General features: G+C 41.0%; 1 protein-coding gene across 1 annotated transcript; it reads left to right on the top strand.

The window, feature by feature from the left end:
* Positions 1 to 27822: 27822 nt before the first annotated feature.
* LOC102923156 (ubiquitin carboxyl-terminal hydrolase 27-like) lies at positions 27823 to 51693 on the top strand. The gene is made up of 2 exons (XM_076562954.1): positions 27823 to 27952; positions 50799 to 51693. Exons 1-2 carry the CDS (start codon positions 27823 to 27825, stop codon positions 51647 to 51649), a joined length of 981 nt encoding a protein of 326 aa, XP_076419069.1. The 3' UTR covers positions 51650 to 51693.
* The last annotated feature ends 17103 nt before the right edge of the window (positions 51694 to 68796 follow it).

The following is a 68796-nucleotide window of genomic DNA, read 5'->3' as shown; positions in this document are numbered from 1 at the left end:
TCCTGGAACTCACTTGGTAGACCAGGCTGGCCTCGAACTCACAGAGATCCGCCTGCCTCTGATTGCCAAGTGCTGGGATTAAAGGCGTGCGCCACCAATGCTGGGCTCTCATTTCTACTCTTGAAACAAAGCTTTCTGAAGGCTTCAGCACCCCTCCACCCATGAACATCCCCTGAAGGCAGGGAGAGGAATGATTTCTGCTGTGCAGGTGGAGAGATTAAAGCCAACAGAGGCCAAGTACTAGGCCTGCAGTTCCACCTTGGATTAGTGAGCATCTGGTGGGACCTCTCACCTTGTAGTGTAGCCATGACTCTCTCAAACCACTGGGGTGGTTTTTTCTGCTTTGTTTTGTTTTGTTTGTGTGTGTGTGTGTGTGTGTGTGTGTGTGTGTGTGTGTGTGTGTGTCTGTGTGTGTGTGTGTGTCTGTGTGTCTGTGTGTGTGTGTGTGTCTGTGTGTGTGTGTCTGTGTGTCTGTGTGTGTGTGTGTCTGTGTGTCTGTGTGTGTGTCTGTGTGTCTGTGTGTGTTTCTTATTGTTATTGTTTTGCAGCCCCCTCCTCTGATGTGCTCTGAGGCTCCTAGTCTGTGAAAAATAAGGGAATCTATTTACCAAAACCTAGCTCTCAGCCCAGTGTTGGGGCCTTTTGGAGACAAAGCTAGATGCTGACAAAAGTGTGGAACAATTTTCATCCTCACAGAGGAAGGAGAGAGAGAGGGAGAGAGGGAGAGAGAGAGAGAGAGAGAGAGAGAGAGAGAGAGAGAGAGAGAGAGAGAGAGAGAGAGAGAAAGTAGGGGCAAGGTTTTAAACCCTCAAAGTCCCCCTCCCCACCCCCCGTTATGTACTTCCTCTAGCAAGGCTACACCTTCTAAATGTTCCAGAGCTCCCCACATGCAGACCATGTGTCCAAATACATGAGCCTGTGAGAGCCATTTCTCATTCAACGCCCCCATTCTTCCCCTTTGGAATGCAATGTTTAGTCTGTGCTGTTGTGTATTAAAAATAGGCATCTCATTTTTTGGTTTGACAGGAACTCACATATAAGAGATTGCCTTTAGTAATAGATGAAACTTGGACTTTTAATATTTATTTTACTGTGTATCTGTATGGTGCATTCGTGTGTGTGTGTGTGTGTGTGTGTGTGTGTGTGTGTGTGTGTGTGTGTGTGTGTGTGTATCTAAGTGTATGTATGGGTACCATATGTATGCATGAGCCTATGAAGGTCAGAAGAAGGCATCAAATCCCTCGGAACTGGGGTTACCAGGGGTTTACAAATTTTCATGTGGGTAATTGGCCTTGAACCTGTCTTAAACAAGTAAACACTCTTAACTGCTTGCTGAGCCATCCCGCCAACCAAGTCTTTGGAATTTTAGAGATAGAATTGTTAGACTTCAGTGATCAGTGACCTTTGAAGTTTAGTTGCATGTGTTTTGCATTATGGGATTGCTGGGAGCCTGTGGGGTCAAGGAGTGGAGGGTTACTGCTCTGAGTGATGTGTTTGGCTATCAAGTAGGCAAGGGGTGGAGATGTGGTGGTTAATATTGATTGCCAATGTGACACGATATAGAAGAACCCAGGAGAAAAACTCCTAGGCATACGAAGGATTATACAGATTTGACTAAGTGAAGTGAGAGGACTCCCCTCCCGCCCCTGCTTCCTGAATGTAGGCAACAATATTCGATGGGCTGGGGTGATGGTAGAAGAAAATGAGAGTGTCACCTGAACACAACATTCATGTCCCTCTACTGCCTGCCTATGGACACAGTGTGACCTCTTGCCACCATGCTCTGTGTCACCTGAACACAACATTCATGTCCCTCTTCTGCCTGCCTATGGACACAGTGTGACCTCTTGCCACCATGTTCTCCCTACTGTGAGGGACTTGGCTCTCGGACTATGAACCAAAATAAACCCATCCTTCCTGAAAATACTTTTACCCTTACTTCCTTTGAGGGTGGAGAGGCAGTGTGAAAGAGTTCATATGCAGAGATCAGCGAACAGAGTGAGCAGTTAGTTCTTCCCTTCCACTGTGGGATATGGGGGTTGAACTCAGCTCATCAGCCTTGGTGGAAAGCATTTCTACTTGGTGACATATCTCCCCTGCCCTTTCACCTTGCATTTATTTTTTGTTTTATTGTTGTTTTGTGCAGGGCTTGAGCCAGGGGCACAGATGCTATGGTCAGAGAACAAATCATGGGAGCTGATCCTCTTCTTTCACCACGTGGGTTCCAGGAATAGAACTCAGGCCATCAGGGTGGGCAGCCAGTTCTGCTTTCTAGCCCTTCAGTTGCTTTTTCCACAGCAATGAGAATAGTAACTAATACAATCAGTGATCCTATTTTGGGTACCTAACTAGATGAAGAGAAATCACATCAAGACTTGCACAGTTGTCTGCATTCTCGTGTTCATTGAAATAATAATAGTTAAGATTTGCAAGCAATTAAGTGTCCATGGACAGATAGATGGATGGATAAATAAAATATATAGTCATGCATATGTGAGTATACATTCATATGTGTAAGAGGAAAATTCAGTTACAAAAAAAGGAAGAAGTTCTTCAGTATGTGAAACCTTGGATGCAGCTAAAGGATATCCTAAGTGAAATAAGCCAGATCTAGTAAAACAAATACTGTATTGATCTCACTTATACGTGAATCTACAACAGTGTGATTTACAGAAGCAGAGCATAGAATGGCAGTTTCCAGAAGTTTATAGATGAGGAAACATTGGTCAAAGTTTCACTTATAGGGTGAGAGAATTCTGGAGATATAATGTACATCGTGGTGACTATAGTTAATATTGTTCAATATCATAGTTCAAAAGTTCTCATAGAGTAGATCTGAACTATTTTCACTACCAAAATATGGTGGAGTGAGGTAATGGCTATGCCCTTTATCTTGGTTTTGGAAACCATTACACTGTATACTTATATCAAAAGCTTGTGCTGTATACTTTAAGTAGACATTATTCTCAGCTGTTGATTATAACTGAAAAGTATGTGAGTTTCTGAAAGAATATTTTTAAGTGGTTGAAATACACCCTCTGGGTGATACTGCAGCATTGGGAGTTATCTCTTCTGTCTTAAATAAAGCAAACCCTGCCTACCATCTGTATTAGACATAAGTTGTTTGTGTTATTATATGCATAGCATTTGTTTGTTCTCTTAGGCGTCAATTAGTTTATTTTTGTTCATTTAATGCAGAGATAATCTTGTTGCACCCACTCTATTGTAAAGCAGCACACCCAACATCCAAGCAAAAAAATATATATGAAGAACTTCATCAGAAGACCCCTTTTCAACTTGCTCTGCCTCTTGAGTTTCTAGGGCCGTTCAGTTCCTATGATGGCCACTGGAGGGCGATATTGCACTTCAGCAGGCTCATATTCTGGAAGATTCCTTTCTCTTCCTGTTCATGGTTTTAACTCCTTTATAAGATCACATAAATGAAATGAAACGTATGTGCTAGATGTATGAAAGAAAATGAAAATATGATGACGGCACCAGTCTGGCTCCCAGACCCCAGTCTTCATCCCTGGTCTTGGTGTAGCCCAGTCTCTCGAGGCTCCTGTTGTATTCCTGCCTGCTTCTGATGCATGACCCCTGTAGCTGATTGTGCTAATAAACCATCAAAAGATACATTGCTATTTGTTTTGTAAGTTAAACGAATAGACCTCTCCGTTTTGCCTAGGTATTCACATGTATTTGGATTCTTACCCCCAAAATGCATGAAAGCTAACATTTTAACAACCTTTCTCCCTTAAGAAGCATATTTCAAGTAATAAAGAGTTAATGGATAGACATCAATATACCAAGGGAATTAACTGCCAAACCAAGGCAGTGTAACATTTCCTGTTCCTGTGAAGGTAGAGTCAAAGCCCAAATTAGAAAAGAAGAGGGTAACTGCATATAAAAATTCTAAAGAGGTACTCACTGAACTTTATTACATCAAATTCCAGAAAACTAACATAAGGGTACATGTTGGCAGAAACACAATAATCATGAATGAGTTAAACACCTTACTCTCATCAAGAGGCACATTGTTTAGAAAAAACTTCAAAAGACATAAGAATCAAATGATTCTCTCCATCAGATGACTCCACAAAGGGTTCATCCAATAGCCGCGGGTTATACATTCTTCACAGGAGCCCTTGGCAAGTTCTCTAAAGAACACAGTGACTCAGCAAACACAAGGAAACTGAAATAGTTTCTAGCATTCGATCTGATCCCAATGGAATGAGAGTAGAAATCAACCACAAAAGAAACTACAAAAAATATAAGCTTGTGGATACTGAGTAATCAATAGATCACTGAATAAACCAGCAGAAAAATTAAGACATTCCTAGAAAAGATATAAAAACACAGCACACCAGAGCCCAAGGGAAACAACAGAGGCAGTTCTAAGCCAGACATGGAGGCGCAGCCTGTAATCCCAGAACATGGCAGGTGGAGGTACACAGATTGGGGGCTCATGGCCAGTCTCTACTACATATTGTGTTTGAAGCCAACGCAGGCTACACGACACTCTGTCTAATAAAACCATTGTTTCTAAGAAGGAAATTCATAGCTAAAAATGCTCACACTAGACCATCAGAGATGTCTCAAATACATAACCTAACAATATGGTTCAAGGTCTTGGAAAACATGTGTAAGCACAACCCGAAATTAGGAGACAAATGAAGTGTAAGGATCCTGGTAGAGACCTAAGGAAATGAGAATGCAAAGAGCAGTACAAAGAATCAGTCAAATGAATACTCAAGTCTCTGAAAAGAAAACAACAAAACTGGCAAACCTCTAGGCAAAGGAAAGAGGAGACCCAAATTCATGAAATTAGACATGGAAAGCAGGACACTAAAACAGATAGAGATGAAAGTCAGAAGATCTTTATGGGTTTTTTGTTGTTTTTTTGTTTTTTTGGTTTTTTTTTTTAATTTCAATAGACTACAGAAAAGGTTTCAACCAAATCCGACCTGGCTTCATGATAAAGACAATGGAGAAACTATGAATAGAAGGGACACACCTCAATATAATAGTATATGATCAACTTTTAGGTACAATATACTAAATGAGGGAAAGCAGGAAGCATGAACTCTAAAATCCAGAATGAGACAAGATGCTGTCTTTCCACGCTTATTGAATACAGTGCTTGAAGACTTAGGACAACAGAGGAAGGGAAAGAAATACAAGTATTCTTATTTGCAGATGACACAAGAAAACATAAAAATATCACCAAAAAGTCTTAGAACTGATAAACACTTCCAACAAAGTAGTAGAATCCAAGAGCAACATCCACCTTTGATTCTTCCCAGCAGATTCGATATTTTAAATTAAGCTTCTTTTGAGAATTTAATTACATTTCACTCTCTCCATCTCCAACTCCTTCCATGCCTCCTCTACTCTCTCCCAAATTCATGACCTCGCCTTTAGTTATTGTCACACACACACACACACACACACACACACACACACACACACCCTCCTGAGTTCACTTGATGTTACTTGTATGTGTGTTTAGGTCTGACCCTTTAGGTTTGGATAACCTATCCGGGAGCCTGTCCCTGGAGAAAACTGATTCCCCCTCTCTTCCTAACCATCAATTGCCTCTTTATCTAGGCTTGGGGCCTTGTGACATTTCCTGCATCTAAGTTGGTATGCCAACTGGTGTCATTATTGTGCAGATCTGGTTTAGGCAACCATATTTTTGAAAGTTCATGGGTGTAGCTTTTCTGTCCTACGTAGAAGACACTATCTCATAGAAGACTTCATGGTCCTTTATAATATTTATAATATATTTATATTTTTATAATATATTTATAATATATCCGAATATATTATATGATATGATATAATATGATATGATATAATATAATATAATATAATATAATATAATATAATATAATATAATATAATATAATATAATATAATATAATATAATATAATATAATATAATATAATATAATATAATATAATATAATATAATATAATATGTCATTATAATATTCACCTCCATCCCTACCCCTTTTTTGCAATGTTCCCTGAACATTAGGATTGGGTTGTATCAGTTAGGGATGGGCACTCCAAAGTTTGTTTTTCTCTGTATTTGGAGCAGTGTGGCTTTCTGTAGTGGTCTACATCTGCTGTAAAAAGAAGCTTCTTTGATGAGGGCCAAGAACTAGACTTATATCTGCAGGTGTAAGGATATTTAGAATGCAGTTACAAATTTCAGTGGTTTAAGAAAAGGGCACTAGTAAGTTCTCCACTAGTGTCCATGATCTCACAGTCATGGGGAGTTGGCTAGATTTACAGAACCAAGCAGGAATTTTCCCCTGTTAGACCACTGTTGGTTGCCCCTAAGAGACAAATGCAACAATTGCATCCTTGGGTATATCTTGCTGGGCTGGTCATTTTGTATGGTTTGTAGACTTTACAGTCAGGTGGGACCAGTAATCGCTTTGCTCCCTTGGCAGCTTGCACAGCGCCTTCAGATACTTGGAGACAGCCCTCAAGGAGGACGCTGTCAGGTCGGTTCCAGCTCCGCTCCTCAAACACCTGCGTCTGCAGTGCGTGGTGTCTTCAGTGACAGAGTCCGACCTTCAGCTTCTGGGAGGCAGCCAAGGGTAGTGGTACTAGCCTATAGTATTGTTATTATTTGGTAGTCTCTTGGTTTTCCCTGACCAGCAACAACCAGAAGAGAGGCTTCTCATGTGTGGTACTAGAGTTTTTGTGAGATAGTCCAGGCCTCTCAAAGGGAGACATACTCCAAGTGGTATAACTTCTTTAGATTTATATCTATGATTTTATATACAAACATACGTCATACATCATATGCAATCTTGGTGATATTTATCACTCTTCCTGCCACCTCCATTAGTAATGCCCTCCTGCACCCCTCCACAATTAAAGCTCTCCCTTTTTTTTTCTATTTCCCCATTCACAGCACCTGTGTCCTTTAGAGTGTTCCTGCCCCAGTATAATGTATTCGGGTCCATCCATTTACCTGAAAATTTGATTATTTCATTTTGTCTTTCCAGCTGAATAGATTTCCAGTGTATATATAAATTGATATCCCAAATCTGTGGGACTATTCATTCAGCAATTTATGATAACTGCGTAGTCATTTGCAATATGTAAATTAAGATCTCTTTTCTATTTATTATCCTAAAGCACATTCTATATGGATCAAAGATGCAAAAGTAAAAGGTGAAGATACCCAAAGGGTACATGAGAAAATATTTTATAGAATTTAGTGTTTGTGAAAGTAATACTAATAACATTAGGGGCTGGAGAGACGCCTCATAAGTTAAGCACATTAGCTGCTGTTACAAGAGACACAGGTTTGATTTCTAGCACCCTTATGAAGGTTCACAATTGTCTAACTCCAGCCCAGATCCAATGCCCTCTTCTGGCCTCCAAAGGCCCCAGGTGGTATGCAAACATACGTGCAGGCAAAATATCTATACACATAAAGTAAATACAATTTTAAAAAGTGTGGATGAGAAAGTATTTCATAGAATTTAGTGTTTGTGAAATTTGATAATATCCATTTTATAATACCCAATTTAAATAAAACTTCACTTATAGAAATTGATCATAAACAATATGGGGAAATATTTTGGAGTAAACATATTAATTACATGTGCACAATATAATAAGTTATGGCAAGTACCATAAAAAAGTAATTATAGAAAAATTAATGTAAATAGTAAATACATATATAAGTTGCTTAAACTCATTTGGAATTTTGATACCTTTTTTTTTACTTTTCATCCAACAGATTATAAAGAAATGAACATGTTTGAAAACATGTAAGGTTGGTCAAAGTATAGGGAAATAGACACTTAGAGTAGGCATACAAATAAGTTAGGGCCAAATCTTGATGGGTATTTTTATTTTGACCATATTTTGTCACAATGTGAAGTGTTATAACTTTTGAGTTAGAAATTACATTTCTAGAACTCATCAAATTTATAGATAATTCATGCATTTTATTCTAGGAATTATACTAAAACTTTCACATGTACATTTTGTTATCAAGCTATAGGTACTATTTTTAAGACTGACTTACTTACACTTATTCTATGGCTGTATTTTACATACTTTCTGGTAAGGAATAATATTGTATAATCTCATATCATTGTGAGATGAAGGGTGAATGCAGTGAAATAAGATATATTTTAAATTTATGGAAAGTACATTTTAATATACTAAGGTTATCCTTAACATAAATATTATTAAAAATAAAATTATATATAATCACAATAAATATAGTGATCAGTAAATTTTTAAAAGCTAGCTAATGTTTCATTAAGAAACTGACTAAAAATAAGCCACCCACAGGCCAACACAGTCTCTGGGCCCTCAAGGCCCCAGGCTGGCAAGAAGATATCCATGACCTGCTGCTCAAGTGGATGCTAGCCACTCACAGGCCAGCCTGGGCAGGAAGACATCCACCGCCTGTCCAGTGCCATGGCAGGTGGGTCCCATTATGATGAGCAATTATGTGTTGAAGTTGGAGAGAAGAGAAGCAGAATGGTCCGTGTGCTGTGGAAAGAGGAAGAATGGAAGAAATGAAGGCAGTGAGGAACAGGCTGACGTGGGAGGTCTGCTTGCCACCTGGGGCCATGGTGATGTCTGCACCATGCTGCTGCCAGGGGCCATGTCTGGGTCTGTGGTCATACCACAGCCAGGGTCTGTGTGGACATCCACTGCCCATGTTGCCACCAAAGGCCACAATGATGCCCAGTGTCTGGCTTGCCACTGTGGCCATGTAGGTGTCCAAGGACCACCACTAGAATTGAGTTGATTTGAGTGTGATCTGGTGTCATCCAGGCCTGAGCTGCTGCCTAGGACCATGTCTAAGTCTGTGGCCCTATAGCAGCCAGGGTCTGTGTTAATGTCTATGCCCTCGTTAGTGTCCGAGGGCCATGCTGCCACCAGAGCCACGCTGGTCTGGGTGGCCTGTGCTACCACCTGGGGCTCTGGTCTTGTCTAGGCCTGGGCTGCTGTCCAGCCATGGTCTGAGCTGATGCCTGTGGTTCCTGTTGGTAACCTAAGGCCATGTGTTTGCCCAGAGTCAGGTCAGCCATCTGGGACCATGTTGGTGCCCAAGGGCCATGATTCAGCTGGGGCCATACAGATCTGAATAGCACATACTCCTTCCCAGTACCTTGAGGGACATCCATGCCAGGGATGCAGCTAGGGGCCATGTTTGGGTTCATGGCCCAACCACGGCCAGGGTCTGTGTTGATGTCTGTGATTCCTGTGGATCATGTTGCTCCTGTGGATCATGTTGATTTCCGATGTCTGGGCCACCACCTGGGGCCTTGTTGGTGTCTAAGAGCCACACTGCTGCTAGAACCAATATCTGCACTGCCACCTAGGGCAATGGTGATATTCAGACCCGGCTGCTGCTTAGGACTATGTCTGGATCCATGGTCCTACCATAGCTGGGGTCTGTGTTGAAGTCAGAGGCCTGTGTTGCCACCAAGGGTTACAGGGAAGCCCAGGGCTGGGGCTGCAATCTGTGACCTTGCTGGTATCTGGTGGCCATGCCACCCCCAGAGCTATCCTGATCTGAGTGGCCAGTACTTCCACTCGGAGCCAGGATGTCATCCTGGCCCGGGCTGCTGCTGAGGGCCATGTCTAGGTTCATTGTCCAACTGCACCTGGGGTCTGTGTGGATGTTTATGGCCTGTGTCATCTCAGGGGGCCATAGGAACCATGTGGGATGAAATCAGAGGGCCATGCTGAGCTGGCCCCGCCCTTTGCTGGTCCTGGGAAAGCTGGTCCTGCCTCTCATTGGACACTGAAGCAAGAAAGCTGGCCCAACCCTCACAGTAGAACTGCCCCCCCTTCACCTTCATCCCCCTACGTGGGAGAGATGGCCCCACCCCTCACCACAGGAGAAGAACTGTCCCTGATGGTGAACTGGCTCCACCCCCTCACCTGAGGTGGGTGGCCCCAGTGTCCCAGAGTGACTGGCTCAGCTACCACCCAGGCCCACAGCAGGGCCAGGAGTTGGCCGGTCCTAACATCTACCCCATGTAGGACCTGTTGTGAAGGGACTGGTCCTGTGGAACAATACCCAAAGGATCTCCATGACTCTGGGTGACAGCAGGATACCCCAGAGTTTTGGTGGGGATCCAGTGATGATGGTGTACCAGAAACCAGAGGACTTGATCTAGACCAATGACTCACTACAATGAACATTTGCTAGTAAAGCTGACTGGAGAAAGGGGGTACACTGTGTGTCACACTGTGGCTCCCAGTGCCACCAGGACAAATAAAGAGGTGTTGGAGAGGTGGAAAAGAGGGAGAAATGAAGAGGTGGGTTTTTTGGTTTTGTTTTAGGGTTTTTTGTTTGGTTGGTTGGTTGGTTGGTTGGTTGGTTGGTTCTTGTCTTTGCTTGCTTGCTTTGTTTTCTTTTGATTTGACTTTTTAAAATTTTCTTTTGTGGAGTGGGCTGCAGGGGTAAGGAAGGATGTGGGGGAACCGGGAGGTGAGCAGAATTAGAGTGCACGATGTGAAATTCCCAAGGAACTGATAACGACATTATGTTTAAAATAAAAAAAAAAAACTGCATAGATTTAGTAACGAAGCTGATTAAAGTGCAGGGTTTTCACATTTTCTAATGTAGAACTTATTTCATAGAGTTTGTAGGAAATAAATGACATTATTCATGTAAATAATTTAGTAACGTTCAAACAGACTTAAATTTCTATCATCATTGTTTAAGGGTTCTTACAAGGCTTGTAAAGTCCCAGCTAGAAAGTGTTCATTCAATAAAGTGAGAAAGGCTTTCTTTTCATTTCCTGATGTTGTAGTAAGACTAAATCCTTATGAATCCTTATGAATAAATATTGAATACTAGTTAGGAGTATATTTTACCTTTTAAATTATATTTTAATGTAGATATAAAATAGACACTTATGGTAAGTGAAGTCAAAATACTCTAAGTCTGTAGTAAGGAAATATAACTTTCAGAAGTAATATATATATGTATATGTATATATGCAAATATTGCATTATTATCAGTCTCTCCTTTTTTTTTTTTTTTTTTTTGGTTTTTTGAGACAGGGTTTCTCTGTGTAGTTTTGCGCCTTTTCCTGGAACTCACTTGGTGTAGCCCAGGTTGGCCTCAAACTCAGAGATCCGCCTGCCTCTGCCTCCCGAATGCTGGGATTAAAGGTGTGCGCCACCACCGCCCGGCATAGTCTCTCCTTTTTTTAAAGTTTTTTTTTATGTATATGAATGCTTTCCTGCATGCATGTTTGGGCACTAGGTGTGTGCCTGGTGCCTGAAGATGCCAGAAGAGGGTGTTGAATCCCCTGGAACTGGAATTACAGGCTGTTATTAACCACCATGTTATTACTGGGAACCAAACCTCAGGCTTCTTCAAGAGTAGCCAGTGCTCTGAACCCCTGAGTCATCTCTCTAGCCCCAGTATCTTGCTATTTTAAGTTCTATCAACACATAAATGCATATAGTCATGGGGTATACAATGATGTTTTGATATATATATATGGAAAATGGTCAAACTGACCTAAGTATAGTAGTCATCATCCTAAACATTCATCTTCCTTTTGTGGCAAGAATATTCAAATGCTCTGTCGCAGTTGTTTTGAAATGTACATTGTTGTGCTATTGTGTAATACAACACTATAATGTGTTACCCCATCTCACTGTAATCTGTGACTTCTCATTCACCTTTTGTGCTTTCTGTAACCTCTGATAACCATCTTTACCTCTGCTTCCACCAGATCAAATTTGATATTTTACATAAATGAGATTACAAATGTGTGTTCCACTTAATGTAATGTCCTCTACGTTCATGCATGCCCTCATAAATGGTATTCTATCTTCATTTAAAACTGAATACTATTATGCGTATCTGCCACATTTTTTCCACTTATAATGATTCAATATTGTGGGTATCGTGGATAAGGCAGCAGTGAATGTGTGATTGCAAATGTGTCTTGGACATACTGATCTCATTCCCTTTGGCTCTATTCCCAGTAGGAAGATTGCTGAATCATATGGGTTCTACTTTTAATTTTTTAAAACTTCTATGCTGCTTTCCATAATGATTGTGCTAATTTACATTCTTGCTGTGGGATGTTCTGTATGTCCTGTGGGAGCCCGTTCTGGGGTTCCTCGTGGCTTTACCCAGCAGGTCCGCATAGAGGATGATTAGGACCACGGGCCTGAGTGCAGGTGTCTGAGATGGTCTGCACTTGGCTGTGCTGGGGGATGGTCTGTATGTCAAGTTGTTCTGATTGATCAATAAATAAAACCTGATCGGCTGTGGCTAGGCAGGAAGGATAGGCGGGACTAACAGAGAGGAGAAATAAAAGGACAGGAAGGCAGGAAAACTCAAGCAACACATTCTCATTTATATGATGCAAACATTCCCTTCCCTCCACAGCCTGGTCATCACATATCTTTTTATCTTCTTAATAATGATCATGGTAACTGTTGTGAGGGGATACTTACATCTCATTTTAGTGTTAATTTGCATTTACCTGATTGTTAACAACGTTGGGCTTTTTCTCCATATGTCTTTTAGCCATTTGCATTTTTCTTTGGAGGAATGGTCAGTCTTTCAAATCCCTGGCACAATTTTTAGTCAGGCTATTTTTTTTGCTTGATATTAAGTTATGACATTCCTTATGTATTTAGAGCATTAACACAATATCAGACACATGGTTTGTATATATTTCCCTCATTTCACAGATTGCCTTTTCATGGTATTGAACTTTTTATTTGGCATGTAAAAATGTTTTAATTTGATATAATCCTACTTGTCTAATTTTGCTTATGTTGCCTAAGCTTTTGGTATGATTGTCCCAGAATCATTGTCAAGGCAAAGATCAATAGGTTTTTCCTTTTTGCTTTCTTTTAGTGGTTTTAGAGTTTCAGGCTTTATATGTAAGAATTCAATCAATTTCATGGGTTTTTTGTGTATGATATAAGGTGAAGGTCAAATTTCATTTTTAAATACAGGTTTTCAGTTTTCCCCCAAACTGGTTTATTTATTAAAGAAAGTATTCTTTCCACATTGTATATTTGTGACATCCTGTCAATACTCGCCTGTTTATCAGTTCCTTTTCCTGCTGCTGCAGTAAAGAACCCCGAGAAAAGCAACTAAATGGAGAAAGGGCTTATTTTGGCTCACAGTTCGAGGGTCCAGCCCATTGTGCTGGAGAAATCCCTGGTGGCAGCAGTGTGATACAGCTGCTCACATGGCACCTTTCTCGAGAAGCAGAGAACAACAGATGCTGGTGCTCAGCTTGCTTTCTCCTTTTTATTTAGTCCTGGACCTCAGTCCAGGGGCCAGTGCCAACACTCGGGATGGCTTTTCCCTACTCAATTAACCTAATCTAGATAATTTTCCACATGTATTACTAGAGGCTTTATCCTAGATCATGTCAAATTGACTATATTTGGGGCTTTTTTTTTCTGAGACAGGGTTTCTCTGTATAACAGCCCAGGCTGTCCTGGAAGTCACTCTGTACACCAGGCTGGCCTCAAACTCACAGAGATCCACCTGCCTCTGCCTCCCAAGTGTTGGGATTAAAGGCATGTGCCACTACACCTGGCTTGACAATATTAATCATCACATGCTGTATAAGCATGAGTTTATTCCTGGAATCATTACTGCATTTTTTTTGGTCTCTCTGTGTGCTATGGTAATATGAGAGTCTGATTACTTTACCTTTGTAATGTATTTTGAAATCAAATAGTGTTCCTCTTTCCATGATCTATTGACTATTTTAGGCTTTTTGTAATTCTATACCAATTTAGCATTTTTATTTATACATTTTAAAAAACTGTCACTGAGAATTTGGTAAGGAATGTATTCAATCCATGGATGATCTTAGCTAATATGAACAATATAATGGTCTTAAGCTTTCCAATCAATCCATGAACGTGAACGTCCTTACCATTTATTTTTTTCTTTAATTTTTTTCAGTAACTTTTACATTTTTAAGAGTACATGCTTTTAACCTCCTTGGTAAAATTTATTTTTATTCTTTGTGCTTTAAAATTTTTGTGCTATTTTTACTCTTTTCCTTAATTTTTTTCTTACTATTTCTTACAAAGTAGCAGGTTTCTTTAGTACACACTTAGTTTCGGCTGACCCTCTCTTCAGCTCCCTTCTTGATGCCCACTTAAACCTTCAACTTCCCCCTTCACTTTCATAGCACATATGCCCTATTTGTCAAATCTGTTTTCTATCTATATAGACACATCAGCTTTATTTTACTAGTCTTTTTCGAGCATAGTTGTCCACTCCTACTTTTAATATCAGTGTGTTTTGAGTTAGATTTCTGTTACAAACCCTGTTTGTCTGGGACAGCCATGGTGGAAATCCTTGCAGAGAGTCCTCAAACACCTAGAAATAGAACTCCCATTCAACTCAGCTCTGCCATTCTTGAGCTCTGTATCCTCTTACAGAGATACTTGTTCAACCGTGTTCACCACTGTCTATTCACAGTAACTAGGAATTGGAAAACAGATGAGTTGTTCACCAGCTGGTGAATGGATAGTTAAAATGTGGTCCAGAAACAGAACGGAATTTCGTTCAGTAGTAATAAGTTGTAAAGAAAAAAATGAAATTATTAAATTGGCAGGTAACTGGGTAGAACTGGAATGATCATTCTGAGTGAAGTAGCCCAGACCCAGAAAGACAAATGCTGTATGTTCTCTCTCACATGTGGCTCCTAACTTCAAATCTTTACATTTGTGTGTTTAACCTGGAGTACCCAATGTAAAGAAACTACAAAAGGACCATTGAGGTGGGGCTGGCCTTAAGGGATGGGGGTTAGAAGAACATAGATAATATTAACACAGAGAAGGGAACATTTTAATTAATTAATTTATTTACTTGAGTCAGGGTCTCACTATGAAACACACTATGTAGATCAGGCTGGTTTCACCCTCACAGAGATCCACTCTTCCTCCAGAATGCTGGGGTTAAAGGTGTGTACAACAATGTCCAGCCAGAGAAGGGTAAATTTGAAGGTAGAAAGCTTAAGCAGGAATGGGTGCTAGAAGGGGAGGGCAATGGAGGTGGGAAAGAGAGGTCACCAAAACTAGGTATGCAAAAACAAAACACGTGGAAACTTATTACTTTGTAAGACAATTAAAAATATGTGTTAAAATAGGCACATGGGGCTGGAGAGATGGCTCAGCAGTTATGAGCACTTGTTGTTCTTGCAGAAGACCTAGATTTGGTTTCCAACATCCATATCTAGTGGCTCACAAACATCTGTAACTCCATTTTCAGGGGATCTAATACCCTTATCTAATCTCCACGAGCACCAAGTATACACATGTTACACATACATACCTTCAGGCAAAACATCCATACTCATAAAACAAAATAAATAATAAATCTAAAGTATTTTTAAGGAGTGTGTTAGAAGGGCCATATCCTGCATGCCTGGATAATGTTGCTCCTGAAAGCCAGGAGCTCCTAAACAAAAAGTTTGAGACATCTCCTTGTGCGTTGTTGATCAGGAAAGCCCCAGAGGCACTCAGACCAATACATGCTCTTGCCACTCTTCTTAGTTCTTTATCAAAACTAGCTGTTAGTGCCTTACTGCTGAAGGTACCACACATTTTGATTGCAAAATATAAAGAAATTAATCTGGAATTGAGCTGGAAACTCCTCCCTGGTGGATAGCTTTAATAGTGCCAGAAAATGTGTTACAGGCTGCTAGTGGAGGAAAGGAATCGATGAAGTACCCATCTGTAGGTCTACAATCCACCATGCCAACTAACTTTTCGGGAAGTATAGTTTCACCTGTGCAATAATGGTACAACTGTTATGGGGGTGACCAACTGCTCTCTGATTAGATTGGAATCCTACTAATAGGAATTTATACTTAGTGCTGTAAACTGGGTCAAAGACACAAGGCTTAGGCTTAGGTCTTACTTTTGTTATTGAAATTTTCATGGTGCCAAGCTGATGTCTAAATAGCTATGTTGGTACCAATGGACAAATGCATACTCCCAGCCTTAATCAGAGAAGCCTCTCTTTGCAATGAATTGTGGTGAATGCAGAGATGCATGGCTACTCAAGCTGTTGAGAAGAAGCAGTGACTGAGTGCTTAGCCTTGAACAGGATATTTATACCTCCTGGGAAAGATGGGGTGGAAAGAATGTAAGAGCCAGAAAATAAGGATAAAGACGATGAAATCCTGACTTCTGGCACAGCAGAGCCAATGCACCTGTCACCCCCACATCAGCTGTGACTGTCTGCACCAGGCCTACTAGGCTCAGCAGCAGTCAAACATGGATAGAACAGGGTAGCGAGCACAGGGCCTGCCTCCTGCTTGATGAAGTATTGGCTACTGGTGGATTCTGAGAATCAGACAATCATTGTCTTCACTTTTGTACCCACAGAAGGCTCCAATAGCTAGCTCCAAACCTGTGGACATGTAGTTAAACTCAATGAATCTCAAAAAGAAACACACATGCTTGCACACACACACACACACACACACACACACACACACACACACACGTATGTACATACACACACAGAGACACAGACACAGACACACACACACAGACACACACACACATATATACATGGAGAGAAAGAAAGGAAGGAAGGACATGAATATTGAAAAGGAATTGTAGATCTCAGCCATTTCTCCATCATTGGGCGATCCTCGTGTCTTTCTTGGGGTCCTGTTTTCCAGGTAGCCTCTCTGGTGATGTGAGTAGCAATCCAGTCATCCTTGTTCCACATCTAGTATCCTCCTATGAGTGAGTACATACCATATTTGTTTTTCTGAGTCTGGGTTACCTCACTCAGAATGATTTTTTTCTAGATCCATCCATTTGCCTGCAAACCTCATGATGTCATTGTTTTTCTCTGCTGAGTAGTATTCCATTGTGTATATGTACCACATTTTATTTATCCATTCTTCAGTTGAAGGGCATCTAGGTTGTTTCCAGGTTTTGGCTATGAGTGGGAGCAATGAAGGGCGAGGGTTGAGGGAAAGAGACTGGGAGATCCCAGCTGGATCAAGAACAGAGAGGGAGAACAAGGAATAGGAGACCATGGTAAGTGAAGACCACACAAGAAAAGGAAGAAACAAAGTACTAAAGAGGCCCACAGAAATCCACAAAGATACCCCCACAATAGACTGCTGGAAATGGTCGAGAGACAGCCGGGACTGACCTACTCTGGTGATGGGATGGCCAAACACCCTAATGGTCATGCTAGAAACCCCATCCAATGACTGAGGGACCTGGATGCAGAGATCCATGGCTAGGCCCCGGGTGGAGCTCCGGGAGTCCAATTAGCGAGAAAGAGGAGGGTTTATATGAGTGAGAATTGTTGAAACCAAGGTTGGATAAAGCACAGGGACAAATAGCCAAACGAATGGAAACACATGAACTATGAACCAATGACTGAGGGGCCCCCAACTGGATCAGGCCCTCTGAATAGGTGAGACAATTGATTGGCTTGATCTGTTTGGGAGGCATCTAGGTAGTGGGACCAGGTCCTGTGCTCATTGCATGAGTTGGCTGTTTGAAACCTGGAGCTTATGCAGGGACGCTTGGCTCAATCTGGGAGGAAGGGACTGGACCTGCTTGGACTGAGTCTACCAGGTTGATCACAGTCCTGGGCGGGGGAGGCTTTGCCCTGGAGGAGGTGAGAATGGGGGGTAGGCTGGGGGGAAGGGGAAGGGGGCAGGAAGGGGGAGAACAAGGGAATCTGTGGCTGTTATGTAGAACTGAATAGTATTGTAAAATAAAATAAAATAAAATAATTTAAAAAAAGGAAAAGGAATTGTAGGAAGGAGAGGGACACTGATAGTGGTGAGAGCGAGAGTACAACACTTGGGATAGTAATCAGAATGTACTTTACACAGGTATGGAGTTGTCTAACAAATTCAATAAAAAGAAAAATCGTGTTTTGCGATCTTTGACTTTTACTTAGAACATTCATTGCCCCTCCGTACTAATTCAATTGCTGGTAAAGTCGTGTTTCAATCTCCCGTCTCATTTTGTGGATTTTGTTTTGTCCCACCTGGTGTAGAGTACTAAATTGCAGCTGAGTGACAGGTTGGCTCTCTTTGAATTTCCCGTAACTACTAAATACCTCCAGCCGCGAGGGGTTCAGGTTACACAGGTCCAGCAAACTGCCCCTTCTGGGTCTCCCTTTTGTCTCCTGCTTTTAATTCCTTGGTCCATGGTGGGAGCTATTTTTTTGTTGTTAATGTAATTCTCTCTGTCTTTTCAATATTGTGGCTAAGCTTTATTGGCAGATGAGCATATTTTCCTATGTAACTGGAGAAATAATATAATTTAGCCTGTCAAAGCTGGCCTCAAACTTATTGTTTTACTAAACCTTTCTTAAATAACCTTCTTTGCTCTGTCTCACGAGTAGAAAGCTACTGAAGGAACATGATACCACACAGGAAATTAAAACACCATTTTTAATACTTTAAATTATTATCAGAATTACTGATTTTTCAATTTAGATTTGTTGATTTTTTTTTTAAAAAAAACGTACTGTAGGCCATTCAAAATCTGTTGTTGGTATATTTAGCACCCACATAATTTTTATACTTTGTAATTTTTTAAATTATCATCATGTTTAGGTTTCAGTACATTTCAATTAAGTTATCCTTTATCTACTTTGTCATTATTTTAAGGAAATCTTAATTTGGAAATTAATTTAGATGATTGCTGTGGTACGTATCCTTACCCTCTGTCTTACGCCATCCTCCTGGCTGAGCCCCTCTAGATGCTAGAACTAAGGGGTGCATTATAACACCCAGTTTTCCCACCATTTCCCGTTTAAATTTCTTTACACCTTTTTCCTAGCATCTTTTTCAATCCATGCATCCTTATTGAGCTCATATTCTTGCTTAACACTTTGAGGGGAAATTTGATAACCATAGTCCAAATGGGTGACGATTCATGAATTGAAGCTCAGAGATAAGATAGCCCAATATTAATTGAAACTATCTTTTACTATAAAGGACAGAGACACTTGCTCTGACTTGATGAAAATTGTACATGTCTTTCTATTCGCTAGCTATCACTCATCCGCCTTCCCAGTAATGTTACAATGAGTTTTTAATGTTACACATTCATTCCAGCTGGATGTCTTCACTCATTTGTTCCTATTTTTACTTTTATTGTGGTTTTATTGTTGTCTATCATTGTAGAACTAATTTACTTCCAAATTTAACAACTTAACATAAATATGCATTATCTCACTCAGAGCCAAGCGTCAACCATGTAGTTGCTGTGTCACCGGTGAATTGGTACAGAGCTTTTCATGGGGTTTTTGTTGATTTAGAATGTAACTGTCACTCATCCGCTGTCTGCAGGCATCGCTGGGCCTGGAGGGGCTGCTTCCAAGACAGCTCATCCACACAGCTCCCGGCAGAGTCTTCAGTTACTCACTTTGAGGGATAAATAGTCAAACAGTGAGAGAGGGGAAGACAGCCAGCAAGGAGGGAGAGAAGGAAAGGGAAAGGGAGGGAGATGCTAAATACTGTAATGCTAACACTTGGGAGACTAAGACAGGAAGATTGTTATGCGTTCAAGGCAAATGTGGGCTACATAGTCAGGGGTCCTGTCTCAAAAAATAAAAACACAGTAGTCTTTCAAGCTATCCTTTGACCTTCATATATGCACATGCCCCCACCCCATAAATCAATACATTTAAGACAAAAGAAGGGAAAGAGGTAAAGAGAAAGAGATCGAGGAAGGGAAAGAGAAAGAGACACAGAGAGACAGAGACAAAGTGGCTGAGCCAGTTTACACTCCCACCAATATTTGTTGTCATTTGTTTTCTTGATAATAGTCATCTTGACCAGGGTGACATAGTTTATACCCACAATGGAGGTATTTTATTTTTAAGCCATAAGGAAAATGGTATCATTACATTTACAGAAAAGTAAGTGGAACTGGATGTCATTATGTTAGATGAAATATGTCAGAATCAGAAACACAAATATCACCTGCATTCTCTCATATGAAGAATATAGATATGCATGCACACTCCCGTGTGTGTGTGTGTGTGTGTGTATGTGTGTGTGTGCGTGCGCGTGTGCGCGCACGTGCATGCGTGAGTGTGTGCATGTGTATGTGTGTGTGTGTGAGTGTGTGTGTGTTTGTGTGTGTGTGTGTGTATGTGTGTGTGTGTGTGTGTGTGTGTGTGTGTGTACAGGCACGTGTGTGTATCTAGGACATGAAAGTAAAAGGGGAACCACAAAAAGGCAGAAGCAGATATTAAGGGAGAGGAGAGGTAGGAGTCTTGAGAACACAGTGAATACCTCCTATGTGATATGGAAACGGCTGTGACCATATCTTGCCACATGAGCCACATTCTCTCACTTGCACAAGGGTTGTTTGTGTTGATTAAATGTAAATTTAGGGTTTTATATCTAGACATATAGCCTCTTCCTTTTTTCCCTCAGGACCCAAATATGAAACAAGGATCGGAGAATTTTCAGGCTTTCCATAAAGAATTTATCTTTAGTATGGCGGTGATGAAGATTTCAGAGAGCAGAGGTTTTAGTTCTCAGGGTTTTGCTGGGGGAAAAAATCCTTTATTTCTCACACCTCTGCTCTCATGGTTTTCTTCTCAGTCTCTGGTTAGACACCCCCCCCTTTGTCTTTATTTCTTCATTTTCCTCCCAGATGGCCCCTAAAGTTTCCTGGCTCTTATCTGTTAGTTATCAGCCTCCAACTCACCCCTACCACAGTAAGACAGTTACAAATAAATTACTGGCACCTCCCAATTTAAAAGGCTAAATCTGACCCTCCTGACCATTAACCATTTATCTAAAAGGTCATTATGCATTCTAGTGCTGAAAGACAGCACACAGCAAGACTTGATGGCTGACATTGTATATGCATGCATATTTCCCCATGCATGCATGGACAGTGTAAACCAACAAGTTAGTTGTTGCTAGGTGAGATGGGCACGTGAATCTCATGTTATCTTATTATCAGACAACAACTGAACATGTTCTATATCGTGTGTGTGTGTGTGTGTGTGTGTGTGTGTGTGTGTAAACAACTAGCAGAAATGTAACAAACTGAAAAATACATATACCGTGATACCATTCCTTCTAGAAAGGTGGTAAGTTGAGTTAGACACCCAGAAATGGCATCTGACCAATGATATACATTGTAAAGGCGTCACTGATTGTAAATACATAAGTGCATCATAGCTTTATGCCAGCTGTCACAAGCAGGCATTTCAACTCTGATCATTCATGCGGCATTTAAAATTCTCGCCAGATCATTAATCAAGTTTCGTACAGAAATGGTGGACACTAGGAAATTTTGTTTTCGCCATCTTCTTTCTCTCTTGATGTCAGTAACAATTGATAGGCCTTTATGAAGCATCAGGTGCATTTTAGTTGTGTTATCTAAATTAATCCTCACAGTGTTCCTCTGAGATAATTATCATGTTTAACAAATGAGGAATATGAGACACAGGGAGATTAGTGATTGACTAAAGGTCAAACAGCTCAAGATGTGAATACATCTGCTTGTTCCATAGATTCTATTTTTACCACTAGATTATAATGCTCTCTGACATTTGGCATTCAGATTTAAAAAAAAAAAAAAGGAAAGGAGAGGAAAGAAAACAGCTCCAAATGGGAAGATTACATTTTATGTGGAGACTGGTATTTTCCATTACCAAGAGGCTCAGCTACATTTTCCCAGGGACATAACGTGAAGACAGTGCAAAGAGAAAATAGCTGGGTGACGAGTGGGTTTGCTAAGCAACAGTTTATTAAATCTCGTGAAACCATGGTGATGGAACACTGCGGTCCCAGACATGCACTTACTTAACACCGAAGAGTACAGACACAGCTATTGGGAACATCTGGGAAGATAAAGCAAGAGTTCCACAGGCTTTGAAAACAGAAAGCATCATCAATATGGTTATTATCATGACACATGATGCCAAAAATCCAAGCAAATAAGCCTGCAGACACTTATAATTAAAAATGTCATTGTTATACATAGAAATGAGCTCTAATATATGTATAATTTTTCCCTGACAGTCTCTACCTCCTTTACAAAGCAGAATTTAATTAATTTTGATTTTTACTTTTAAAGGTACTATAATTTATTGATCACTTTGCATTTTAGCACATTTTAGCATTTGCAGGATGCTTTCCTGGTTTCATTTTTATTTATCGTGTGTGTGTGTGTGTGTGTGTGTGTGTGTGTGTGTGTGTGTGTGTGTATGCATGCCATATAATAAAATTCGTAAATATAATAAAACAGGAAATGAATATAATAAGGGATGTGGTTGAGAATTTCACATATCTAATAGACTCACCCCTAGATGAAGAGCTATAGGCATTATACAACTGCTTAGAAAGGGTGATTCATTCTTCTCCAGGGACAAGCCCCGGCATGTTGTCCAGTCACAAGTGGTCAGCCCTCAAAGTATACACGTATGAGAAACACTAAATGGACTCAGAGGTTATGTATGTATGTATTTATGTATGTACATATATATGTAAAAATAATAATTAAAGAAGGTGAGATCATGAATTTGAGAAGTTAAAGGTGGAAGGAAGAGGGTGAAAATGATTTTAAATACAACCCATGTATATGAAATTCTAAAACCTTTAAATAAAAGTCTGATATTTGTTGTTTCTCTCTTATGTGTTAAATAAGCATGTAATTGGTAGAGAAGATCAAATTTGTTTCAACAGGGTCAAACACATTCAAATCACATCATAAAACTCATTTTATCTCCAAGACAGTAAACAAAAATTTAAAATTTTTTTTGCTCATATTCGTCCCTCTACCTTGTCTCCCCTCAGATCTTCTCTCACCTTGCTACCCACCCAAGCTCATTATCTCTCTCTCTCTTCCTCCCTCCTTCCCTCCTTCTCTCCCTCCCATCAAGTCCAGTTTGTGCTGATTGACTGCTTCTGGGCATGGAGCGTATCTTGAAATGTGGTCGATACAGAGGATGCCAGGCCTTTGAAGGAAACTGACCTTTCCTCTCCCAGCAGCTCAATTTTTAAGAACTGTTAAAAAAATATTAAGCTCTATTGGCAGTAATATAATGAGTTTATAGTTATGCTTTTATTTAGAATGTGCTGCACAGAAATATAATTTGTCTCTTCAAACAAATAAAGAGAAACTTAACCATATTAAACTTTCAATTCCCTGAACACAACCCTTTTCTGTTTCACTGATTTTTTTTTCTTACTGTTTTTCTATTCTGTATATCATTTTTCACTCCCTGTTTTCATTTCTTTCCAGTCTCTTGAAATTAAAAGTTAATAATTTGCCATTTCCTTTGTTTTGGAATCCTGCTGGTTTCGCGCTTGAATTTGCTATAAGTACTACTCAAGCCGCATCCCACAAGCTGTGTGCAGAGTTCTTTCCTTTCAGCTTAGGAAGAACTCATTCATAGCTCTTCTTGTTTATGTCTGATCTGTATGTATTTGGGATTGTGTTGTACATCTTGCATATACATGTGAATCTCTTAAATGCCCTGGTCATCAATTTCTAATTTAATTGAATTTGGGCTTAAAGAAAGTCTTTTTCATGATTTCAATCTTAAATTTATTGAGGTTTTCTTATGACCTAAAGTATGCTGAATCCTAGAAAATGTTCCATTATGCCACAATTATGTGTGGATTGTTAAATATATATCTAATGGCTCTAGATGAACAATGTAGATTGTTTATAATATTTCTCAAGTCTCAGGTCCATGTTGACTTCCATCTATATCCTATAACCATTTTTAGCTGGTAAGTGTGTGTGTGTGTGTGTGTGTGTGTGTGTGTGTGTGTGTGTGCACATGCAGCCAGTGGTGGCGCATGCCTTTAATCCCAGCACTCGGGAGACAGAGCCAGGCAGATCTCTGTGAGTTCGAGGCCAGCCTGGGCTACCAAGTGAGTTCCAGGAAAGGTGCAAAGCTACGCAGAGAAACCCTGTCTTGAGAAACAAAAAACAAAAACAAAAACAAAAAAAGCTTCTTCCCTTTCTCTACCAGCTATTTTCATTTTCAAGTCTATCTGATGTATTTGAGTTCTCTCTTTTTTGTTTTATTTATTTTAATGTATTCTTTGAGAATTTCATTCACCCACTCTACTCTCTTATTCCCCTCTCACCTCCTAGCCTCCCTCTTGCAATTTCAGCATGGTAGGCTTTGATTTCTTTTGTTGGTTCCCCACTAAGCCTAAGCAGGTCTGCCCACAGGAGAATGGCTGGGAAGTTAGCCACTGCACCAAGGAGACGTATTTACACCACTGACTCCCCTTTCCAGCACCTATCAACTGCTGTTACGCTTGATTTTCATGTCAACTTGCTACAAATTAGAATCAGTTGAGCATGGATCCTCACTTGAAGAACTGTTGTGATTGTCTTGATTGCCATGGAAGACCCACCCTAATTGTGGATGACATCTTCTGGTATTTGCCCAGATAAAAAAAGGCAGCAGGATGATTATTTGTATTAAGAGGCTGCTTTGGTAAAGACAAGTGAATTACACCCAAGCCTAAAGTCAGTAAAATTATCACAGAAATAAGCTGCAGTACGTTGCACAGCCTCTGCTGGGCCCCTTGGCCCACAGGAGAGGCTGCACCCCTCCAGCAGAATCAGTGTTTCTAAGCCGTCTATGACTAAGGACCAGAGTCTCTTCCATAACCCTCCAGGTCTTCAGCAGTAAATTGAGACAGATGAGGCACCTAGCCTTGTGCACTGAGCAACTGCTGGGTTTTGTCTTCTTCAGTGTGAGACAACCACTGTGGTACTTACTCCAACTTTTAAGACACCTGGCTTTAAGGGCCTAGCAACTACCAGGTTTTCAGCTCTTAGATATGATTCTGCTGTTGCTATCATTTCAACATAAGTTGGGTTTAATAAATTCTTTTTTTAAATGTATATATGTAGATAGATAGATAGATAGATAGATAGATAGATAGATAGATAGATAGATACATACATACATACATACATACATACATACATACATACATACATACATACTCTATCTATTGGTTCTGTTCCTCTAGAGAAGCCTGACTAATATAACTTCCAATAGATGTCTGAGGAGAGGTCAGGCACTATTAACCCTCCCCCATCTATGGCTGAATGCTCAGAGTACTAGTTTTGTGCAGTGTGGAGGGGCTACCCACCACCCCCACATTTCCCCAGAGAGCTCTTGAGTAAGAACAGCAGGAAATATTAGATAGAAGGATTAGATGGGGGAGAAAAAGACAGAAAATACAGGATAGCCTGGAGAGGGCCTGGAATCTATTCCAACGGGGCCCTGACTGTCTCTGCCCTAGGGATGCCAAGGGGTGGAGCTAAAGGCCTCCCCCCAGCATAGCCAAGTGCAGACCATTGCAGATACCTAGTACTCAGGCCCATGGTTCAATCGTCCTCTTTATGTGGACCTGCTGGGTAAAGCCACGAGGAACCCTGAAAACGGGCTCCCACAGTGCAGTTATGACTTTATGAGTGCAAAAACCCTGTCCCGCCAGAAGACATAATTTCACGGCCATCATTCCCATCACCTGGCTCCTACATTCTTTCTATCCCTTCTTTTGTGATGTTCCTGCATCCATGGAGGGGATGTATAGAGGTCTCATTTAGGACAGAACACTGAATAGTCTTTATTCTCAACACCTTAAGCTGCTGTGAGTCTATTAACTGTCGTTCACTGCAAAGAGAAGCTTCTCTGACCAAGGTGGTGAGCAGTACTAGTCTGTGGATATAAATAAACAAAAATATTTAGGGAGAATTTGACCACATGTCTATTTAGTAAAACAAAAGTAGTAAGTTCACCCATGCCCTTCTTAGAAATGGACCTTTGACTGGGTTCCCAGGACTAGACATGAACTTCCTTTTGTGGAATGGGCCTCAGATCCAATCAAAGCAATTGACTACTTCTGTAACAGCCCTTCCGTTATCACACATCTGAGCACATCTTGCCTGGAGGGCAGCAATAGAGTGTCTGGGGTTCACAGTTGGGTAGGACTGCTTATGACTCTTTCTCTCCCAGTTGTAATTATAGCACTTTCTCATACAGCTAAGCGGGGAAGCCTCTAGCACAGTTCATGGTTTCTCTGTGTCCTTCAAACAGTTTGTGGTGTCTTGGGCAATAGGGTCTTACCGTCCAGTTCTGGTGGGCAAATAAGATCACTGGCAATAACCTAACTCCAGGTCTCTTTTAGGTACTGCCTCAAAGTATACCCTTTTCAATCTTTCCTTTGGACACATTTATGTCATTGAATCTACTAGTGTCTTCTGTAGGGACCATAAAGTTTGTTTGTTTGTTTGTTTGTTTGTGACAGGGTCTCACTGTGTATTCTTGGATGGTCTGGAACTCACTCTGTAGACCAGGCTGGCCTGGAACTCAGAGAGCTCCTTCGCCTCTGCCTCCTGAGTTCTGGGATTAAGGGAATGGGCTTCCACACCTGGCAAAGCCGATCATTTTCAAGTCTTTTCTGCCCTCATCTTTTGGTTAGAACGGTTAATTCAATTTACATTTGTAAATACTGTTAGCATTTACATCTGGTATTTTATTTGTTTCCTCTATTTCTTATGTTCTGTTTTAAAATTGATTCTTTGTGAATTTCACATCATGCATTCTGGCCCACTTATCTCCCCTTTGCCTCACATCTATCCTCTGCCCTTGCAACCTCCCCCCACAAATCAAAACCAAATTAGAAAAACCGAAACCAAACCAAAGAAACAAAACAAGACAAAAAACAAATAAGCAAGCAAAAACCAAAAAGAAGAAGAATCTTGTTGTGGAAGCTGTGGTGTGGCCCGTTGAGTCACACAGTTTACCCTTTAGTCCATTCATCTTTACTTGCAAGTGTTCATTTCCATGAGACATTGGTCTGGTTTGAGGCCTCTGGTTTCTGCTATACCACTGATAATGGGCTCTCCCTGGGCTCCTCTTGGCTATCCTGTTGTTGACCTGTGTCATGGAGATCCTGCTGCTTTGGATCTGTAGGTTTGTCCCCTGTACATGCTCCAACAGTTCATAGATTAGGTGGATGCTGGGGTGGGCCAACTCAGCCCTGGTTCTGGGCCTGGGTGTTAGGTGGACTGGTCAACTCGCTAGCTGTCAATGTCATTGTCAATACCCAGGTGAGCTCGCCAGCACTGCCTCAGCTAGCCCCCCAAAGGCAGCCTGCAGCAAGGAGCGGGGCCAGTTCTCCTGCTCTGGGACCCTCTGATCCAGGTCCCCCTCAATCACATCACCAAGGCCAGCTCTACTGTTTTGTCCAGGCAAGTGCGGGGTTTTGTTGCTGTTTGCTGTAGGAGGAATACAAGGGGTGGTGGGTTCAGCTCTCCTACTCTCATGCTCTCAGGGCTGACTCACCTGCGGCCCCCACCCACACACGGACAACAAAGACAGCTCTATGTGCTTCCCAGGTGAGGTGCACGCCTACGGTGAAGGGTCAGGCCATCTTTCCCAAGTGCAGGAAGCTCTCCCCCGAGGGATAGGGCCAGCTCACCTGCTATATTATCCAGCAAGGCACAGTGCCATCCATCCCATGGCCCATGAAGGGTGGGGCCGCCTCAGCACAGAATAGTATCAATGACCCCCATGGTAACACGGGTCACAGACATCATCACAGACCCCAGCTGAAGCAGGATCATGGACCCAGACATGGCCCTTGGTAGCAGCTTGGGCCCTGATGCCACCACGGTCCAGTGGCAGTACGGACCACCCAGATCAGCACACCCCTGCAATAGAATGGCCTCCAGGCACCAACATGTACCCAGGTGGCTAACCAGACCCCGGGCATCTGAAGACCCCCTGGTGGCAACTGGAGCATGTACACCACCCCAGACCCCAGCCTCCACAAGGCCATGGACCCAGACATGGCCCTGTGCAGCAGTCCTGGCCCAGACAACACCATGGCCCTGGGTGACCGTTCAGGCCACTCAGATCAGGATGTCCCCGGTGGCAGCATGACCCTCGGACACCCTCATGGCTGCAGGTTTCAGCCCAGACCCCGGGCATCTATGTGGCCCTTGGTGGCAAAGTAGGCCATGGACATCAATACAGAGCCTTGCTGTGGTGGGACCACAAACCCAGACATGTTCCTAGGGAGTAGCCTGGGTCTGGATGTCACCTTGGTCCCACATGGCAGCATAGGTCCCCACAGTAGCATGACCTGTTGGAGCCTATTTTTAGGTTTCCTCGTGCTTTACCCAGCAGGTCTACATAAAGAGGATGATTGTACCACGGGCCTGAGTGCAGGTGTCTGAGATGGTCTGCACTTGGCTGTGTTGTGAGGAGATCTTTTGCTCCACCCCTTGGCATTCATTTAAATACTCTAGGGCAGAGACAGTTGGGGCCAATGGATTAGGATCCAGACCCTCTCGAGGATATCCTGCATTTTCTATCTTTTTCTCTCCCCTGTATCCTTCTAACTAATATTTCCTGTTGTTTCTACTCAAGAGTACTGTGGGGAGATGTGGGGGTGAGGGATGCCCCACACACAATGACCCTTGGACACCAGCATAGCCCCAGGTGGCAGGCTAGACCTCTGGCATTAGCATGGCCTTCTATGGTCTCAGGAGCCATAGACCTCAACACAGACCCTGGCTGCAGCAGGGGCCCAGACCCAGACATGGCTCTCGCCGGTAGCCCCAGTCTGGACAATACCATGGCCCCAGTTGACAGCCCTGGACGCCCAGATAGGCCTGGCCCCAGCAGCAGCACAGTCCTCGGACACCAACATGGTCACATGTCTCAGCCCAGACCCTGGGCATCCACATGGGCCCTGGGAACAACACGGGCCAGGGATATCAACACAGACCCCGGCTGCAGCAGGACCACAGACCCAGACATGGTTCTCGGCAGCGGCCCCAGGTGGCTGTTTAGCCCGTACAGATTGGCATGGCTGCCATGGCAGAGCAGCCCTCAGACACCAACATGGCTCAGGTGGCAGCCCAGACCACAGCTCCCCGCAGAGACAGGAGCCACGGACATCAACACAGGCCCCCTTGGCTGCTCCAGGGCCCAGGACCAAGACCTGGCCCTTGGTCACAGCCCAGGCCCAGACATCTCCCTGGACTCGGGTGGCCAGCTGGCCCTTCCCGTCAGCCTGTTCCTCACCACTCTCACCTCTCCAGATCTGCCTCTCTCTCCAGCCCACGAACCATTCTGCCTCTCCCTCTCTTCCACCTCCCCTCCCCTCCCTGTACTCTCTCACCACAGTGGTGCCCAACCACCACGTGCCAGGGCTCTTGGTTAGGTCACAGGTGGCACGTGCCCAGCCAAAAGGAATGGCATGTAACTGTTGCCTTTTTTCTCTCCCGTGCCTGGGCCTAGAGACCTTGAACAGCACTTGGTATGATGGTACCTGATCACCCAGTGCAAGGGGCACCGGGTACGATCGTGGTTGATTGTGATTCCCCTCCCCCAGAACAAAAGTCTGGGGGAGCACCATCTGTGTCCTCCCCCATTCAGTTTCTTATATTCTTAGTCTCCCTTACTAGTCCATTATTACCTTCTTTATTACTAGGCAGTACATATAGTTATAAATATTGTATCTTCTCTTTATGGTATATTATTGGACAGCTACCTTGGTGATTCCACTCGTGGTTACTACTGACATCTTAAAACAATCTAGTTTGGATTAATATTAACTTAATGTCAATGTTCTCCCTAGATTTTGCCCTGTTGCAGCTTTATTTTCTCCTCCTTTTTAAACACAGATGTACAGTTTGCATCGTTTTGCATTCTAGTGCTATCAGCATAGTTGCACGATTATTGCTTCCTATAACTGCCTTTTAAATTAGAAGAAAACATTGACAACAAAATACTGCCTTTTACATTTGTGTGTGAATCTGTATTGCTACTTAATGTCTAACCATTTGAAATTAGTAGTAAATGTCTAGTTGTTTCCTTTTAACATAAAAGGCTCCCTCTCATATTTATTTGTAATAAATGATGTTTTATGTTGCTAAAACAATCCTTTTGCGTCAGCCTCTCAAGTAGCTCTACAAGCCCGTATTGCCCCACCCAGCCCCTTCTGCAGTTTTTGTAGAAAAGATTTGCTAGTGACACATTGCCTTAATCATCAGATAGTATCTTGTTTATTCCTCCAGTTTGGAAGGAGATGTTTTCCAGACGTGTATTTTTAGCCCCTTTCTTTCGTCATTTTGAACATGTTATTCACAAGCAATCCGGTTTCCATGGTTTCTAATAAGTTTGCTATACCTTGAATATGATGAGTCATTTCTCTAGCTGCTTTCAGATGTTTCTTTCCCCTCGCCTTCCTAATCTTTGTAAATTACATTTCTTTATTTAGTGTGTGTGATGTATGTGTGTGGGTGTGGGCATGCGTGTGTCGCAGCGAGAATGCGGAAATCAGAGGACAACTTGTGGGAGTTGCTTTTCTTCTTGTACCACTTGGGCTCCGGGGACTCGGAGATTAGGTTTGCGGATAAGCGCCCTCACCAGCTGAATCAGCTTGCTGGGCCCTTCATTTGTATTTCTATTTACATTCATCAATTGTTCATACTGAGGAGCTCCAGGGTGATTTTTCACAGGTGCACACAACACACACTGATAAAATCCAACTGCCTTTGAAAACCTTCACCCATACACCATGGGTCTTTATTCTCAGTCTTTATCTTTTTGAACAGTTTAATTATGATGCTTCAAGCTTTGTATTTGTATGCTCACCCTAAGTGAAGTTGGTTGAGTTTCTGGGATATCCAGATCTATGCTTTTGTTTTTTGTTTTTTAATCACATTTCCAATTTTTGGTTCCCATTTCTTCAAATATTCTTCCTGCTTACCTCTACTTTTTATTAGATTGTTACTATGCATGTTATTATTTCCTTGTCTGATAAACACTGCTCTCTTTATTCTTTTCTCTTTCCATTCCTCATATTATATAATATCAATGACCCTATCAGTACCTTGCTGATGAGTCTTTTGTTGTTGCTTCTACTATTTAATTCTGCTTCTATGCACCTTTGTGAAACTGTTCAGCAATTGTACTTCTTGACATTATCATTTCAGCCTATATATATATATATAAACATACATGTATGTATGTATGTATTCTTTGAGAACTCCATACATGAATACAATGTATTTTGATCCTATCCACTCCCATTTCCCTCTACTTCCTCCCAGACCCCTTCACCACCTCCATCTCCCACCTGTTGTCCTCTCATTTAAAAATTTGACAGTGCTCTAAGTCCAGTGAGTGTTGCTTGTATGCACATAGATATGGGGCCATCCCCTGGAGTGCTGTTAACCTACCAGGAAAATGCTTCTTTTCCCAGCTGCCAGCAGCTGCCAATAGCTCCTCACTAGGGGCGGGACCTTATCAGTTCCTCCCTATATGTTCTGGCTTGGTCTTGTGCAGGTCTTATGGAGACTCTTTGATTATATCATCTTTTGTAGCACACAATGGAATAAAAGTTATACATGTAATTAATAACTAGTATTCTGACCTTACAATATCATATAGAATTAACTGAATAGACTCAATATAATTATAAGCATATATAACAGTAGAGGAGGAAATAAAAAGAGATGATCTGAGAAAAATAGCACCAGAAAATATTCATCATAAATCCTGGATTTGAATGTGGGGGGATATGGTCACAAGTCAAAGAGTGTAGGTGAACTATAAGAACTAAAAAATAGAAGGAAAAGGATTCTTTCCTCCTAGAACGAATATTTCTCTGCTGACAAACTGACTTTAGTGAACTGATATTCATTTCTGATTTATGACTTCTATAACTGTAAAACATTAAATTTCTGCTGTCTTAAGCCACGAAGTCTATAGCAATTTATTGCATCAGCAATAAGCAATTGATATATCAAGTCAATATGCAAATATTTTTGTGTGTCAACAACCAATAATTCAGAAGTTAAAAATAAAAATAGCATTCACAATATCATTATAAATAGAAATATTTTAGTATAAATTTGATGAGATATAGGATCTGGGAATTAGTGATTATTTTTATCTTTATACTAACTTAAAACTGTAATGAATAAAGAAGACTCCAAATCACAGGATTGGATAGGCTAGGTCCACATTACATGAGACAAAGTTGAGCATGACAGTAGTTTAACATGATGTGACAAATATATTAGTCTTTTTTGTTGTTGTACAAAGCTATTTATGTAGCTGATGTGCAAGAAGAAAAATATGATTGATACCCAACACTTCATCGATCATCTTTGACCAGTTATTTAAAAGAGGTACTTGAAGAAACTAGTAGATGCATATAGTTCATTTAAAGTATTTATATGTGCGCTGCTGAAACAGTTCAACCCTCTTGCACTCCAAATAAATTCTCTGTGCAAGAATCAAAGTTGCTGGTCACTCCACAAGACTGCTGAACTCAGAATCGAAGTTCTGAATTCATGTATTAATTAGGAAAAAAACCCCAAAATACCAGTTACTGAAAAATGTATGTAGGCATACATGTAGTTCACTCTAAGCATTTCTTCTAAGTCCTTCACATTCATGACTAAAGCTCATCTACATTACTAAAATTCTATCATTCAGGAATCAATGACTATATGTCAGCGAAAGAAAATCATTCACTTCCATAATGGTATCACTGCTACATTCTAAGAAAGAGAACCGAATCAGAACTAGCAGAGCCAGTATCCATAGATACATGAAGAAAAGAACTATTTAGGGAAAAAACCGTGCCTTACCTGAACAGCAGGAATTATGTAAGTAAAATACCATATTGACCCACACCAACACAATCCATGAGATTAGCCACACCCAAAGTCTGTCTCAATAAGTTTCTATGCAGTCAGAATAAATAAATTAATTAAGGAATAAACATTCCATTTGCAAAGTTTTTATAATAAAGCTTAAAGTTTTTTATTTAAAATATTTTTTTAAAAAATCCATAATAAGGGTTTAAATTTGAGAAGTGTGTCCATTAGATTCAAATCGGTATTTGTGAACTTATGTTGCACCTGCGTGTACCAATAACGACAAATAAATACACTTTTACGCACACTCACACACACAAATAATTGTTAAATATTGAGCATGGCTTACTTTCCTGATGCTAACCCAAAAAGAAACTAATAGCATTCCATCTATTTCAAACGTGTTGGCAGCAAACATTTGGTGAACATGAGGAACATTTGAGGAACAATGAACAAGCCATGCTGTCATGGTGGTGGAACAGATGTGAAAAGGACCGTCTGAGATGCAAATGCACTTATCATCTTTTTCTGTGAGACTGTCTCAACTATGAATTGATACCAACAATATATGTTATTTTATATAGCTATATCTATATGTATTTCCACAAGTTCATTGGTACCTGCAAACTTTTATTTTTTTTTTTACTTTTTTGAGAATTTTGTAGATGAGTACTATATCTACATAATTTTCACCATTCTCTTTCTGGCCCCCAGATCCTTCGGTGTCCCCCCCCCCTTTCAAATTCATGACCTCTTCCCCTTTATTGTTTTTATACACACACACACACACACACACACATGAACGCACACATGTGTATATATAAATATATAAACACAAGCTGCTTAGTCCGTTTAGTGTTCCTCGTACGTTATATGTATTTAGAGTTTAGTATATGTACTTACTATTGGATAACCTATCTGAGGGCTTGTCCCTGAATAAAACTCATTCTCCCTTTCTCAGTAGCCATTTATTGGCTGTAACTCTTTATACAGGGATGGAACCTTGTGAAATTCCTCCATCCAAGCTGGCATGTCAACTGCCATTGTCCTTATGCAAGTCTTGCTTAGACAGCCATATTGTTGAGATTTCCTGGGTGCAGCTTCCCTGTCATGTCTAGAAGACGTCATCTGAGAGCAGATATCCTGGCCTTCTGGCTCCTGTAAGTTTCCCACCTCCTGTTCCACAGTGCTCTTTCGGCCTTTGGTGTCAGTCTGGGCTATGCAACCCATGCTTAATTATCCTCTGCATTTTGACCAGTTGTGGTTTTCAACAACAGCCTCCATCTGCTGCAAAGAGAAGCTTCTTTGATGAGGGGTGAGAACTGCACTTATCTGTGGGTATAACTTCTTAAATAAAAAGAAAAACTGTATCGGATAAATGTGCACACTTTTTATAGGCCACTGATAAAATGAGAGCAACTTGTTTACCTATGATACTGAGATTTTCATAGTGAAAGGTTGTTTGTGATCACATTTAAGTTTTACCCCCCCAAAAAAAAAATTTGAAGTAGTTAATGAGATTTTTCACTATACAGAAATGGAAGTGAATAAAAGGTGGCTATCATTTTTCTCAGTCATAAAAACATGTTAAAATACTGGCCTGTATAATACAAATAATATATACATTACTATATATCACAATATAATTGTATTTTCAAACTGAGAGAATAATCACATTTGAAAATACTTTAAAATGAGGGGAAAAGAGGATTATAGTAAAAACAGAAATTGTTAAGCCATTCCTTCAAAACTGTTTAAAGATCTTTGAGGATAAGATAAGGAAACTACCAAAGACAAATAAAGCCATTACTTAAAGTAGTAATGGAAGATTTTAATTAGAAATACACTACTGCAATAGGAGAAAGGGACCGTCCTTAACTGAAGACAACTTTGCTTTATATGAAAGTGACAAGGAATTTTATAGTGACAACAAAGGATTTGGGAGGGGACAGTGAATCTAGACCAGAGTCGGAAAAATGCAGTTCCTACAGCAGAAAGAGGAGTCTAGACCCTGTGACACTCATCTGGATTTGATGACTTCCATGCACACACTCAAGTGACACTCCCCTCCTCCCCCAGAGCAGGATTTAGAGGCTGTAGGTATCTTCAAGCATTAGGTAAAACAAACAGCAAGTACTCTTTGGCAGATGGGAGTTTTCTCAGAAAGGCTCTTTGATCAGGTATGGGAGTGGGAGTCTGAGGAAACTGTGTGACATCATCCTCTGGATGTGGCCTTGAGTTGTTAGAAAATATGTCAGCTTTTATTTGAGTCTTTAGGGGCCAAGGTTGAGACACACTGAAGAAGTATCTGAGAAGTCTAGCTCAAAACCAGTCAAGGAGCTAATCATTGTTCAGGCTAGGAAAGAGGGAATTGACATGAGTTCAATCTCACACACAGACTGCAGCAAAAGCTCCCCTCTCTAAAAGCATGGCCTCTATTCAGAAATAAGATTGCTTTTAAGAAAAAGAAAAATACCAGAAAAATGTAACCAAGCTAAAAGGGACTTTCTCAACTTCATTACCTAACTGTGACTTATCTGGAATACAACTTCGGTTTCACAATTTTAAATAATTTCTGAATTTAAAGCCCTTCTCTCTGAGAAACAGGAATTTAAAATGTGAATGACATCAAATATGCTTCAGAGAACTACAAATTACACAATTTTAGTCCCGGCTGTCTCTCGGCCATTGCCAGCAGTCTTTGTGGGGGGTATCTTTGTGGATTTCTGTGGGCCTCTTTAGCTCTTTGTTTCTTCCTTTTCTCAAGTGGTCTTCATTTACCATGGTCTCCTATTCCTTGTTCTCCCTCTCTGTTCTTGATCCAGCTGGGATCTCCCGCTCTCTTTCCCTTGACCCTCAATCTTCATTGCTCCCACTCATGTCCAGGCTGTTCATGAAGATCTCAGCCATTTCTCTATCATTGGACGATCCTCGTGTCTTTCTTGGGGTCCTGTTTTCCAGGTAGCCTCTCTGGTGATGTGAGTAGCAGTCCAGTCATCCTTGTTCCACATCTAGTATCCTCCTATGAGTGAGTACATACAATATTTGTCTTTCTGAGTCTGGGTTACCTCACTCAGGATGATTTTTTCTAGATCCATCCATTTGCCTGCAAACCTCATGATGTCATTGTTTTTCTCTGCTGAGTAGTATTCCATTGTGTATATGTGCCACAATTTATTTATCCATTCTTCAGTTGAAGGGCATCTAGGTTGTTTCCAGGTTTTGGCTATTACAAACAATGCTGATATAAACATAGCTGAGCAAGTGCTCTTGTGGTATGATTGAGCATTTCTTGGGTATATGCCCAAGAGTGGTATAGCTGGATCTTGGGGGAGATTGATTCCCAATTTTCTAACAAAGCGCCATATTGATTTCCAAAGTTGTTGTACAAGCTTGCATTCCCACCAGCAGTGGAGGAGAGTTCCCCTAGCTCCACATCCTCTCCAGCATAAAGTGTCTTCAGTGTTTTTGATCTTAGCCACTCTGACAGGCGTAAGGTGGTATCTCAGAGTTGTTTTGATTTGCATTTCCCTGATGATTAGGGATGTTGAGCAATTCCTTAACTGTCTTTCAGCCATTTGAGTTTCCTCTGTTGAGAATTCTCTGTTTAGTTCTATAGCCCATTTCTTAATTGGACTGTTGGTCGTTTTAATGTCTAATTTGTTGAGACAGCCGGGACTGACCTACTCTGGTGATGGGATGGCCAAACACCTTAATAGCTGTGCCAGAAACACCATCCAAGGACTGAGGAATCTGGATGCAGAGATCCATGGCTAGGCCCCGGGTGGAGCGCCGGGAGTCTAATTAGCGAGAAAGAGGAGGGTTTATATGAGCGAGAATTGTTGAAACCTAGGTTGGATAAAGCACAGGGACAAATAGCCAAACGAATGGAAACACATGAACTATGAACCAAAGGCTGAGGGGCCCCCAACTGGATCAGGCCCTCTGAATAGGTGAGACAGTTGATTGGCTTGATCTGTTTGGGAGGCATCTAGGCAGTGGTACCAGGTCCTGGGCTCATTGCATGAGTTAGTTTTTTGAAACCTGGGACTTATGCAGGGACGCTTGGCTCAGTCTGGGAAGAGGGGACTGGACCTGCCTGGACTGAGTCTATCAGGTTGATCGCAGTCCTCGGTGGTGGCCTTGATCTGGAGGAGGTGGGAATGGGGGGTGATCTGGGGGGAAGGGGAGGGGGGCAGGAAGGGGGAGAACAAGGGAATCTGTGGCTGTTATGTAGAACTGAATAGTATTGTAAAATAAAATAAAATAAAAATTAAGAAGGGGAAAAACAAATTACACAATTTTAGATGCGAAGGGGTATGTGAGGAATTTATAGATTCAAATGACTAGACTGATGGATAAGAAAAGACTATGGCAGACACAGTAGACTGACATTTTTAAAAACCCAGAAAGTAATTCTTACAGTCTAAAAATGCTAACTAGTAAGAAAATTACATGTCTTTTTAAATTTTTTATTAGTTCTTGAGAATTTCATACAAGGTGTTTGATAATATTCAACCCCCCCACTCCTCCTAGACACACTCCCCTTACTTACTCATGTAATTTTTGTCCCCTTTCTAAATTTATCAAGTCCAGTATACGCTGTTCATATATTCTTGCATATGTTGCCTTCACTGGAGTGTGGTCAACCTGCCAGGGGCTACATTCTGAAAACTAACTTTTCCCTTCCCAACTATTGTCAACAGCTAGGGTGGGACTTCGTGACAATAATGGGTTTCCATACGAGTTTTTAACAAGGTCTTTAGTGTTATTCTTCCCCATATTGCCTCCTGCATGCTGCTCTCCCATACCCCAACCCAATTTAACTCTTTGTGAGGGACTGAATGAGAAATCTCCTCCATGGGCTCAGATATATGAGGACTTGGTCCTCAGTTGGGAGCACAAGAGGTTACAATTAAGAGATAGCTTGAGTCGCAGAAGAGAATTTAGAGTTTGGACTTTTAAACAGTGTTGAGACTGAAAGACTATGGGGACTTTTGAAGTTGGACTAAATGTATTTTGCACTATAATTGGCCATGACTATATGGGAGCCAGGGAGTGGGTCGTTTGTTTTCCTGATGTTTAGGTTTTCTCCTTAGTTCTTTGTATACTCTTGATACTAACCCTTAGCCAGTAAAGGTTGTTGTTGTTGTTGTTGTTGTTTTCCATTCTGTAGGCTGCCTCTTTACTCAAATGACAGTGTCCTTTGCTGTACAGAGCTTTTTCGTTTCAAGAGGTCCCCTTTAGTGATTGTTGGTCTTAATGTACACTGTTGGGATTCTCTTCAGAAAGTTCTTTTCTGTACCGATGAATTCAAGCATGGTCTCTCTCTCTTTCTTATATTCAGATACCAGGTCTTAGGTTGAGTTTCTTTTATTTGGGTGGTCTAATGATTTTATTGGGATTACTTACAAGATCATGGGCCACTGGTCTCCAGAATGCCCATGTCAGCATCAGTGACAATGAATACAGGTTGAGCCCTAGGGTACCTCGCACAAGAGGCAGCCCCACTGAAGAGCTTTCAGCTCCAAAGCAGTTGTGTGTCTCTTGTACAAGCTTGGGGAGGCCGATAGTGAAGCATAGCTTTCTGAGTTTCTTGGGTCTTAAAAGTACTGTATCCTATTGTTCCATAATCTGATGTGTTTCATCAGTTTCCTGGAGCTACAGAACCTTGCCTGAATCTACTTAGCCTCACTCTTCCTCTAGAGGGGAATATTTCAATTCTGTTGAGGTTTTTGATCCATTTGGAAGCAAGACTTTTTTTTCAGAGTGAGAGAGAAACATCCACATCATTCTTCTACATGTAGTTATTCCATTTCATTTTTCTTTTTTTTGTTGTTGTTTTTTTTTCAAGACAGGGTTTCTCTGTGTAGCTTTGCACCTTCCATTTCATTTCTTCTCCTCTTCCTCTTCATAAAAAGTCAGGTGGCTCTAGGAGTGTATATAGGTCCTCAAGTCTATTCTAATGATCAATGATTCTGTTTTTGGTTCTGTTTATGCCAGTATCATTCAGTGGTGTAACTTGAACTCTGGGATGTTGATACCTCCAGTAATTTTATGTCATCATTATTCAAGATTGGTTTAGATATCCTTGATCTTTTATATTTCTGTATGAAATTTAAGATTAGTTTTTTTCACTTTCTGTGAGCATTTCCACAGTATTAACCGTATAAACCCATTTTATTTATTTACTTATTTATTTATTTATTTATTTATTTATTTATTATGATTGTGGGAGGGATTTCTGTTTTCTGATATCTTCTTCAATTTCTCTTTTCAGTGTCTTTAAGTTTTTATTGTGCAAGTCTTTCATTTCTTTGGTTAGATTTATTCACAGATTTTTCAGGCTATTGTAAATAATATTGTTTACCTGATTTCTTTCTTGGTACATGTGTCATTTGTGTAGAAAAAAACTACTGATTTTTGTAGGTTAATGCTATATCCTGTTACTTTGCTGAATATGTTTATCAGATGTAGTTTTTGGTGGAGTCTTTAGGGTCCTTTATGTATAAACTAATATCATCTTCCTTTCCTCTTTGCATTTCCTTTACATTTCTTATTGCTCTAGCTAAGACTTCAAGTACTACACTGAATAGGAGGGAGGGGAAGAGTGGGCATCCTTGTGTTGTTCCTGATTCTGGTGGAAATGTTTTGGTGTTTGTTCATTTAGGAAGATGTTGGCTATAGGTTTCCTTTATGATGTTGAGATGTGTCCTTTGTATACCTAGATTCTCCAGGACTTTTATCATGAAGGGGTATGAGATTTTGTCAAAATCTGCTTCCACAGATAATGAGATGATCATGTAGTTTTTGTCCTTTAGTATATTTATGTGGTGGATTATGATTTAAGTATTTTGAACCATTTATGCATTGCTGGGGTGAAGCCTATTTGATCATAGTGAATATTCTTTATGGTGTGTTCTTGAATTCAATTTTCAAGTGTTTTGTTGAGAATTTTTGCAACTATGTTTATAAGAGATATTGACCTGTAATTTTCTCTTTTTTGCCAAGTCTTTGCGTGGTTTTTGTATCAGGGTAATTCTGGCTTTGTAAAAAGGATTTGGGAATGTTCCTTCCTTTTCTGTTTCATGCAATAGTTTGAGCAGTATTGGTGTGAGTTTACTTCAAAGGTCTGGTAGAACTCTTTGATGAATCCATCTGGCCCTGAGAATTTTTTTTTCCATTGGGAGCTATTTTTTTTTTCATTTTTCTTAAGAAATTTTCTACTCACTCCACATACCACCCACAGACCCCACCTCCTCCCTCCTCCCACCCCCCAGCCCTCTCTCCCAAGCCACCCTACATCCCCACATCCCCACATCCCCCAAATCAAGGTCTCCCAAGGGTAGTCAGCAGAGCCCAGCACACTGAGCCCAGGCAGGTCCAAGCCCCTCCCCACTGCAGGTGTCACACCACAGGCACCAGATTCCACTGGGAGATTTTTAATTACTGCTTCTATCTCATCAGATATTATGGGTCTGTTTAAATGATTTATTTCATTATGGTTTGGATTCATATTGTGGGGTGATAAGTGAAGCTGACTATTTTCTGTAGAGCACTGGTTGTGCATTTGCTGTCTTCTTTTGAAAAATGTCTGTGTAGGTCTATTGCCAATATTTATTAATATCTTTGTACTTTTGCTGCTTGGCTTTAAGAGTTTCTTAAATAATTTAAATATCAATCTCTTAACATATGTCTAGTGGCAAACACTTTCTCCCAGTGTATAGATTGTCTTATCAATCTCTTGCTTGGTGCCTTTGCTGTGTTTGATATCGTTCATTTTTTTTCCTATATTTGCTTTTGTTATTTATCTCATATCTTTGATATTTATCCTAAAACTCTTTACCTACCCAAATGTCATAGATACTTTTCCTGAGGTGTTTTTTTTTTGATAGTTTCACAGTGGTCACCAAAGTGGAAAGTGTGTAAGACGGTGGGAGAAAATCTTTTTGATTACTCAAGCAGTAAATACTAACACCTGTGTGGAAGGGAACCCCTCTGCACAACAGGATGTTTAGAATTAGCAATGGTGTCTTTTATATTTTCAAAATATCTGGAAGAGACATTTCTGGACGTTCTCATTTAAAAGACATGATGATGTTGACTTCACCCATACTTACATATCTAACCATGTATACATTATATCTATGATCCACATATGCAAGAGAACATGCAGTTTTTGTCTTTCTGAGCTTGAGTCACCTCTCTTAGCATTACACTCTCCAGATCCATCTATTTCCTGCCAAATTTAGGATTTTATTTTTCTTGATAGCTGAATAAAATTCCATTGTTCATACATACCACATTTTCATTATACATTCATCAGTTAATGGACATCTAGGCTGGTTCCAATTCCTTATTATGAGCAAAAGGACACTTGGGACATGAAAGAGGAAAAAAGGAAAAGAAACTGAGGAGGCAACAAGGAGGGTTAGGGGAAGCAGGGCTTAGGGAGGATGAGAATGAGAGAGAATCACCAAAGCATACTTTGTTCAAAATATCATAATGATTTCTTATATTATGCTAATTGTTTAAAAAATGACAGGCTGGGCATGGTAATCCATGCCTTTAATCTCAGCACTCAGGAGGCAGAGGAAGGCAGATCTCCATGTGGTTAAGACCAGCTTGGTCTAAATAGCAAGTTTCAGGTCAGCTAAAGCTGCATAGTGAGACACAAGCTCCCCTGCCCCCCACAAATGGCATGAATGTGGACAGGAACTTGTAGGGAGGAGGATGTGGGCAATGGGGGTGAGAGGGGGATGAGATGGCGAGGATGACAGGAATAAGAAAGTATGAAATTGTCAAAGAACAAATTTAATAAAAGATTTTTAAGACATGATAAATATTTGAGGAATGGACATGTTAATTATGTCTTAGAGTTTCTATCCCTGTGATAAAACACCATGACCAAAAGAAACTTGGGGAGAAAAGGATGTATTTACAACTTACACTTCCACATCATAAAAGGGGGTCGAGGCAGGAACGTGGAGGCAGGAACTGAAGCAGATGACAAGGGGGAATGCTGCTTACTGGCTTGCTCCTCACGATTTGCTCAGCCTGCTTTCTTATAGCACCCAGGACCACTAGTCCAGGAGTGGCACAGCCCACAATGATCTGGGCCCTTCCACATCAATCATCAACCAAGAAAAGGCACCACAGGCTTGCCCGTGGCCAATCTGGTGGAGACATCTTCTCAATTGAGGTTCCCTCTTCCAAAATGACTCTTGCTTATGTCAAGTTGACATAAAACTAGTCAGAGCAATTGTGTTGATAATGAATACCTGTATCAAAACATGGTGCTGTAGTCCAGAGGTACACACAGTGACAAATGTAATAGCCATAAATAACATTTACATTTTTAAAGAAATTGAAATTAAAACAAATAACTAGGGGCTTAGGGATGTAGCCTAGTGGTAGAACACTATCCCATCACACACATAGCCCTACAACTATCCCCAGAACTACAAATATGTTTCTAGATCAGACAACAGAAAACATTATAAAAATGTCATTAAACTTTTAATACATACTACTTAATTATCATCACTATTATTACTATTTGTTACTATTTATGAGTCATATTGTAGCTTTGTTTGAAAACATCATTTGTGCAAGTGAATAGGAAATAATAAGTAATTTCATAGGAATCCTTATGTTGCATAGTCTATGTTGTTGATGCAAAAACACAGCTCTCACCTCAAAGGGGATAAAAGGTATTCTGGAGCTAAATAGGAATGATCATGACCCAAGAACGCAGATTAAAGGAGGCTCAAATACCATATTCCAATATGGCAACAGTTTCAAGAAGTTTTCAGACATTAAAGAACAGCTGAGCATGATGGTACAAGTCTTGAATCCCAGCACTCAGGAGGCAGAGGCAGGTGAATCTCTGTGAGTTCGAGGCCAGCCTGGTCTATATACTGAGTTCTGGGCCAGCAAGGGCTGCATAGTAAGACCCCATCTCTAAAACCAATTAAAGATAAAAGAAATAAATAGATGAAGACACTTTAAAAATACATTAGTGGCATTGTCGGGTAGATATATAAAGCATGAAAATCTGTGGGCCTTAGATGTCAACTGATGACATTCTTAGTCTTTGGTTTGGGAGAAGCTAGAGGCCTGTTAGGGTTTACCTAATAGTCACAAAGATCACACACAGAGGTACGTAATGATGGCTAATAAAGGGCTATAGACCCAAGATAATTTAGCTCCAGACCTGCAACATTCCTACTCTCTACAATCATAAAAGTTCTAAATCAGTTAACCATCCTTACAAATCAGTAATACAACTGAGGCTCTTTTTGTATGGGAACTTAGGATGTTCATGCAATAACGTATATGTGTATTACTACTTACTCTATTTTCTTGTCTCATAGACATACTGTTATTCTCATTGATATTTTGTTGAAGCAATAACATTTAGATAACCAAAGGAAGAAATACAGAATAATAATTAGTTGAAATAAATACCTATATTTACAGTTCATGTTAAACTGATAGAGCACATATAGTACATATACATGTTGATAACTCTGTTTTTTTGCCTCCTGTGGCTGGGTTAAGAGGTGATGCTCTGAAAAAACTTGGTCATCTTGAGTCAGGTGTAGTAATCCTTGTGATTAGGAGGCAGAGTCAGGCTGATCACTATAAGTTCAAGTTCAACAGGACAGCCAAGGCTACAGAGTGAGACACTGCCTCAAGAAGAAAGAAGGAAGGATGGAAAGAAAAAAGGAAGGAAGGAAGGAAGGAAGGAAGGAAGGAAGGAAGGAAGGAAGGAAGGAAGGAAGGAAGGAAGGAAGGAAGGAAGGAAGGAAAGACTGGAGACCTTGAACTTTATTTTCTGATCTGTAAGATTTCTAAAATGTCTTCTTACTTCAGCAAATGGTTTGACATGAGAGACCCTGAGTCTACATTGACAGTGTATCACTCATTTTGACTCCTTTGGAGCTACTATTAGTATTTCAGGACCCCAGGTGATTACTTGTTACATAGTGAGTAGAGGTTCTTCATATTGCTGATAACATTTTTGAGTATCTTTTTCATTTGCTTTTGGACATTCAGATGAAATCTATTTGTGTATCCACTTTTATTTGTTATTTCCAAATGTTAAAAAGTCAACATTCTTTTTTTTTTTTTTTCTTCGAGACAGGGTTTCTCTGTGTAGCTTTGCGCCTTTTCCTGGAACTCACTTGGTAGCCCAGGCTGGCCTCGAACTCACAGAGATCCACCTGGCTCTGCCTCCCGAGTGCTGGGATTAAAGGCGTGCGCCACCACCGCCCGGCAAAAGTCAACATTCTTAAAGCAGTCAGAATGATATCATCTCAAATAAGACCATGTCAAGCAATTCAGCATTTACAGCAATTATTTCTCCATCTACTTATGCTGCTTTATACAATGGTGTGATTCATCTGGATGACAGGTGGCTGGGAAAATGTCATTTTGTTACAAAAACAACAACACTCGAGATAGTTTCTACTTTGTCTGAATGCCAATTTAAAATAATTTTATTTTCTGGGTTTTTTTAATTAGGAAGAACACAGAACTGAAGAAATGTAGGGATCCAGTTTTATTCACTCCCCCCAAAAATGAAATACAAATGATAGTGTCGCAAATTTTGGAGATTTGAGACATCATCTGTTGTGTTTATCCCAAAATGTTGACTTAAAGAGAGCTAAATCTCATTAGGGTTTTTCCTATAATTTTGATATGTCCGCTTCCTGAAAAATAGTGAAGAATCCATCGCATGACACTGAAAAGTGCAAACTATATTCTCTTGCATTGTACAGCTTTTCTCAGCTGTGTTCTTACCCACCAATATACCTTATCAGGTCTTATGTACCTCTCATATCAGTAGGGAGTAATGGGAGACCAGAGAGGGACAGGACTGGTCCATATTCACAAGGCAAGGGAAGAGACTCTCCCTGTAGCCTTAGTCAGGGCGGGCAAAGTCTACAGTCTCTCATTTGGGATTCTGCCTCAGAGACATGCAAGGAAAAGAGTAACAACAACAACAACAAATGCCTCTGTGTTGTTAGTTCCTCATGATTTTTCAAACTGCCAGCCCCCCAAACTTCGTATGACCCTCCTGCTCTGGGCCATTTCCTGTGAAGTAAGCAGGCTTTTTACTCCCTACACTCCTACAGTATGTACTGCTTCACTACAAACCACAAAGCAGTGGAGCCAGAGGAACAGGCAATGAAACCTCTGAAACAGGACTCTGAGCCTCAGCTCTGGTAAGCTGCTTTCTCTCTGTGTTTGCTACTGTGATGGAAAAACCACTTCTCTTATTAGGACAAACCACATCTCATAGATGATACATAGCTTGCCCACAGTTACAGAGTTAATAATGATAGAAAAGTGTGCAAAATCTTTTCTCTTGGCACCTAGGAAAATACTCCTGTTAACCAATTTCCTTCAAGGGAAACTGACTCTTCTTTCAATTCTCACCTCATAATCACCATAGGGGTCCTTCCCAGACCACACTTGTTTGTGCTGTTAGAAAATTCAAACAGATGAATCTATTTGAAGCTCTAACCCAGTGGTTCTCGACCTTCTTAATGCCACGACCCTTTAATACAGTTCCTCAGGTTGTGGTGAACCCCAGCCATAAAATTATTTCATTGCTACTTCATAACTGTAATTTTGCTACTGTTGTGTATCATAATGTAAATATCTGATATGCAACCCCAACAGGGTCAAGACCCACAGGTTGAGAATCATTGCTCTAAAGTCACTGACTAATGTTGGGGAGGCATGTATTGGATGCTACTTGGAAATCTGGGAGAGCTGAATCCTCATCATGAAGTTTTAGTGGAGATGGCAACTTTCTCAGAGAAATTAATGTTGTAGTCAACATTTTCATTGGTAAATCGCATTCTCGAGAAGTGCAGCAAGCCCTAGGTTTAGCAGTTTTCCTGGGGACTGTAACCTTGAATTCTATTTCCATCAAATGGAAGGGAACTTCTCCTGGGCTATGAACTCTTTTATTACACAAATTGCTGTCCTTTGTGCTTCTTATAATACATCCTAGCACAAGAATATTAATGGAAAGAGTTGATTTGTATTTCTTGAATGTGTGTTTCTACATATGAACTGCCAAAGGAGGGATGTTGGGTGAACTGAGCAGTAACTCTGAAAGAATTCTGATGTAGAAAGTTGGTCATTTTTCCTGTGTAGTTGGAAGTTTTTCTGTGTCCCGGCCATCTGGCAGTCGAGATAAATATCTCCCACTCACATCCCCCAAGTAAACACACAGAGGCTTATATTAATTAAAACTGCTTGGCCATTAGCTCAAACTTATTACTGACTAGTTCTTACACTTAAATTAACCCATAATTCTTATCTATGTTTAGCCACATGGCTTGGTATCTTTTCTCAGGTCTGCCTTGTCTTCTTGCTTCCTCTGTGGCTGGCAGGAGACTCCTGACTCAGCTTTCCTCTTCCCAGAATTCTCTTTGTCTGCTTTCTGCCTGGCTACTGGCCAATCAGCACTTTATTTATCAACCAATCAGAGTAACACATATTCACAGCATACAGAACAACATCCCACAGCACTTCCCCTTCTCTGTCCAATCAAAAAGGAAGGTTTTAATTTTAACATAGTAAAATTACATATAACAAAACAGTTATCAAGCAAGAATTATAGTTACAATACCTAGTCTATTTGTATTTGGCAAAATTTAAAAAAAATTTCTATCTATCCTATATTTGTGAGTCTAAAGTTTCATATCTTTTATCATAACCAAGGAAAATTATAACTATCTAGTCTTTAACTACATCAAAGACCCCAGAAGGATATAATATCACCTAAATATACAGGAAGTGCTTTGCTTCCAAAATTCTGGAAACGACAGAGACAGCTGGCTGCCTGGAAAGTCACCCAAAGTTCCTCTGCAATGTTAGGGCATCCATCTTCAGCCTATAGGCCTAGAGTCTCTCAGTTGCTTCTCCCTGTGTCCTGTAGAATGTCTGGCAGTCTCCTCTGTGAAGCAGGAACCTGACAAACCATCTTGCCTTGTTTTGGCAAAATGTAATGGTCATTTTTCCATGGGTCCTGCATGTCCAGTTGATACAACATTTTGTCAAGCAGTCCAGGCAAGAACAGTTTCTTGCTCAAATTGCCAGTTCTGCCAAGAAGTAAAACTCCATATGGAATGTCTTTGATGTCCATCTTCCTCTTTGAAGTAAATCGGTGCTGCTAGGAGCAGATGTGTCTCATTGTCCAGGAAAGTCTAAGTTTTTAAAACATTTTAAATTCCATATTCTGTAGGTCTTTGAAGTGTTTGAAGATTACCTACCTAACTGAAATATATCTATGTATACCTAGAAAACTTAACATGACTATAAGTTTGATTATCATAGATGACTAATTATTAATCTGTATTTCTCAACTATAAACTACAATTTCAATGAGTTGCACAAACAAAATACTTTAAACAAGAGTAGAAATATACATACAGTATAACAAAATTAACTTTAAATTGGTATCAATAAACTAAACTCCATAGTGATGTAAAACATTTTAAACAAGTTTTTACTCTTTATCTTATCATATCTATAATATCCCCTTTTCTTCTTTAGAAAGAGATTGCATTTATAAGCAACCTGCTTTAAATAAAAATAAACATCGATAAACAATTTTTTGGGAATTTGGGCATAGCTTCTCATACTACTTTCTGCTGGTTGCCTTGAAGCTGTTCTGGATGTTGGATCATCTGGGCCATGGTGTCATCAGAGACCTTTCAGGGTGTCTTGGCTGTTCAAACCATATTAGCCTAGAAGCAATCCACAGGTTCTCATCTTCTGTGGAAACAAAAGCAGAACCTCTTTTCCAAAGCAGCATATCCTTAAACACAAATTTTGAAGTCAAGATCCCTTTAAAATATATGTATTGGTTTAACTGAGCAGCCTTTACAACCAAATGTCTTTCTGCAGTTAAAAATCCTAAAGACAATATAATCCAGACTCTCTGTGTGATTTCCATCTTTATGTGGCTTTTTATATTACTTTTACTGTCTCTTTAAAGACTTTATTTTTTTAAACTATTTCTTCATATAACTGTATATATTCATTTTCTTCTCTCTTCCAAGCCTTCGTATATTTTTACACGCACTGTAAACTGTTTAGGGTTTATTTAATCTGAATCTGTCTTATTGTGAAACTATTGCTTTAAACTGCAGTGGCTAGTACTGAAGCGGCAGCCTTGGCTGCTGACTCCACCCACCTCAGCTTTCCAACATGGCAGAACTAAGTTTACAGCCAGCTCTGGGAGAACCATGCTCATCACTGACTCTGAAGCAGTGGGTCTATGCTTCCATTCAGCAGCATGTAGCCCAAAAACCTTTTCTTTCTTTCCTTTTTTTTTTTGTCTGTACTACCAAAAGCTATATCCACCACACACCATGCTGCGCAGCTTGCAGATGCCACTGTATACAGTGGCAGGAATCTGCCATGCTGCACTCAAGCACATACGCCATGAACCCTCCATATTGTAGCTCAAGTCCACATGCCATGATGTATCTATCTTGGCACCTCTATATCTCAACCCAAATGAGACATGAAGTAGAAAGCTGACTTTGGCTCCATTATCGTGTGTTTAGAAGCCCTCTTTAAACTCTTTTAGGCCTTAAGGAAATTTGAGAGCCTCACATTGGTATGCCAAATGTAGCTGGAAGTTTTCTAGTGTCCTGCCTGGCCCACAGTCAGGATAAATCTCTCACCCACAGTCCCACAGCCTTTATAAAATAATCACACAGAGGCTTAATATTATTTATAACAGCTTAGCCATTTGCTCAGGCTTATTACTGACCAACTCTTCTACTTAAATTAACCCATAATTCTTATCTATGTTTAGCCACATGGCTTGATACCTTTTCTCAGGTCTGCCTTGTCATCTTGCTTCCTCTGTGGCTGTCTGGTGACTCCTGACTCTGTCCTTCCTCTTCCCAGTATTCTCTTTGTCTGCTTGCCCTGCCTACACTTACTGTCTGGCTATGGGCCAATCAGTGTTTTATTTATCAACCAGTCAAAGCAACACTTATTCACAGTATGTGGAATGATATCCCACAGCATTCCTGTAATCTATTTATCAGGCATTATACTACCTTCGATTCTAAGGTAAGAACCAAGGACTAGAAGTGTCAGTTAATGCTTGCTGTAAGGACCTGCTATATATACGGATGCTTATCGGTGTACCCAGGTTTATGCACAGATAAGCCCATCACAGATTGAAAATACCATATTTTGAAACATCCTTAAGACATCTAACCACATTGTAGCTTAGCCATCAAGTCCACTATGAAGTCATGGTGGCCTGTGACTGGGTAGCTGGCTGCAAGCTATAGATCATAGTTGTTCAACTTCTCCAAGCTCTACCACAGCAAAAGGCCAAAGCCCAAGGTTTCAAGGTTTCTTCCCACTGAATGAATATGGCTTTCACAACTCTGTAAAGTTAGAAAAGTATTAGCCAATTTGTTACGTTAGGAACAGTCTTTACTGTGATTCAGTGTTCATCACAGAGAGGACTTTTAATTTTCAATTAACAAAAGACACTTCTAAGGCTCAAAGAGGCTAAGTGTTTGATCTGAGCTCAAGTCTATCAAAGCTGGATTACATTATTTACGCTCCCTCTCCCTCACTCTTAAAAATAATAGCCCTCTCTCCACTTCAGCTCCCGGGTTAGTCCCTAATTGGTTCCCTAGAGGTTGATGTGAAAAGAATTTCTGTTTCTCTAACTCCCTAGCCCACCTAACAGCAATGAATTTTTTTCTACTGGGACATCAGATCAGCATGTGCCCCTTGTGACAAGACTTATGAGGTGGTTAAGGGAAAAGGCTAGAAGAGGAATGATTGAGCCCAAGTTACCTAGACCTTTAAATAAACAAGCAGAGGCATTATGAAGATGGTGAAGGGGAAGGTGGGAAGCTGGAAAGATGGATGGAAAGGGGGGAAATGGAAAAGAAATCATGGAGGAAGTTACAACAATATCTTTAGAGCAGCATGTTCTCAACCTATGAGCTGTGACCCTTTTGGGGTGTCAGACAACCCTCCCACAGGGGTCTCATATCAGACATCCTGCATATCAGATACTTACATGATGATTCATAACAGTAGCAAAATCACAGTTATGAAGTAGCAACAAAAATAATTGTATGGTTGGAGGTCACCATAACATAAGGAACTGTATTAAAGGGTCGCAGCATTGGGAAGGTTGAGAACCACTGGCTTAGAGGCTGTGGCACAAGGGGGAATCAGAAAGTTTTCCTGCTCATTGCTCTCCTCCTCAATACAAACGCTGAGACAGTATGCTCACCCTATGGTAGAGACTTTAGGTCCTGAAAAGGTTAGTGAAGGCAGGCTCTTGTCTTGTACAAAGAGATCCGGCCTGATGGAAAACCCTCTGAGCTGATACTGTAAGTTGTCTCCTAAATTAGTCTATTCCTCATAATGTCTTTTCCTCTAAGATGTGTTGGAATGATCTAACTGCCTGTGCCCCACTTTCCTATGTTCAAGCAACCAGAGGAAGGTGTCAGAGGAAAGAGAATGGCCCTTAGGTCCTTCAGAGGTCAAACTCACATCTTTACAACTGTGATTTGGTTTTAGTGAATGTACTCAAAATGGAAATTAGGGCCCTATGGCAGGTTGCTGCCTAGAAGAAATATTAAACGTGGCCATCCTGAGCTTTCTCAAGCGGGCATTTCACTGAAGAGATTGGGCCATCCCAGAGACATGGCCTTGTGCTGCTAGAAGCTGTGCTGGAGTTAACTAAGGATCTTCGTGCAGGGTTTGGAGGGAGTTGTCATGTATCAAATGTTGCAGTTCTAAGGACACTAAGCAAACTCACTACAAGCAGACATTTCTCACCAGAATGTATAGCTCCACCCTGGGAGGAAGGATTCTTCTTGGTACAAACTAAACAGGACATTAGTCACAAAACCAGAAAATTAGCTCAAACCTCAGTGTAGGTTTATGAGGACCAATACATCTTGACAACACAGACTTTCCCAACATGTCAATACTAAGAGATGTCTTTTCTAACAGGTATTCATGTGAAATGTCAAATGCAGTTAAGTCTAGTCTATGTGATGTCTCTTGAGAATTTTACTCTGGAAATCCATCACTTCATGTTCCCTATAAGTTACTACACCTGGTGTGGATACACGCTCGTCACTTAGCAGGGTACAGGCAGCAGGATGCCCACGAGTTCCTCATCGCTGCCCTAGATGTCCTGCACAGGCACTGCAAGGGTGATGATGTTGGCAAGGTGGCCAGCAATCCCAACCACTGTAACTGCATCATAGACCAAATCTTCACGGGGGGCCTGCAGTCAGATGTCACCTGTCAAGCCTGCCACGGTGTCTCCACCACTATAGACCCCTGCTGGGACATCAGTCTGGACTTGCCTGGCTCTTGCACATCCTTCTGGCCTATGAGTCCAGGGAGGGAGAGCAGTGTGAATGGGGAAAGCCACATACCAGGCATTACTACCCTCACGGACTACTTGCGAAGGTTTACCAGGCCAGAGCACTTAGGAAGCAGTGCCAAAATCAAGTGTGGTGGTTGCCAAAGCTACCAAGAATCTACCAAACAGCTCACTATGAAGAAGTTACCAGTTGTTGCCTGCTTTCATTTCAAACGGTTTGAACACTCAGCCAAACAGAGGCGCAAGATCACTACCTACATTTCCTTTCCTCTGGAGCTGGATATGACCCCGTTTATGGCGTCAAGTAAAGAGACCCGGATGAATGGACAGTTGCAGCTGCCGACCAACAGTGGGGACAACGAGAATAAGTATTCCTTGTTTGCGGTGGTTAATCACCAAGGAACCTTGGAGAGCGGCCACTACACCAGCTTCATTCGGCACCACAGGGACCAGTGGTTCAAGTGTGATGATGCCGTCATCACCAAGGCCAGTATTAAAGATGTGCTGAACAGTGAAGGGTATTGACTGTTCTATCACAAACAGGTCCTGGAACATAAGTAACTTTATGCAACTCTCTCTCTCTCTCTCTCTCTCTCTCTCTCTCTCTCTCTCTCTCTCTCTCTCTCAGTAAATAAATGTACAAAATAAAAAGAAATTTGAATGTGAAGGAACTAAATACACAGCTTTCTGAAGCTACACAAAAACATACCTAAAAGGACAGATAATAGCATTTATACAACAGCAAGCACCAGGATGTAAATAACCTATTAAACACAAACCAGAATGTTGTGGAATATTATTTTAGCTAGGCAAAGATGTGTTACATTTGTTTATGCTGCAGAATCGTATTTTAACTTGTAAAGGTGTGCTGTATTTGTTTATGCTGTGTTTGTTTAGCAATGTAAGGATGTGTGTTTAATGATGTAAAGATATGTTGCATTTGTTTCACCTTGCCTCCTAAGGTACCTGATTGGTCTAATAAGAGCTGACCAGCCAATGGGTAGGCAGAGGAAGGATAGGTGGGGCTGCCAGGCAGAGAGAATAAATAAGAAGAGAGATCTATGCTTGGGAGAAGGAAGAAGGAGAGAGAAGGAGGAGGAGAGAAGAAGGGACACACCTGGGCAAGAAGCCAGGCAGTTGCCAGACAGACAGACACAAGAAGCAGTGAAAGTAAGACACACAGAAAGGAAAAAGCCCGGAGACAAAATGTAGATGAAGAGCAACAGGTTAAGTTAAAAGAGCTAGCCAGAAATGAGCCAAAGCTAGCCCGAGCATTCATAACTTATAAGAAGTCTCTGTGTCATGATTTGAGAGCTGGGTGGTGGCCAAAAGAAATAGCCTGGTACACCAGGAAAAATCAGAGTAAAAAGTAGCCAGTTAATGATGTGGAGGTGGTAGAGGCCTCAAATGCTATGTGACAGTTCCCTTTTTATTTTATAGGAAAATAATGGAATCAAAACAAAAAAAACCAGCACTACCTTATTTTAATGGTGGAAACATGTATAAACCAACAGCAGACTTATTTTCTACCATACCCATGTTATATACTGAATTCAGCATGAAAATAGGTATAAGTGGGGTTTAATGTTTCATTTTTCAACAGCTTCACACTGATTATGTGAGGGTTTATAATATGAATTTCTATTCTTGACCTTGTATTTCAGATGAACTGACAATAAGAATATTCTATCTTAAAAGCAATCAAATAAACTGCTAAAGAAATTCCACCACTTATTTACAAGACTCCAACAGTTGGAAATATTAAAATGAGTAAGCCCATACCTGCACTACAGAACTATTTAGAGAACTTATCAGTGGACAGGCAGTGTGAGAAGTTCCCAGATGAGGGGCAGGAGATGGAGCCAAGGCACTTGTTCTGATAAACCAAGTCTTAGCCCACGATGAGAACAAAGATTACTCCAAATAGATAACTGGTTGCAAGAATGCTCTGTGCCCTGGAGACATGATTGCTTTGCTGCATCAAATTGGGGTACAGCTAGACTTACCTAGCAGGAATCTTTGGTAGGTCTGCTTTTAAAGAAAATTTCAGTTAGAAAGTGACTATTGGGAAGAGAATGAATTTATCATATTGAACTGCTATGAAATTCCATCAGAATGGACAGACAGTTCAAAATAATAAAGGCAAATTTGCAGTGCTCTAAGCACATAGAATGTCAAACTAGCAAAGCCCTGGTGGGCTCAAAAGCATGTGCTCTACTCTGGAGTAACTACAGTATATATGCTCTTGGACTCCTTGAAGGCTTCCATGTCTGAGTACAATCTGACCTAACTCAATATCCAGAACAAAGTTCAGCCTCAAGCAAGGGGTGCTGGGATTACAGCACTCTCTGTGGATTGGAGTGCAGCCAGTATGTGCTGTTTAGTGATCATTTGCTGACCGTAATGCCTTCATGGGAGTTGCCTGAGTGACCATGGTTACTTCTCCTGATACCAAGCCACGATTTTAGCCTTTCTTTTCACTAAACATATTCCAAAATGTGAGAAAAATCTCCTTTCAAGCTTCCTTATAGATCTGACCAGTTTGAAGGAAGGGGATAAAGCATGGAAACTAAAGAGTGGGACTCAAAGGACATTTTGCCTTGGATCGCCATGTATTAAATGAAGATAGGCTATTTCCACATGATCCAGTGAGTCTCTTCCTGAGCAGTTGAAAACACAGGGAGCTATGCACTGAGAGGCTGCTGTTTACACAATTACTGTTAAAACAGAAGCCTGTGACTTCTTGCTCTGTTTCTGAACTCCTGTCAGTAAGAACCATTCTGTTCAACTCAACTTCAGCCACTAGTACCTCAGGCTCCTTGATATATATATATATATATATATATATATATATATATATATATATATATATTTCTCAACCTTCCTAATGCTGTGACCCTTTAATACAGGTTCTCATGTGGTGACCCTTAATCATAAAATTATTTTCATTGCTACTTTATAACTGTAATTTTTCTACTGTTATGAATTATAATTGTAATATAAATTGCAATTATAATATAAATATCTAATAAGCAGGATATCTGATATGCAACCCTTGTGAAAGGGTTGTTGGGCCCTCAGGGGGTGGGGGCTCACAGGTTGGGAGCCGGTGAACACCCCTTAAATGATCATCCTTTATTCACTCAACAAGGACTGGAAACAATGACATCAAGGCTGCCTTTAGAAGTGTGAAGATATATGCTGTATGACTTTTCCTGAGGAAGCATGCATGCATCTATTCACCTGAGATAGCATATCCATGGCAGACCAATGAAACAATCCTACCCAAGTTAGGCTCAGTGAATCCATGGTTTCATCAGAATTATCTATAGACGGATGGATGAGGGGTGTCTTAGTTAGGGTTTCTATTGCTGTGGAGAGACACCATGACCATGGCAACTCTTATAAAGGAAACATTTAATTGGAATGGCTTATAGTTTCAAGAGTTTTAGTCTATTATCATCATGACATGACATGGTAGCATGGAGGCAGACATGCTAGGGAAGACATAGCCAAGAGTCCTACATCTTGGCCCGCAGGCAACAGGAAGTGGACTGTCTCACTGGGCGTGGCTTGAGCATATATGAGACCTCAAAGTCCACCTCCACAGTGACACACTTCCTCCAACAAGGCCACACCTTCTAATAGTGCCAATCCCTTTGGGACCATTTTATTTCAAACCACCACAGGGGGTTACTTAGAGGAACATAGATAACTCAAAGACAGCTGCATCACCAAAGAGCCCACCTTAGCATTGGTGACTCCCCAAAACCGCATGGTTGGAGTTCCCTATATAACTTGTAGGCAGTTCAGCAGGCTAGAGACTCTTCTCTAACCCACAATTGTTCCTGCTTGTATAGCCTTGAGAAGGAAGCCTTATACATCTTTTTCATGGACTTTCTGAGACTTATGAGTTGTTTACTTCCTGTCATAGTTGATTTTCTGTTGCTGTGATAAAATACCATGACAAAAGTACATTATGGGGAGAAGGGATTTACTCTGGATCACAGTTCTAGGCTGCAGTCTGCCATCACAGAGGAGTGACAGCAGGAAGAGCTTGAGGCAGCTGATCACATTGCATTCATAATCAAGAAGCAGAGAACAATGAATGCGAATACTCAGCTCCATCTTTCCTTTACTTTGAGACCAGGGCACAGCCCATAAAACGATGCTACCCACATTCAGGGAGGGTTTTCCCATCTTGAGCACATTTTAAAAATCCCTCACAGCCTTATCTAGGCAATCTCCCTCATTGAGACTCCCTTCTCAGCTGATTCCAAACCCAGCCAAATTGACAGCTGAAATTAACCACCACACTTCTGAAATCTTAAGAAACCTCATTCCAGCACGGGATGTTTTGAGCTGGAGAAAACTGCTCGAGAACAGACCTAATCACAGTAAGGATGCTGTTCTCCATGGAGCAGGCACTGCACATGTCTACAGAAAATGAGGGCTGGGTTGATGAGGATTCCCACGAAGTGCCATTTCCTCCGGCCCAGTCATCTGCTTTGCTTACCCTTCACCTTCTACCCTAAGCACAGTTAATCATTATAATCAGCTGGAGGGCAATTGGTTTATTCAGTTTTGTACTGAGAATGTATTTAATTTATACTGTATTTAGCTCATTGCAAAATGCCTGGGGAAGGCTATAATATTAAATTCACTTTTGGAGCCAGGCATGGTCTCACACACACACACACACCAGCAGCACTTGAGAGGATGAGTCAAAGAAGACTGCCATGAGTTGTAGGCCAGCATGGGCTATTGGGTTCCAGACCAGTCTGGATAAAAGAGCGAGAGCCTGTCTAAGATAAAAACAAAGCCAAACAAATAAACAAATTCACATTGTAAAGCAAAATATAACATCTTCCTATTTTCTTTTAATGAGAATCCCTTCTCTGCACAGATCATTTCTGGAAGACACTCCAGACAGAGTCTCTCCACATAGACTGACAGCAAGCTGGACGGACAATGCAAGAGAGATCAGATTTTCTGTACAGAACAAGTCAGAGGACTGGGATAGTCGATAAACTAACTCATCAAGGGCTTGGAACTGACACAAACTGGCCCCACATTCATGTGCCCAGCTCTGATTTCAGTGGCTTTCTCCCCAGCAGCCATCTCCTTTCTCCCCAGATGCAGGAGTCTGGGCCTCTCTGGGTGACGCCTGCTGGCAATCCTGTTGCCAGTGACACACTGCCCCGCCACGGAGTTCATTCACTAGATAAAGCCATACCCGATTCCCCAAACTCCATCAAAAAGCTGGGACATGTCAAAGTCTACGAGCGCCACGGGGTCAGTCCCCAGTAGGATTACAAACTGAGACTGTCCAGCACACGTTTCATCCCTTCTAGCCGAACAAGTACAAAGTATCCATTTGCCTTTGAAGAAATAAGGGCGCCTGTGAGCGGCTGGAGCCATGGCTCAGCACTCAGGAGCACTTGCTGCTCTTCCAGAAGAACCGAGTTAGGTTGCCAGCACCCACATCAGGCAGATCGCGACCACCTACAACTCGGTGCCAGGGGATCCCACGCCCTCTGCTACGCATGCACACAAATTAAAGCGCGTCTTTAGCAAACCCCCTGTAAAAACCTTTTCCATCGCGTATTCCATCAACATGCACTTACTAAATGCCACTCTCACCTGCTGCTGCTTGAAACCCACTTAGAGGCAAAGCCTGTGCTTACTATGCAGTAAAGGCTTTCATTGCATTCCCACAACCCTCTGAAGCCAGTACTTGAGTTACATCCACTTTAAAGGGGGTGGGTGGGGGTGGGGAGCCAGGCTCTGAGCAAGTTCACGCTTCAGATGACACAAGAAAAGCAGAATGCCTAGCTGTGGGGCCTCCCCTGGGGGAGTAAGGACTGACTCATTACTCTTTGGGGCAGGCCAGAATCAACTTGAGCGAGGAAGATGCCTGGGAGCAAGCAGGTGGGACTCAGACTGTGCAGAATGGAGGGGAGGCATTTCGGGCAGAGGAATCTGAGCAAGAGGAAGGAGCGGACAGAGGTCAGAGTGTGCACCCGGGGAACAGGCCAAGGCAGGTGTGCTGGCTCGCTGGCCTGGAAAGCTAAGATCCAACTGCACTGTACCATCTCTCTGCTCCCCATTCCCATCCATTGTCTGAAGCCTGCCAGTGGTCTCCCTTCAAATGCCTTTCTGTCTCTCAGTCCCCATGGCAACAGCCTTAAAGCTCACTTTCATCCAGCTGCTTCTTATTCTAATTGCTTCCTCTGTGGCCTGCCAGGAAGTATTCTGGCCCTCTGTGAGGCTGCGCAAATCTAGGTCTGATCTTCTCACTGCCCCGCTTAATTGCCCAGGCCAAGGCGTACAGGCTCTGCGCCTCTCGAGCGCTGCTCGCTGCCTCTGCACTCCCATCCCCGCCCCTCACCCACCGCTTTGGTCATTAAGTCTATTATTCAGGTCCCTCATGGGCCCACGAATTAATTAGCCACACATAAACGCCTTCTGAAACCCGGGCGGGAGAATGAATGTGCTGCGTAAGCCAAGACAGCCAAGGAGGGCTGGGGTCAGCTGACCCCTTGCAAGACTGTGCTCCGCCGCGCCCCTCCCCCACCCTCTCAGCCCGCCTTTGGGGAGAATGGAAGGGCCTGCTGTTTGCCAAAACCCAGTCTTTCCCTAGACTCTTCTTTGCCTGCCAACCTCCCACTCTCTTTGCCTGCCAAGCGAAGCTGGTAAATGAAAACGGCCCACGCATTCTCGATGGGAGCCAGCTCTGCAGTGCTAGAAGTGGGGCGGGGCAAGTTCTTCCTGGCGGAATTGTGGGATGTAGTCTGCCAGGAAGGAAGTCGGGAGGGCTCAAGGCAGGCACAGCTGGCTGGGAAACTGCCGCATGTGACATAATCACACATTGGCCCAAGGTGGTATTTTTGTTGCCAGTGACAGGGACCTTGTTGTTAGTATCCTCTGTGGAGATGGCAGCAATGGTGGCCTCAGCTGGAGCGGCATAGGGTGCAAGTAGACGTGGTAGAGACATAGGTGCTTGAAACCACAAGTTGCTAAGGCTTCTTTATTGTACACTGTGTACTGTTTCCCTCTGCCTTTCAATCTGATGTAACCTCTGCACACCCGCCTCTGACTTGAGTGTGTGAATTCCATCCCCCTTTCCCAAGCTATGACTGGATACGTGCTACGAGAATAAAATAGTGGGTCTTATTGAAAATCACAGAAGCGAATTGAGGGGCTTCCAACAATACATGTGTTCTGATGGCTTCACATGGCCCAATGGCTTCTAGGACCTTTATGACCTTTGGCTCAAGTAACTTGGAGAGGTCAAACAACCTGGCGGTACGGAGTCTCAGTTCAAATAGTTTTCCCCCAATGCCTTCAGGAACACAAGGTGGGGTCCTAGCATGTGGACACTGAGTTCTTCACAAGGATTGAGCACCTCCTTCATGGGTTCAACCATCTTGAGAGAGTCCCACAGCTTTGCAGAGACCAAGAACTTGGGGAACCCTAACCTACTACATGGATGCAGCCACCTGGCAGGACCCCAGTGTGCAGCAGAGTTCAAATACTTCACTGGATGTGAGGATTTGTGCAGGCCTGAGTATCTGTGCGGGTCTTAATCCATCATAGATCCAGAACGCCCAGTGGGGCCCTAGCACCTGGCAGGCCTTAACAACCGAGAGGGCTTAAACAAGGTACAAAGACTCGGTGAGGCTCCTTTTACACCCCCAGAAGCCATGCTAATCTATAGAGTCAGAGCATATTAGTGACTTCAAGCCCAGCCAAATACTTCAGAGACTCCAAACACCTTTGTCCAAGGCTGGAGCAAATGGGGAGCCCAAGCCCTTCCAATGGGACAGATCCATCCGCAGACTACACTATTTTAAGAGAGCAAAACACATCCAAGCATCTAAGTAAACTAAGTGACCCTAACAAGCCAGAAGTCAGCCCTTCTGAGATCTCAAGCGCTTTGAACGCTCAATTCACAGCAAAGGATCCCAGCACCTTGAAAGCCTCAAAGGTTTCTAAGTACCGAGAGGTCTCCAGTACCTCAGAACATCTGAGCAGCTCCAAGGCCATGAGAACCTTAGTCTCCCGACATCATTAAGGCCCACCTCTCTCAGAAATAGTGAAATGCTCTGAAAGCATTAAGCATCTCAGAGATACCAAATGCTTCAGAGTCTTGTACTGTCTTTAAAAGCCCAGACTGTGTGAGGGGCCTTACACTTAAAAAGTCCTGACTGTGTGAGGGGCCTTACACTTAAAAAGCCCAGACTGTGTGAGGGGCCTTACACTTAAAAAGCCCAGACTGTGTGAGGGGCCTTACACTTAAAAAGCCCAGACTGTGTGAGGGGCCTTACAATTAAAAAGCCCTCTGCACGTCAGAGGACCCAAGCATATTGAAAGCCTTGAAGGATCCAAACACCTTCACTTTCAAGTTCCCTGGCACTTTGAATTCCCTGATTGGTCATGTCTGAATCTGTTAGTACTTCAGAACAACCCAGAACTTCAGAGCTCCCTAGGTCTTCAGAGGTTTCACATATCTCTCAGAAACAATTTTAAAGCCTTGGGTGTGACTTGGGGAGCCCTAAAAAACTAAGATTCCCAAGCATCATCAAATGTAAGAACTTCGAAAATTATCTCCCAACCATGAAGGTAGACATTTTGATGATGGGTACCTGTGCTAATAAAGGGTTCATCTTCGAGGTTTTGCAGAAAGTAGGGGCATGGCTCAGAAAGAAGTACAGACTGCTCAATTGGGTGAATGATGCTAGTATACTGGAGTATGTATTCTTTCAGAGAGCAAGGCTAACCAGGAAAATAACCAACTCCATTTTTAAAGGAAAATTTTGAGTAAAGCCTATAACAGAGACCCCAGCCACTGCAATACTGTGACTGTGAAACAAATAAACGCCAGGACAGAGCAAACCAAAGCACTGACTCGTATCTGCCCCTGAATCCATATGCATGCCAACGTTCAGATTTTTATAGCTGTCTGTACAAAAGCTGGTTCCAATTTCATCGACACTCCTAGTAATACTGTGAACAACAGAGCCTGCAGCCATAAGCATTACCTGGTGATTGACAGTCAAATAGAAAATCAGAAGAACCCCAAGGGGACATGTGTTACTAATAGGAAAGGGGAAACAGGGAAAGAAAACCAAGTATTTGGTACTAGTGTTTAATATTGTGTTGGTGACTTTAAGATTTAAGTCTTATTAAATATTGTAATTTTTAGCCCTTTTCACATACTTGAATTTCACCATTTATAGTCATCGGTTCAACTTCAGTAGAGAATCAAAGTCATTTAACAAGTGTTTGGACAGTTAGTTCATCATACTATACAATATTATGTGTATCATATGTGTGTGACTTTAAGGAACTATGCTCTATATATTTGGGTGGATTCACCAGTAAAATAGCTGGGTCATACGTGAAGAACAACATGAGATAAAACAAAATTAATTTATATATGATCCTCATATATTACTTGTGTTTGCTGTATATAAACTTTCTGCTTTACTGGGCTCTATATACACTCACTCCCACATAAATGCACATACATGAAAATTCAAACCTAGAATCCATACATGAGAAAGAACATGCAGTGTTTGTCTCTCTGAGCTCATTTAACATATTGAATGTCTTTCTGTGTTCATTTCATGGTTTTCAGCTCCATCCATATTTGTTTATCTAATTTCATTTTTCTTTACAGCTGAATAAAGTTCCACTGTGTCACATTTTCATTATCCATTCATCAGGTGATAGACACCTAGACTGTTTCAATGCCCTAGCTATTGTGAGTAGAGCAGCTATGAACATGAATGAACATGTGTCCTTGTGGTGAGATATGGAGTCCTTTGGGGCATATATCCAGGAGCCTGCTAGTTAGGTCATATGGTAGATCTATTTCTAGTTTTCTGAAGTACTGCCACACCAATTTTCACTATGTTGAACCAACTTGGACTCCCAACAACAATGCATGAGAATTCTCTGTTCCCGCATCCTCACCAGTATTTGTTGTCTTTTGGCTTATTAATTTTAGCCATTCTGACTCTAAGATGAAATCCCAAAAGAGCTTTAATTTTCATTTCCCTGGTGGCTAAGGCTAGTGACAAATTGTAAGATATTTCTTACCCATTTGTATTTCTTCTTCTGAGAACTTGCTGTTTAGTTTCTAAATTTTGATAGCAGTTTTATTTGGCTTTTTTTTGGTATTTAGTGTGTCTTCCCCCCCCCCAGTTCCTTGTATATTCTAGACACTAATCCTCTGTTAGACGTTTGGCTGGCAAACAATTTTCCCATTTTGTAGTCTGCCTCTTCAGTCAATTGACAGTTTTCTTTGCAGTACAGAAACTTGATTTTCACGAAGGTCTGTTTGTTGATTGTTGTTCTCATTTCCTGGGTGACTAAAGACTTATTCAGAATGTTCTTCCTCAAGCTTGTATCCTAAAGTGTATTTACTACTCTTTCTTCTAGAATTGTCAGAGTTTCAGGTCTAACACTGAAATCTTAGATTGGTTTGGAATTAATTTGGGTGAGAGAAAATACCTAATTTATATATTTTATATATAGATATCTAGTTTCCCAGCACCATTTGTCAAAGACAATATCTTCTTTCTCATGTATATTTTTGGCATCTTTGTCAGAAAATCAAGTGCCTTTAGGTGCATGCCATTGATCAATGCATTGATTTCCTGTCAATACCATGCTGTTTTTACTACTGTGGCGCTGTAGTATAACAAGATCAAGAATGGTGGTTCTTTTTGGCAATCCAAGATCTTTCGCGCTTCCGTAAGAATTTTAATATTGCTTTTTCAATTTCTATGAAGAATTGCGTTGGAATCTTGAGGGTGATTGCATTAAATCAGTAGATTGCTTTTAGTAGGATAGTCATTTTCCACACTATTAATCCTACCGATTTATGTGCATGGGAGGGCACTCCATCTTCTGGTATCTTTTTAAAAATTCACTCATTGTTTTAAAGTTTTCTTTGTATGAGACTTTCACTTTCTTGGTTAGGGTTATTCCAAGACCATTTTTTTTTTTTAATTTTTAGCTGCTTCGAGTAAAATTGCTTCTCTGGTTTCTTTCTCCATCTGTTTGTCTTTGGTATTTAAGAAGGCTGCTGATTTGGGTATGTAAATTTTGCAACCTGCCACTTTGCTGAAAGTGTTTATCAATTCTAGGGGTTTCCCAGTGGAGTCTCTAGTGGACAGAATCACATCATCTGCAAATACGGATACTTTGTCTTCTTTCTTTCCTATTTGTATCCCTTTTTATTTCCTTTTCTTATCTTATTACTTCAGCTTGGACTTCAAGCTTACATTACATAAGGTGGAGAAAGTAGACACCATTGTCTAGTTACTGCTCTTAGTTGAAAGACTTTGAGCTTTTCTCCATGTAACAATATGGTGGCTAGTTATTTGTCATAGATAGCCTCATTATTTTGAGATACGTTCCACTCACCCCTAGACTCTCCAGAGGGTTTTTTTTTTTTTTAATGAAGGGATGTTGGATTTTGTGAAAAGCCTTTCCTGAATCAATTGAAATGATCACATGATTTCTGCCCTTTACACTTACTGATTTACATATATTGAACTGTCTTCATATCCCTGGAATTAAGTCAATTTGATGATGGTGAATAATCTTGTGGATATATTCTTGAAGGTGATTTGCTAGTGTTTCATTGAAAATGTTTGAGTCTATGTTTGCCAGGAGATTGACCCATAATTCTCCCTTTGTTGTTGTTGTTGAATTTTCATCTAATTTAGGTCTCAGGGTAATACTAGTTTCATAAAGAGTTTGGAAGTGTTCCTTCCTTTTCCATTATACAATAATTTGAGTAGTATGGATGTTAATTCTTTGAACGTCTATTGTAGATGAATTTCTAAATGGTCTTATTAAATAAGAAACATGGAGCCAAATACAGGGGTGAAAGCCTTAGAGATCCGGGAAATAGTGATAGCTACCAACCTTACATCTCCAGCCCTGCAGCTACCAAAAGTGAGCTACTTCTTGTCTTACCCACGCCTTTATTGTCTTGCTGCTCTGCCCTCTCATTGTCTCTTAGCCTAGCTACCTCACTTCCTTGTCACTGCCTGTCTGTACAGACCTCCAGGTCTCTATGGTTGGTACTGGGATTAAAGGCGTATGTCACCATGCTTGGCTATTTCCTAGTGTGTCATTGAACACACAGAGACCCTGCCTGCCATGTGATCGGATTAAGGGCATGTGGTACCACTGCCTGACTTCTGTGTTTACTTAAAAATGGCTGGCCTTTTTCCCCTTGATCACCAAGTATGCTTTGTTTATTAATATACAAATAAAATATCACATTTCAGCACAAATAAAATATCACCACATTTCCCCTTTTTGTCTAATAAAAATAAAAAAGTTATAACTAGTATAAGAAAAACTATATACAATAAGTACAATAACTATATACAAAATATACAAGCAATAAATACATCAGCAATGTCTAGTCCAAACAGGAATCTAAAAAATGAAATAAGATAAAATAAAAACAAACAAACCAGAATAGGATGAAGCAAACAAACTACCAGAAGAAAACAAGCCAAAGAAAGGGCACAAGGAATGCATACAGATGCAGACACACATTCAACACCCAAAAATCACATATGAAAACACAGCACCACAAACCATAATGTATATGCAAAGACCTGTAAGGAAAAGGAAAAACAACGCCCAGACAAAGCATTATGAGAAAAAGAACCTCCAAAACTAGTGTTGAGGTTGTTTTGTGGGGTCCATCTATTGCTGGGCATGGAGCCTGCCCTTAAGTGTGGGGTTGTATACCCATGAGACTGTTGGTGAAAACTAAATTTCCCTTTGCAAGTGTTTGACACTCGGAGATAGCTTCTGGGATAGGGATAGGAGCTCCTGTCCACCTCTCCTCTCAGCACTTAGCTTCTGCCTGTGCATGTCCTGTGTATGCTGTCACAGTCTGTTAACTCATATGTGTGTCAGTCTTGTGTGTCTAGAAGACATTGTTTCCTTGGAGTCATCCAGTGCCTCTGGCCCTTATAATCTTCCTTCCTCCTTTTCCGCATAGATCACTGAATCTATAGGGGAGGGGGATTGGTAAAACAACCCATTAAACTGGAACACTGGATGTTCCAAGGTTTCTCACTCTCTGCACATTGTCCCTTATGTGTTGCTGGTTTTGTTCCCATGTACTGCAGGAGGAAGCTTCTCTGATGACAACTGAGTAAGACACTGATCTATGGTTATAGCAGAATGTCATTAGGAGTCATTTTATTGCTATATTCCTTTAGCAGAACAAACATATTTAGATTTTCCCTAGGTTCCTGGCCTATATAGTCTCGGGTTCCTGGCTACCCGAGCAGTGTTGGGTATGGAGTGGACCTTAAATCCAATTATTCAATTAGATATTGGTTGGTTATTCCCACAAAGTGCCATCATTTCACCAGCATATCTTGCAGGCAGGTTACCATTATAGATCAAAGGTTTGTAGCTTGGTTGGTGTTTACACTTCTCCTCTGGTAGCACACGAAATAGCTTTGAGTAACATTAACACTAGTCAGTAGAAGTGAAGATTCTCTGTAGGCACCAACTTGATTTCCCCATGTTCACTGAGTTGTGTAGGTGTTGTCTTCAGCAATCGGGTCTTACCATCAGTTTGCAGAGAGCAACCAATAGCCTTGGCAATAATCTGGGTTATTTGGGAGTGTCCATGGGGACCCTTTGGTCAACAACTTAATTTGATGTAACTCATTCTCAGAACTGGAGGCTTTCATTTGGTGATGAGAGGTATCCAGTTGGAACTCTGCCTTCCCGGTTATTTGGTGATTCCATTTAGATCACCTTCATGTATGTATATATTTTAGGAAATCTCTACAGTATTTAGCCTTTCATATGACCCCTTAAATGTTCCTGAGTTTTACTTATTCCTCCCTGTATTGCCTCCACTATTCCCCCTTTTTCTCCCTCTCCCCATTTGATCACCCCATTCCAGTAAGCCCATCCACCCATCCACAACTATCTATTCTATTTCTCCTTCCTAGGGTGGCTCAACACTCCCCCCAGTCCCTTACTCTATACCTAACCTCTGTGGTTATCGGGATTGTAGCCTGATTATCAGAGATTTAATAGCTAGCACCACATAGAAGCAAATACATCCATATTTGTCTTTGGAGTCTGGGTTACTTCACTCAGGATTATTTTTTTCTAACTCCATCCATTTAAATCTGTATTTAGTTATTTAATTTTTAACACTTTTAATATGAATAATATTACATCATGTAAATGTACCTAATTTTCTTTAGCTATTCATCCGCTGACAGGTATCTAGGCTGTTTCAAATTTCTGGCTATTATGAATAGAGCAGCAATGAATATGGTTGAGTAAGTGTCTCTGTTGTAACATAAAGGCACTTAATGCTGTAAACTTCCTTCTTAGAACTGCTTTCATTGTATCATATAGGTTTAGATAAGTTGTGTTTTCATTATCACTTAATTCTAGGAACTTTTTTATTTCTTTGATTTCGGCAATGATGCATTCATCATTAAGTGATGTATTTACTCTCCATAGTTTGGTATATTTTCTGTAGTTTCTCTTGCTGTTGATGTCTAGCTTTATCCCAGTGTGGTCAGATAGAATACAGGATGTTGTTTCAATTTTCCTACATTTGTTGAGGCATGCTTTGTGCACTAATATGCTCTCTATTTTAGAGAAGATCCTATTTGGTACCAAGAAGAATGTGTATTCTTTGGTATTTGGGAGAAATGTTCTGTAGATACCTCTTAGATCCTTTTGACGTTTTGATGTTATTTAGTTCCAGTATTTATTCATTGTTGTACAATTGATCTGTCCTATAGTAAGAGTGGTATATTCAAGTAACCCACTATTTCTACATTGGAGTTGCTCTGTGATTTTAAATATGTTAGTGATTGCTTTATAAAATTGGATGATGATATTTTTGTGCATATAGATTTAGAGGCATAATTTTCTCTTGATAGATTTATCTCTTGACCAGTTTGAAGTCACCCTATTAATCTCTTCTGATAAGAATTAGTTTGGTGCCTGGCAGTGGTGGCGCACGCCTTTAATCCCAGCACTCGGGAGGCAGAGGCAGGCGGATCTCTGTGAGTTCGAGGCCAGCCTGGGCTACAGAGTGAGTTCCAGGAAAGGCACAAAGCTACACAGAGAAGCTCTGTCTCAAAAAAAAAAACAAAAAAAAAAGAAAAAGAAAAGAAAAGAAAGAAAGAAAGAATGAATGAATTAGTTTGAAATCTATTTTGTCAAATACTAGAATATCAGTGTCTGCATGTTTCCTGGTTCCATTTGTTTAGAGTACTCTTTTCCATCCTTTTATCCTACACCAGTGCTTATCTTTGGGAGTAATGTGTGTTTCACGGAGGCAGAAGAAGGGATTCTATTTTCTAATCCAATCCGTGAGCCTGTGTCTTTTTTAAAAAGATTTATTTATTTATTTATTTATTTATTTATTTATTTATTTATTTATTTATTATGTATACAGAAGAGTGCACCAGATCTCATTACAGATGTTTGTGAGCCACGATGTGGGTGCTGGGAATTGAACTCAGGACCTCTGGAGGAGCAGTCGGTGCTCTTATCCTCTGAGCCATCTCTCCAGCCCCATAGCCTGTGTCTTTTGACAAGTGAATTGAAACCATTGATAGAATGTTGCATGAATCCTAAATGGTCTTAAAATAAAAACCCAGAGCCAGATATCAGGGTGAAAGCTGAAAAATCAGAGAAACAGAGCAAGTCACAGTCACCACCTCTTACCTCACAGACTCCTCAGCCTGAAAGAGCGCTGACTGAGCTCCTGTCTCCTCCCGCCTTTTTTTATGTTGTATTTTTTATTTTATAATTTAATTTAATTTTACATATCAGCCACGGATTCCCTTGTCCTTCCCCCTCCCCCAGCCACACCCATTCCCATCTCCTTCAGGGCAAAGACTCCCCTGGGGATTCAGTTCAACCTGGTAGATTTGGTTCAGGCAGGTCCAGTCCCCTCCTCCCAAGCTGAGCAAGGTGTCCCTGCATAAGCCCCAGGTTCCGAATAGCCAGCTCATGCACTGAGGACAGGTCCCGGTCCCATTGCCTGGATACCTCCCAAACAGATTAAGCCAATCAACTGTCTCACTTATCCAGAGGGCCTGATCCAGTTGGGGGCTCCTCAGATATTATATTCCTTTCTCTGACCAACCACATCACTTCCTGTTTCAACCTGCTTAGTGCTGGGATTAAAGGTGTGTGATCCCAAGTGCTGGAATTAAAGATGTGTGCCACCACTGCCTGGCTCTGTTTCTCTTTTGGACTGAATTAATCTCATGTAGCCCAGTGTGGCCTTAAACTCACAGAGATCCAGAAGGATCTCTGCCTCTGCCTCCTGAGTGCTAGGATCAAAGGTGTGTGCCACCACTGTCTCTATGTTTACTCTAGCGACTTGTTCTGTCCTCTGATCTTTAGGCAAATTTTATTGTTCAAAATATCACCACAATAGAATTGTTATTGAAACATAATTATTATTCCTGTTATTTTGTTGATTTTGTAGTGTTTGAGACTTTCTTAACTTTTGTTTAGTAAGGTTTATAGCATCATTTCTTCTTTCCTATTGTAGTACTTTGAGTCCGTTTACCTTTCTCTTCATACTGAATGAAATATTCCTTCCAGTGCCCTCTATAGGGCTGCTCAGTGGTCAGGAAATTTTTTTTTACCTGCTTTTATCTTAGAAAGCTTTTCTTTTCCTGACAATTATGACAGATAGTTTTGCTGGGTATGTTAGACTGAGTTAGCAATTGTGATCTTTAGTGTTTCAAAGACATCAGTACTATCCCTTCTTGCTTTCATGGTTTGAAATGAAAAGTCAGCATTTGTTCTAATGCCTTTCTATGTGATCTGGCCCTTTCCCAGCTTTCAAGATGCCTCCTTTGTTCCGTACCCCTAGTATTTTAACTATATATGGAGAGGAGTTTGTTTTCTTGTCTTATCTGTTTGATGTTCTGTGTGGCTCTTATATCTGAATGGGTCTCTTTCTATAGACTTAGGCAAATTTTTCCATGATTTTATTAAAAATATTTCTTATGCCATTTGCATGGAATTCTCCTCCTTCTCTCAAGTCTGTAATATATACACTTCACCTCTCATGGAGTACCAGGTTTCTTAGATATTCCATCCATACATTAAAAATGATTATTGAACTTTGAATGAATGGTCTGGTGCCTTTATTTTGTCTTCATACCCTGATATTCTATCTTCCACATGATCCATCCTACTGATGAAGCTTTTCACTGAACTGTTTGGTTTGGCCTATTGTGCTGTTCACTTCCATCATCACTTCATCTGGGGTTTTCTTCAGTATTTGTTGCTCTTTATTAAATTCTATTTTCATACCATTCAGGCATATCTCTAGAAAAATAGTATAATTTTTTAAAGAGTTTTTAACTATTATTTATAATTGTTCTTTTGAAGTTTGCATCTGGAATTTCATCTAAATTATTATGATCAAGGCTCACTAGTATGGGGTTGGTAATATTTGAAGGAGACAAGTTGTCATGTTTTTTTTTCCTTTTACTTGTGCCTCTGTACTGGGATCTGCCCATCTAGGGTGGATTTGTTAACGTTTCTGTTGCTGTGATATAACATGATGACCAAAACAACTTATAGAAGGGAGAGTTTATTTGGGCTTA

Source organism: Peromyscus maniculatus, chromosome X (genome assembly GCF_049852395.1).
Source record: "Peromyscus maniculatus bairdii isolate BWxNUB_F1_BW_parent chromosome X, HU_Pman_BW_mat_3.1, whole genome shotgun sequence".
Classification (NCBI taxonomy): domain Eukaryota; kingdom Metazoa; phylum Chordata; class Mammalia; order Rodentia; family Cricetidae; genus Peromyscus; species Peromyscus maniculatus.
This window is presented reverse-complemented; position numbering and strand designations above follow the sequence as displayed.

What these genes read in the sequence shown, in the direction of transcription:
- LOC102923156 (XM_076562954.1), top strand. Translation starts at nt 27,823, where the DNA reads ATGTACACCACCCCAGACCCCAGCCTCCACAAGGCCATGGACCCAGAC. An exon ending in CTCAGATCAGGATGTCCCCG is followed by an intron (nt 27,953 to 50,798) that starts GTGGCAGCATGA and finishes ATGTCTCTTGAG; the next exon opens with AATTTTACTCTGGAAATCCA.